Source organism: Vigna angularis, chromosome 7 (genome assembly GCF_016808095.1).
Source record: "Vigna angularis cultivar LongXiaoDou No.4 chromosome 7, ASM1680809v1, whole genome shotgun sequence".
Lineage (NCBI taxonomy): Eukaryota > Viridiplantae > Streptophyta > Magnoliopsida > Fabales > Fabaceae > Vigna > Vigna angularis.
In genome coordinates this window covers 3,455,124-3,519,685 of record NC_068976.1, presented here as the reverse complement: position 1 = coordinate 3,519,685, position 64,562 = coordinate 3,455,124, and the positions used below count along the sequence as shown (strand labels likewise).

General features: G+C 35.9%; 2 protein-coding genes across 9 annotated transcripts; both read right to left on the bottom strand.

Moving 5' to 3' along the window:
* Positions 1 to 7,961: 7,961 nt before the first annotated feature.
* LOC108337623 (early nodulin-93) lies at positions 7,962 to 10,413 on the bottom strand. Its single transcript, XM_017574188.2, has 4 exons — positions 10,176 to 10,413; positions 9,290 to 9,351; positions 8,826 to 8,901; positions 7,962 to 8,283 (listed from the first exon to the last, which is right to left on the bottom strand). Exons 1-4 carry the CDS (start codon positions 10,285 to 10,287, stop codon positions 8,183 to 8,185), a joined length of 351 nt encoding a protein of 116 aa, XP_017429677.1. The 5' UTR covers positions 10,288 to 10,413; the 3' UTR covers positions 7,962 to 8,182.
* Positions 10,414 to 22,890: 12,477 nt separating this feature from the next.
* LOC108337622 (uncharacterized) lies at positions 22,891 to 55,811 on the bottom strand. Of its 8 annotated transcripts, XR_008250380.1 has the most exons (14): positions 55,512 to 55,811; positions 55,246 to 55,410; positions 54,046 to 54,144; positions 53,817 to 53,948; positions 53,633 to 53,701; positions 53,464 to 53,560; positions 53,283 to 53,388; positions 49,601 to 49,811; positions 43,417 to 43,530; positions 28,736 to 28,867; positions 24,094 to 27,391; positions 23,914 to 23,998; positions 23,551 to 23,631; positions 23,326 to 23,382 (listed from the first exon to the last, which is right to left on the bottom strand). XR_008250380.1 is itself a non-coding variant. In XM_017574182.2 (13 exons), exons 1-13 carry the CDS (start codon positions 55,608 to 55,610, stop codon positions 23,005 to 23,007), a joined length of 1,506 nt encoding a protein of 501 aa, XP_017429671.1. In that variant the 5' UTR covers positions 55,611 to 55,806; the 3' UTR covers positions 22,891 to 23,004. The 8 variants fall into 8 exon arrangements, 6 of the variants coding, with proteins under 6 accessions (XP_017429671.1, XP_052736009.1, XP_052736013.1 ...); XM_017574182.2 differs by lacking the exons at positions 23,914 to 23,998; positions 24,094 to 27,391 and adding an exon at positions 22,891 to 23,088 and having other exon boundaries at positions 23,266 to 23,382; positions 55,512 to 55,806; XR_008250379.1 differs by lacking the exon at positions 24,094 to 27,391.
* Positions 55,812 to 64,562: the final 8,751 nt, after the last annotated feature.

The window sequence follows — 64,562 nt, the reverse complement described above, 5'->3', positions numbered from 1 at the left end:
ATTTTCCAGGTGCGTTTTCTCTCTTTTGGACCGTTTAAAATTTGTTTTACTCCGATTAAATTAGTCTTTGATGAATTATCTTCCATTTGAACCGATTAAAATGCGTTTTCATTGTGTTTTGTTGCAGTTTTGCTCGTGTCCTTGGGCGACGATCTGCGTTTTCCTCTCCTCCATTTCTCTCTACTAAGTTTTTAATCTGTTAAGAAGGTTAACATTTTTGTTTAAAATTTCTTTTCGATGCATGTTATTGCCTTTTCGGTATGCATGTTTTTGGCATTTGGATATGCATGTTATTGGCTTTTGGATTTGCATGTTGTTGGCTTTTGGATATATACATGTTATTGAATTTTGTGTATGCATGTTATTGGCTTTTGCGTAAGCATGTTATTAGCTTTTGAATATGCATGTGATAAAGTTTTGTTATGTTATTATGATTGGTATGTTAGATTATTAGTATCAAATTGAGTGAAACTTAGTTCCCGTTTGAAATTTAACACAAACGATTAATCTTTTAATCGTTTATATTAAATTTTGAATTGTCTGATTGGACAGTTTGGGAAAATTACTTTTCATAATTTGCTATAACATGTAGATTGGAGTTTATGGATAAGATTGATAAAATTTCGGTTCAGATTATTTGTGTTGTTCTCCGGATGCATATTTGATTGTGGTCATCCCTGACTACTCTCATTTCGTGTATTTTGTCCAATGGATTTTAGAGGTTGAGCTCGCGCCAGGGTCTTAGATGTCTGCTGCCACCCCTAGTCAGACGTCTACATAGACGTCTGACCTATACAAATCGGACGTCTATATAAACGTCTGACTTGTACAGGTCAAACGTCTATATAGACGTCTGACCTGTACAGGTCAGACGTCTATATAGACGTCGGTTTGGGGTCCGACGTCCCATCAACATCACCCGAATAGATGTCAGGTCGGGATCAAAAGTAAAAAGCCCAAAATAACAGACGTTAAAAGTCTTTTCTGCACTAGTGATTGCACTCGTCTCTGTCATTCCAATTCTTGATCTCAATCCTCCTGCACCTATTTCTCCACATACTGAGATCATCCCACACAAGGCCCGAATGGATAGTCCACCTCCCCAAGACAATGGTGAATCTCCTACTTCAGATTCTTGTCCCTTGTCATCTCCTCCCACGCCTCCTAGTAAAAATGGTTCAGCATGGCCTATTGCCCTTAGAAAAGGTACTCGTTCCACTCGAAACTCTCATCCTATTTGTAATTTTCTGAGCTATCATCAATTGTCACCCTCCTATTATTCTCTTTTATCCCTAGTGTCTTCTGTTGTTATACCCAAGAATGTGAAAGAAGCACTTGATCATCTTGGATGACGACAAGCTATGATTGCAGAAATGCAGGCTCTTCACCACAATAATACTTGGGAGCTGGTGCCCCTTCCTTCGAGCAAAAAGGCGGTTGGTTGTCGATGGGTGTATGCAGTTAAAGTCGGTCTTGACGATGCAATTGATCGGCTCAAAGCCAGGCTTATTGCAAAAGGCTACACTCAGGTTTATGGTCTTGATTATTGTGACACTTTCTCTCTTGTAGCCAAGATGAATATTATTCGCCTCTTCTTTGCCATGGCAGTCATTCGTCACTGGCCACTTCATCAATTAGATATCAAGAATGTCTTCCTACACGGTGATTTTGAGAAAGAAATTTATATGGAGCAACCTCCTGGGTTTGTTGCTTAGGAGGATTCTGGTATGGTATGCAAATTGCATCGATCTCTATATGGCCTCAGACAATCACCACGTGCTTGGTTTGGAAAGTTTGGCTCATTGTTCAAAAATTTGGGCTAAAACGCAGTGAAGCAGACCATTCAGTTTTTTACTATCATTCTTCTCTTGGGAAATGTGTTTACTTAATAGTATATGTTGATGATATTGTCATTACAAGAAATGATGATGTTGTTATATCTCAACTGAAAGAGTATTTGTGTAGACATTTTCAAACCAATGATCTTGGAAGTGTCAAATACTTCTTAGGCATTGAAGTAGCGCAATCAAAAGATGGAGTTGTAATCTCCCAAAGGAAATATACTACAGGATATTGTGTTTTTTTTGGAGGAAACATTATTTCATGAAAAGTAAGAAACATAATATAGTAGCTCGATCAATTGTTGAAGCCGAGTATAGGGCGATGACGTCACTCACATGTGAACTTATATGGGTGAAACAATTCCTTCAAGAACTTAACTTTTGTGACATTCATACTATGAAGATTTATTGCGATAATCAAGTTGTTCTTCACATTGCATCAAATCCAGTGTTTCACGAGAGGACTAAACATATAGAAATTGATTATCATTTTGTTTGTGAAAAGTTTTAACTAAATAAATATGTACTAGTTTGTTGGGTCAAACGATCAACTCACAATTGTGTTGACCAAGTCATTAAGGGATCCTCAAATTGAGTTTATTTGTTCCAAGCTTGGTACATACAATTTGTATGCTCCAGCTTCAGGATGAGTGTTAGATATATTATCTTTATTTTATATTTTATCTTTAATTAGTTTGTTATTATTTCTTATTTATATTTTGGGCTTAGTCCATATTTCTTATATTATAAATAAAGGACCCTATGTGTACATTCAACACAAGAAAGATTAATCTCATATATAGTTTTCACTATATTCAACTCTTAGTTAGGTTTTCATTAAGAGTATAAGGGTCATTTCATCATGCCTACAAGGTGCAGGGGGGAAACATGCGGGTGCAGGAAGCTTGGCCCTCTCCTATGCAAGGAATGAGATAACAAGATGCTTCATTTCGTTATGAAAGTTCCTTTTGTCAATGTACGTACTAATCATTCTGACGTATAGTTTCTCTAATGTCCTTTTAAATACTTTTGAAGCCGGGATCATTACCTTCAAATATTTATGCAGTGTATTTTCTCTTAATCCTGTTAGGAATGTAAATCTAGAATCACAACTGATTTAACTGTCATTAGACAGTTTACATTTTGTACATATATACTGCTGACTTCAATAAGAAAATTTATCGTTTTCTCTAGATCTTTTGCATCTCTGTTTCATTGCATAACTCTCTCAGTTCCACTTATAATACATCTTCCTCTCTTCTCTGATACGCTGCCACTCTAATAGTGGTACCAGAGCTTTCGGGTTGCGAACCTGGGAGGTGTAGTCAAGTAAAGAAACTCTGCAGCAAAATAGATTTTACGCTGAAAAATGGCAGGGATGATCCAAAGTAACCTACCAATATTTGACGAAAAGAATTTCGCAGATTGGTGCGTAAAGATGGATGTTATATTGGGTTTCCATGAGATCGATGAAATTGTCAAATATGGGTTTAAAGATCCTGCAAAGAATGCTACAGATGAAAAAAAGAAAGCGTATAAAGAGAACAGAAAATTAGACTGCAAAGCACGCATGATCTTGCATCAATGCATCTCGGTGGCGATATTCCAAAAGGTGTCAAAGGCGACAACGGCCAAAGAAACGTGGGAGATCTTACAATATGGGTATGGAACTGCTGGAAATATAAAGGAGATTAAGCTACAGTCACTGCGACGGTAGTATGAGCTCCTGAACATGGGGGAACAAGAAACCATTCAAGGGTACATCGGCAGGATCCAAGTAATTGTCAACGCAATGTGTGCATGCGACAAGGTTGTCAAGGACAAGAAGATAGTCCTTAAGATCTTGCGTACGTTAACGCCCAGTACGACCACATTGTTGTGGCGATTGTAGAAAGTAGAGATTTGGAGAAAATGAAAGTCGAGGAATTGCAAAACTCACTTGAAGCTCACGAACAGAGACTGCTAGAAAGAAAAGCCACAAAACAAGATGCAACACAGATTAGCCAAGCATTACAAGCCAAAATGCAAAAGGGTCGTGGATTTGGTAGAGGAAGAGGCAGAATGCGAGGTGGTCGTGGAGGCCGAAACGGAGGAAGGTCCGCTAATAACCCAGATCAGAACAAATATGATGTTAACTATGATCAAAAGGATGGAAACTTCAGAGGAAGAGGTGGCAGAAACAAAGGAAGAGGTGGCAGAAGAAATGTCGACAAAAGAAACGTGCAATGTTTCACATGTAGTAAATTTGGCCATTATTCGTCTGAATGCTGGCATAATGAAAACACCAAGAAAGAGAAGAATGACGAAGCTAACCTAGTGAAAGACGAACAAGAATCAGATTTTGATCACGTAGTGCTAATGACTGTTACAACGCAAGGAAGAAATAATTATGAGAGTCGTATTACTCAAAGAAAACAAGTACTTGAGACAAGCGAAGTTGAAGACAGCTGCACAAAGAATGCTGCAGAAAGAGAATACGTGTCTCTTGCTGGGAAGACGAGCCATGCAAATGAGGAATCATCGTCGTTTCTGGATACAGGGTGTTCCAACCACATGACAGGAAATCGAAATTGGCTGATCGATCTTGATACTAGTGTTAAAAGCATAATACGATTCGCTGATAATAGTACCATAAGAGCTGAAGGCACAGGAAAGGTATTGACTGCGCGCAAAGATGGAAGGCCAGTATACATGCATAATGTTCTTTACGTACCCACCATGAGAAGCAACCTCCTGAGTCTTGGTCAGCTACACGAGAAAGGATACACCATGAAAATGGAACAAGGACACATCAAAGTGTTCGACGAAAAGCAACGAATGATACTCAAAGCTCCTATTGCCAACAATCGCACATTTCGTGTAAATCTGAATACAGCGGAGATATAATGCATGAAAGCAACAAGTGTTGAAGGAAATTGGCTGTGGCATTATCGTTATGGGCATCTAAACTTTAGAAGCTTGATGCAACTCAAAGAAAAGAAGCTTGTGAGTGGAATCTGTATGATTGAGGCACCTAAGAAAGTTTGTGAAAGCTGCACCATAGGAAAGCAAACAAGATCAGTATTCAAGAAACGTGCCTACAAGAGAGCGAGACAGCTGCTAGAAGTGGTGCATGCTGATGTATGTGGACCATTCGACATGTCGTCTTTGGGAGGTAACAGGTACTTCCTACTTTTTGTGGATGAGCTTTCTAGGAAAATTTGGGTTTATCTGTTAAAAGGAAAAGATGAAACTTACACTTACTTTGTTAATTTTTGCTCCATGGCCGAGAGGCAATCGGGCAAGCAAATCAAAATTCTCCGCACTGATGGAGGAGGTGAATTCAACTCAGGAGAAATGTCGAAATTCTGCACTGAAAAAGGGATTATACACGAAGTCACAGCCCCCTACACTCCTCAACATAATGGATTGGCTGAGAGGAGGAATCGCATGCTTCTTGATATGGTCAGATGTATGATCAAAGGAAGGGGTCTTCCGCATCATCTGTGGGGAGAAGTAGTTTCAACTGCAGCATACTTACTGAATAGAAGCCTAACCAAAGCTTTGCCAACTAGCACACCGGAAGAAGCGTGGTCTGGAAACAAACCTGATGTGCGACACCTGAAGGTTTTTGGATCAGCCTGTTATAAGCATGTCCCAAGTGAATTGAGAAAGAAATTGGACGATAGAAGCGAAACTTTCGTTTTTGTTGGCTATCATCCAACTGGAGCATATAGACTCTATGACCCAATGAAGTCAAGAATTGTGATAAGTAGGGACGTGATCGTTGATGAATCTATTGTGTTCAAGTGGAACACATGTGAGACTACTCTAGATGATCCACCCAGTACTGTGATTACTACGTTGTTTAAGGAGAGAAACTATGACCAAGACACACCGATAGTTAATATAGAGGATGCAAATAATAGGCGATCAACAAGAACGCGTTTCCCATCGACAAGACTGGCAGATCACGAGCTATTCCGAGACAGTGACATTGCAGACACAGGTGATATATTGCATTATGCTTTACTTGCAGGTACTGAAACCATAGCATGGGAGCAAGCTATCAAAGATGATAATTGGAAGGATGCTATGATTGAGGAGCTTTCAGCTATCGAGAAGAATAAAACATGGACGTTGATGGACTTACCTACCTACAAGAAAGCCATAGAGGTGAAGTGGATATTCAAAATTAAGTACAAACCTGATGGGAGTGTGGCAAAGTTAAAAGCTAGACTAGTTGCTAAAGGATTTCTGCAACAACCTGGGATCGATTTCACTGATGTGTACGCTCCTGTTGCAAGATTGGAAACGGTGAGGATCGTGGTAGTTATTGCCAACTCAAATAATTGGAGTATCAGCCAGATGGATGTCAAATCAACATTTCTCAATGGGGCTCTCGAAGAAGAAGTCTATGTATGTCAACCGCCTGGTTTCATCAAGAAGGACAATGAACTGAAGGTTTATAAACTTAACAAAGCTCTCTACGGTCTTCGTTAGGCACCACGAGCATGGAACAAGCATATTGACTCGTTGCTCACCAGGTATGGATTTCAAAAATGTATTGTTGAATATGGAATATATGTCAAGTTCTTTGATCAGCTAGGTACCTTGCTGGTATGTCTGTACGTGGACGACCTACTGGTCACTGGGAGCTCAGTGAAAGAGATTGAAAAATTTAAAGTTAAGATGAAGAATGATCTGGAGATGACAGACCTTGGCTTCTTGGGATACTTCCTTGGATTGGAGTTTATACAAACCAAAGAGGGAGTACATATGAATCAAAGAAAATATGTTCTCGAAACTCTGGAGAGGTTTAAGTTAAAAGACTGCAACAACGCATCAGTTCCTGTTATTGCCAACATGAAGCTCTCACTGTAGCTGGATGAAAGCAAAGTAGATGCAACGCTATACAGACAAATAGTCGGGACACTCCGCTACATTGCAACAGCAGGCCAGACATAAGCTTTGGTGTGGGTCTCATCAGCCGATACATGCATGATCCCAGACAATCGCACATGACAGCTGCAAAATACATCCTTCGATACTTGAAAGGTACCTTAGACTACGGAATTTACTTTCCCAGGAAAACTGATAGCACCACCAACATCTTGGAGGCATGGTGTGACGCGAACTGGAGCGGTGATCTTGTAGACAGGAAGAGTACTTACGGGTATTTGTTCAAGTTTATGGGAGCACCCATCTCATGGTGTTCTAAGAAGCAGACAGTCGTGGCACTCTCATCGTGTGAAGCCGAATACATCTCAGCAGCAAAGACTGCCTGTCAATGCACGTGGATAGAAGCCATATTGCAAGAGCTAAAGATCAAGCGTCACGGACCAACATGCTTAAGGATAGACAACAAATCTGCTATTAATCTAGCCAAAAACCCAATATCGCATGGACGGAGCAAGCACATCGAAACAAAATTTCACTACCTCAGAGAACGGGTCAGCGAAGGAAAACTGGAACTGATATACTACAACACGAATGAACAGGAAGCTGATATATTCACGAAAGCTCTACGACAGAATAGATTTGAAAAGCTTAGAAGATCACTTGGAATTAGGTCTCTTAGTGATTTAGATTTAAGAGGGAGTGTTAGGAATGTAAATCTAGAATCACAACTGATTTAACTGTCATTAGACAGTTTACATTTTGTACATATATACTGTTGACTTCAATAAGAAAATTTATCGTTTTCTCTAGATCTTTTGCATCTCTGTTTCATTGCATAACTCTCTCAGTTCCACTTATAATACATCTTCCTCTCTTCTCTGATACGCTGCCACTCTAATAATCCAAATAGCATCCACTGATGTAGAGCCCTGATTTATGGTTGCAGTGTTTCCTTCTCCCTCTTGCAAGGGGATAAGCCTTGTTTTAGAGGTTGGGCACTTGCTTGAGCTCTTGCGAAGATTAGCTGTTTAATCATTGACTACACTTTGAAAATTGTGTTTAGGTTTGTTTGGTAAGAAGGATTTTTGCCTCTCTGGTGGCTACGCTAATTTTTTAAAACATCAGTATAAATGTGAAGCTATAAACCACAGGAGACAGACAAAGGCGCGCAATGAATTTGTGGAACAGGGTGGTTATAACATGAAATTAGAATCAGGCTTAATTGTGGAACAGCTCATGGAACTTCGAAGTTTATGCATTAAATTTATTTAACGAAAGATGGAAAAACAACAAAAGTCAACATAGCTTAACATTTTTACTTCTGAAGCCGCAAGTGAGTTGCAATTTCAAATGACTGTCAAATTCACAAGACAAAAACATTTTCTTTAATAATATACGCCTTTGCAATAGTCCTGTTGAGTGTATAACAACGACGGGTTCTTGCAGTTCGTAAGAAACGTCTATTGTTGATTGTGTACCAAAGCATCTTCAAGCTGGGCATTTTTCCTTGCACACTCCAAGATAGTTTTATCAGCAGTGATGAAGTATGCAGCGATGGATGCTGTTCACCAACCACCGTCAGATGTTAAACACGATAACAATTTGCAAATATAGTCAAACTAAAGGTAAAAGAAATCAAGCAACTAATTTACAAGTGGACCAGCAGCAAAAAGATTAGCTGAGTTCCTGTTACATTGAATTTTGAAACTGTGGCAAGCCTAATACATTAACTGCATACACCATTATTACATGGACTTGTCAATACAATGGCATCAGAAGCAATTGCTTCTTGCTTTAAAGCCCATTCCCTATTGGAGAAAACTCAGATACACTTCCTTAGATTTTTTCAGTATTGTTCTTCAATTAGAATTAAGGTTTCACTATAGTAACCCCATAATAAAAGTTTACATTAAAGATCAACATAGATGGCTGAGGTAAAACATCAATTCTAACAAGAGAACAACAAAAACACCTATCGAACTACATAGGGTTTACCCTTTCAAATAACCATGCACATCTTAACAAAAGGATTTCTTTTTATATGAAAAATCTAATAGCATCATCTAGAATTAATCATTTGGTTTTTGTAAGTTGAGATCATACCAGCTGATATTATGAGTGCCTGAGCAGTATAATTGAGGTTTGCCTTTGCCCATGGGATCACACGAACTGCAGTCAACTGCAAATTTGAAAATTCCAATATTAAAAAGTAAAGCTTAGTAAATCAACATACCAATATGTGAACAGAAGTGGCCAATAATGATATAATAGTGAAATCCGACAATATTTAAGATTGTCTTTAAACATTATATATTTTCATCATAAATATGCAAGGGTCTAAAGTTTGCCTGATTTCTTCTTCATCTTTGAATTATTTTTCATAATTCAGAAACTCAGAAAAAGGTTTCAAAAGCAGACATAAACACCAAACCGGTGGAATATAGGACGTAGTTGTTATGAGGTAAAAGTTGTACCTAAAAGACAACACGAACATTGCTTAACTGATTTTTTCTGACATAATTACAAACGAAAAAAATGTAGAATTGTATCTGAAAAAGGTTACGTACAGTAGGCACAGCACTGGCAACACAAGCAACGCAAGCAGCCCTGAATCCAGCATGCACACCTTCTGCATATTAAGGAAAAGCCAAGATGAACATAATTCACATTTCTCCTGAACTCTCGCACCCTTTCAAAAGATAAAATAGTCACAAAATATGTAGCATACAACACGCCCTGCCTTGTTAATGAAAATCATGGACACAGGAATGAAAACAATTCATTCATGTAAGGTCAGCAAAAACATGAGTACTTCTGAGCGAAACAATAATTCAACATTATTCTCCCAATCAGCAGAAATATGAAAGCAAGTAACACTTCTCTCACCACTCAGAAGTACTTTATTCAAGAAGCAACATGTTTTTTCCTTCTCAAATCATACATTGGAAGACAATCTTACGTTGAACTTCGTAAAATTACTTGTGTAACTTTAAACCGAACATGCACTCATGACTAATTTCCCCAAGGAAAACACTGTTTTCCCTTCAACTACTAACAAATTAACAGGACCCTTTCCCTTCTATGCTATGTTTGTAGGTTTCACTTAACTTTCATTTAGAGCTGTAGTTTAAGGCAGCATAAATTAATTTCTTTCACTTCAATTTTTTGTGTCCCAATCTTTAGCTTTTGACACGGAAGATCCAAACAAAAAATTAACCATTCAAAATTATTCTTACATCTTGGCCCCCCGTAACCATCAATCAATCGATCTAACCTCCAAAAGACAACATAAATCTATTTTTCAAGTCATGTGTCCTAATGTGGGAACGAGATAAACAGAAAACCATAATCAACATAACGCATGTTCCACGTAATGATGTTTTACACATTAAGCAGAAAAAAAAACTTGTAAAAAGAATAACAAAAAAAAAAGAAGAGAGAGAGAGAGAATACCATCAGTGCATTGTTTGGTCCTCAAAACCCTCCTATCCTCTGCGGGAGAAGCAATAAAGACATCTTTTTTGTTGGGTAAGAAGATTTCCCGAAGTTCCGACGGAATACCCATTGTTTTTGTTGTGGTTGGCTCTCTTCAACAAACTTTTCTTCTTTTGTAGCAGGTTCTCTGAACCGAAACCCGGTGGCTAATTATTATTATTACCGTATACTATAATATACTATATGTATGTACGCAGAATGTTCGTGTCTATCAGAGTTGCCGTATGTCATGGTCAATCAAGCCAACCTTTTCATGGCACTGGGCTGCTGTGCATAAGATATGTTTGGCCCACTTGATTTTTTTATTTAAAACATATTTTTATGCTTGATTGTAATTTTAGTTCTATATTTTAATAAATAAAAATTTTAGTTCCTAAAAGTTTTTCTAACTTAATGCCATTTTTTTAATTTCAAATAATTTCTTAATTTACTTTTATGTAATTTTTTTGAATAGAGGGTCAGGATAACAAATATTAACATATTTCAATTTTAGTCTAATGAGAAAAACAAAATAAAGTTAATTGTGTTAATTTCACTTCAACTTTTTAATGATTAATGTAATTTAGCATGAATTTTGTACCATCCTGATTTATAATAGTATTAATATTATTAAGAAATTCTCACATATTTAATAAACTAGGTTAAACAAAAAGTATACATAAAACTCTCCAAATATAATTATAATAGTAAAATATATACAAGAAAGAGTAATTCAACAAATTATTTTACACTTAAAAACTAAAGTGTAACTAGAAGTTTGTCAGAAGAGTATATACATATATTTTTATATAGTACAAAACTAGTTAAAGTAAACTCCTAATATAAGTTTTTGCTTCATCTTCATCTCCTAAAACCTGATCCAAAGAGAGCTCCTTATCTACTCACATCATAAAGATAATCATTGCAAATAGGAAAATAAGCAAACACAAAACAAGAAAAAGATAAGCAAATGTTATCAAAGAAAACACATGTAATTATTTATAGACATCAAATTATAATTAATCATCAATAACTAACAATTTCATAAACATCCAATTATTTACACTAGACTTGACCATCTACATGCATGTACTGATATCGAACTCTAAGGACCCTACACTCGAAGGTGGTACAACAACAACAACATCCATACCAACTACCACGCTCCGAGGTTAATCCATCAAACATCTATAGCCAATAAATGACTATCAGACTAAAGACCTCCTACTACTCTCCGCGACATAATTATCCTTCTCTTCTTGAAATTTGGAAATTATTGAGAGCGTCAGAATAACCCTTAATCACAGGCATCCTATATCAATACATACACTATACACAACCATCTTAAGGATTTCTCCTTGAAATCCATATAGTATCATATACAATTTCACACTCACAAACCATTTTGTATCAACTTTAGATCAACCTCATATATAACATCCATTTAACCTTCATTAAGATTCCCAATATAAACAATGTAAACATTCGTACAACACATCTTAAACAAACATACATCAAAGAGTGTAGAAAAACATCATAAAGTTACTAGAACAGGGCTCGCTCAGTGAACAAGATCATTTACCCAATGAATTAATGTGAAAACCACATTCAATACTACAGGGAAAAGTGGTGCTCAGTGTTTTAGTCCACCGCTCAACATCCAAAAGTCAGATAACTCACTGACTTCGTACTACCACATTAAGGGATTTTTCAACAAATTATACATATCCTAACTCTATCACCCAAATCAAATTTTCTAATTAACGCACAAAAGTTCATATTTTCTTAAAGCTTTATAAACAAACATATAGGTTTCCTTACCTAATGGAAAGTCAAACAGCTTTAAGAGATCAAAAACTACTCCCTTAGCTTAGAGAACTCTATCTACATCTACATACCACTGAATCATGATCAAGGTACGCGGTTAGAACCATTATAATCAACTAAGAACGTACTACAATACTAGGAAGGCACATGCAACAGAAAAAGGCTCACATGCATGGAAGAAACGTATAACTCAAGAAAAGAGTAAAAACTAACTTACTCTTTTAAGAAAAAATTGATTGGATGGAAAGGAAGACCTTGTTGTTGTTATCACATAGGCACTTCTTGATCTTCAAAGAAATAACTCAACGGTTAGCACTTGAAGATAGAAAGGAGAGGATACTCAAATAATGAATTCTAGAAATTTAGTAATGAAATTTCTTAACAAAATTTCTATTTATATCTTTTATTTTTCAATATTAACATAACATGTTATCATTATTTAAAACACTTCCTAACTTATTTTTTTAGATTCTTGTTTTATATTCAATAATTGTCGCATGTGTTTATTAAAACAAAATTAATGTTAATATATGAGAAGGAAATCTCTTACCATTTGTCTTTTGTTTTGTAAATTTAAAATCTCCCTTACAATTTCTTTTCTGTTGTAAATTTAAAATTCTTACTGATTCCTTTTTTAATTTTTGTTTTTTGCGTTGTAAATTTAAAATCCTTAGTGATACTCTTCAAGAGATATATTAATGATAGTATTTTCATAATAAACAGACAAACCGTTACTAGAGATCAAATATTTGTTAAACTATCTCCAAGTTCTAACAAAATTAATAAAATTAACATTTTTGTAATAAAATTGTTTTTTATTATACTAAAAACAATATATCAATACTTATTATACTGAACCAACTATTTACCTGTTTTGTATTATTAATAACTTTATTAAATTTTTATTTTAAAATTGTTTTAAATCACTATAAAAATTTCTTTTAAGGTCAAGTATCCATCAGTACTATTATCTAAAGTTGTCAAAACAGCTAATAAAGTCTATTGAATAATTATCCACCTTGACCTACTTAGTAACTAAGTCAATCTAACACTACTCATTTTTTTTATAAATCCTAATAATATTTATTTAAAATAAACTCCCATGATGGGTTAAATGAGTTAATTCATTAATTTAAAAATAAATATTATTTTATAATTTTTTTATAAAAAAAATTAAAAAATAAAAAATAATTTCTCACTAATTCTTGTGATTTTCAATTATCACAAAATAAAAGTTTTAAACAAAAATTTAAGTCATAAGTTATTGCCCATAAAGATTACAAAATACTAAAAAGTAAAAGAAATCAACATCGTCTTGTTAGAGCTTTTTTTCCATCTATATTACACAACAGTGAAATCATGATAAACGTATAAAAACTTTATTTAGTATTTATCTATACAAAACATTTAAACATAAGAAATGAAGATTGAATCATGTTTTGAAAACATTTAGAAAAAATTCGCAATTATCGTATGATACTATGTAGTGAAACGATACATTCACAGTAGTCCAACAAATTGACAAAGATTTTCAGAAACCCAAAGTTCAAAAACTTCTTATATTAGTGCAGATAAAATAACATGCAATTTAACGAAAAGAGGAAATTACTAAAGTTAGTTTTATAATGGTTTGTCTAAAAATGTATATTACATCAAATTCTTGATCAACTAAATCAATTTTGTTCAACATACTAAGGTTACAAGATATACCATAAAAGTATTGTTTTGACTCATAATCAGTTCTAACTAACGTATGTAAGTATTGTTTTATAATTACTTCTAACTCACCACATCTAGTATGATGGAAACCTAACTAGGGAAGTTATCCAAGGGAGTATCAACTCATACTAAGGTTAAGAAAGGAAAGTTGAAGAAGGACTTTTAAAGGCTCTTTCTTGATTTTCTTTCTCTATGTCTTAGAAGAATTCTCTTTTAATACTTATATGGTTGTTTTGTAGGGTCTAATAAAGCTTGGGGACCATGGTTGAGCCACCAAAGAAGCATGTGAAGCCAAGGAAAGCAAAGAAGCTAACAAGAGAACGAAAATAGGTGACTTCCGGATTGGGAAGTTTGGCTTCCAGATTAGAAGTGTGAAGGAATTTTCCTTCTGGAATGAAGAAGTCGCCCAGCCAAAAACCTGACAAGCCCAACCACTACGAGAAGTGTTTTTCACATGTGTGGTTTTTGACCTAGTTTGAAGCAAGGGTTGCGTGACCTGTGTAGTTAGCGCCTCTTGCTCATTTTAATTTGAATTTGGGAGGGAAATTGGGTCAGAAGGATAGCTCATCTTAACCTATAAATAAGAGGGTCATCTCTTTGTATTTTTGAGCTTAGTGAAATTCTACTGAACTTGCTTTCCAGTCCTATTGCTCTTGAGTCACTCTTCAATTTCGACTTCCCCACCTTTCCTCTAGCTTCCTTCCTTAGTAGGAAGACCCTCTGAGCTGTGAGGTCTCATTCACACACTTCTCTTCACCTTAAACACTTCAAACACCTCATTCTTCTTCATTATTTCCACTACACTGTTTGATTCATCCTTGGAGCTGCTTCTGGCTTGATTCTAGCTGAAGTTGGCTTCCATCAAGTGGTATCATGAGCTTAAGTTGTCCACGCACCAAGAGCTAAGTTATTCCTCCATCTTTGCACTTCATTTTTGCATTCGGTTGTGCATTTTGTTTTTGTTTTCCAGCTTTTGTTTTGAATATCATTTGTTTCTTTTTTTTCTATTTCCAGTCACTAATTTTGTGTTTCCATTATGTGTTCATGTTTATCCTTCATTTTAAATGGTGAGTGTTTTGTGTTTGAGTCATTTTCAACTTTATTCCTTCAAATATGTTTTGTCTTCGTCATGTGCAAGTGATTGCAGTTTTAATTTATGTCACTGTTTGGTATTCATTTCCGCATTGTTATTTCGTTTTGCTTGAGTTGAAGTGCTAGATAAGCTATATATCTACCAATAAAGGCAATGAAGACTTGTTCTAGCCTTGGTGATACAAGCTGAAGCACTAAAGAAGCAAAACTGTTTTTATTTCTGCTTGATTCTATTGCAGAATTTTGTTTTCTGGTTTGAAACTTTAAAAACTGTTTCAATTGCTTTCCATTGATTTTGAAGCTTGGTACAACATTTTTTAGTGTTTTTGAATGATGCTAAAAGTGTAGAAAACCATTACAAGCAAGGAAATGCAATTTGAATAGCTTGGTTGCTCATAAATAATAGCATTCAATGTTTTAGATTTTTAATCTAAGCTTTTCACCGTGCTAAGTGTCTTTGATTTGTCCATTCTGAGTTTGTCATGCTAAGCCTTCCAATTCTAGCTTAGTTTTGTGCATCCACACTTCATTGAGTCAGTTTTATTGTTGAAACAATCCTTGATTTTATTAAACTTGATTTTGGTAGTGTGATGAAGTATTTTACTGCTTAATTGGCTATTACCATGTCTGATTTCAGTTGATGCTATTTCTGTGTTGTTTAAAAGGTTGAACAAGTTCAAAATGATGTTTAAAACTTGTTAGCATTGTTCATTTGTTCATATATTAGCCTATATGTAGAATTGCTTCTTAAATCATCACATTTTTAGTCAAAATTAGAAGTGAAGTAGTAAATTTGTATTGCAAGATGTTTTTGACTCATTTTAGAGTTTAGACACATCTAAAATCACAACACAAAGTTGTTCCAAACTTTAGTTTTGAACTTAAACTACTTCCATGCAATTTTGATTACCAAACCACTCATTTCGAGTCACTTTTTCTGGTGCGGAGAAACTTTTTCAGCCACTGTTTGAAATTTTCTTTAATCAAATTCATTTCTGGATTGGTAAAAGCTGGTTCAATGTTTGAAAATGAAAATAAATTATCAAAAGAAGAATAATCAAGTGATAAAAAACTTATAGAACCTTACAATCCAGTTTAGAGGCCCTAAAACTCAAAAACTAAAAATCTGACATTTATTGGGGCATTTTATTAAACACCTTTGCAAAATATCAAACAGTTTGAGTCTGGATAGTTTTTGAAATTCTGGTGCAGTTTGCTAAATTTGTTTGGTGTGTTTGAGTTGAATCTTGATAAGGTAGAACTTTTACCTTATAATGATCTCAATGAGTTAGTCCAACTTTGTGTTAGAGTAGAGCAACAATTGAAGAGGAAAACTTCCTCTAAAAGAGACTACTCTAATTCTTCCTACCTTAGGAAATATTCCAAGAGGGAGGGTGAACCCTCCAAATCAAAAGAAGAGGGACCTAGGGAAAAGGAAAAAAAATATCCCTCTAAAGAATCTTCTAAAAATGATAAGGTAAAAGAGACCAAGTGTTTTAGATGTGGTTACAAAGGCACTTTGCTTCTGAGTGTCCTAACAAAAGGTCTACTTATATCCTAGAACATCAAAATGAAGACGAAGATTCTTCTAGTGATTCATATACTTCCATATCTGAGGAAGAAGCCTTACCTTGTGAAGGAGAGTTGTTATTGGTGAGAAGACTTCTTGGAAGTCAACATATAGAACTAGAACAATCACGAAGGAAGAATCTATTCCGCACAAGATGCAAAGTGTTTTGAAAACACTTGTTCATTAATAGTGGATAGTGGGTCCTCTTGTAATTGTTGTAGTTCTAGAATGGTGGAGAAGTTGGCCTTAATTACTATTCCTCTTCCCAAGCCTTACAAGCTTTAGTGGATATAAGAGGATGAACAAATAGTAGTCAAAACACAAATAAACATACCTATCACCATTGGAAACTATGAAGAAACAATTTTATGTGATGTTGTGCCAATGGATGTTGGACATGTTCTACTAGGTAGGCCATGACAATATAATCATAACTCCACTCATGATGGCTACACCAATAAAATAAATTTTCTCCACAAAGGAAGTAAAATAACTTTGATTCCTCTTACACCTCAACAAGTGAAAGAGGATGAAATAAAAATGAAAATGAAAAATGAAAAAGAAAAAAGAAAGAAAAGAAGAAGAAAGGTTGGATAAGCAACCTTCTAAAGGAGAAAAGAGAAAGGAGAAGAAGGTATGCATGCTTTTAAATTCTTCATTCAAAGGTAAAATACCTTGAAACTTCTTCTAAAAAACATCACTTTGTTTCACCATATAATGAAGGGGAATGTTTAAAACAAAGTGAAAGAAAAAATAAAATAAAGACCAAGGATACTTCTAAGAAAATATTTTTCAAAGATAAAAGGCTTCATTTTGTATTCTTTTCTTTGGATACATCCTTTTAATATTCATCTTTGTTGTTTGTTGTAGATATACTTTTGATCCAGGAGGGAAATACTAAACCAAAGTTGTTCTTCTTTATACCTTTCCGATTTGAGGACAAATCATTTTTCAAGAGGAAGGGTATGATGGAAACCTAACTAGGGAAGCCATCCAAAGGAGTATAAACTCATTCTAAGGATAAGAAAGGGAAGTTGAAGAAGGACTTTTAAAGGCTCTTTCTTGATTTTCTTTCTTTATGTCTTAGAAGAATTCTCTTTTAATACTTATATGGTTTTTTGTAGGGTCTAATAAAGCTTGGAGACCATGGTTAAGCCACCAAAGAAGCATGTGAAGCTAGGGGAAGCAAAGGAGCTAAAACGAGAACGAAAAGAGGTGACTTTCGAATTGGGAAGTTTGGCTTCCGGATTAGAAGTGTGAAGGAATTTGCCTTCCGGAATGAAGAAATGGTCCAGCCAAAAACCTGACAAGCCCGATCATTACGAGAAGTGTTTTTCACATGTGTGGTTCCTAACCTGGTTTGAAGCAGGGGTTGCGTGACCTTTGTAGCTGACACCTCTTACTCATTTTAATTTTAATTTGGGAAGGAAATTGGGTCAGAAGGATGATTCACTTGTATTTTCTCACTTTTGAGCTTAGTGAAATGCTGCTGAACTTGCTTTCCAGTCCTATTGCTCTTGAGTCACTCTTCAATTTCGACTTCCCCACCTTTCCTCTAGCTTCCTTCCTTAGTAGGAAGACCCTCTGAGTTGTGAGGTCTCATTCACACACTTCTCTTCACCTTAAACACTTTAAACACCTCATTCTTCTTCATTATTTCCGCTACACTGTTTGGTTCATCCTTGAAGCTGCTTCTGGCTTGATTCTAGCTGGATTTGGCTTCCATTATAGTATCTTTTAACACTTAACCACTAGTGACTAAAAGTCGAGTATTGTTCAACATACAATCACTCTTAGCCAAGACAAAGATTGTTTAAAGTGTGATCAAAAGATCACAAGTGTTACATAGTAGAGAGGATTGACATCTTTCACCATTTACAGGGTTAAGAGCTATCTTCAATGTGTTAGAAGAACACATAATGTTCTTACAAAACTATTAATGCATAAAAAATACTTTGGCAAAGTTTTAACACTTTACAAACTATGAATTATATTTTTTCTTATCTCTTCAAAGAATAACTTTGTATAGGCATTGAAGAAAGAAGTTATTGCAAATCATTTTATAGTCCTTGAGCAATTTTAAACTCACTTGAACATCTTCCTTGTTTGAGCATTTTGGACTTGTGCTCTTTAAGCAACATCTTGATATTGCTAGAGATATGTAACTCTCCTTGGACAAAGTGACTTTACTTAAAAATGTATAAAGCATAAAATCATGAAATAATTTTTTATAGAATTGACAAAACATTCTCTAGGGTGTTGATGAAGAAAAAAACTTTTGATAATTTTCTAACAGATTTTTTATGTTACCAATGCTTTAATGGGTCCTTTTTGTCATATTTAGGAAATAAACATTCTCTACGACATAGAATATGACTAAATATATTCATCAAGTGCTACATAAGATTAAAAGCTTAAGATATGTGTGTATCGTCTAAGCACAACAATGCTTATCTGACATTAAAAGAGATAATACAATGTTGCATCTCCAAAAAGATGAAACACTTGCATATTCATGACCTATTGTGAAAGAAAAAAAAATAAACTTTTATCCTAAAGATAAAATTTGATCATGTTTTATGTTGTGTTGTTTATATAGAACTTAATCAATGTCAGAAGCGGCTGCAGCGGAATGGTTAGCGTGGAATAACAAACCAAGAGGGTTTTTAATTCAAACGTGTGCCTTTTAATTTCTACTCAATTAAACTTACTTAGCAATTAATATTGACAAATAAAGAGAGTAAGGTTGAGAGAAATTTGCACAGATGATTTTATCCTGGTTCGGATCTTACCAATCCTACGTCCAGTCGCTTATCTCAAAACAAGATAAACAGTTTCACTAACACAAAACAATTACAAACTACAATCACAAAGATACAATTTGTAAGAGTTTAGAAACCACCTCTCTTGATACCACAAGAGATGAAACTACACCTCCTTTGAGTCTTCACAAAGGATGAACACCTCCTCCGAATACTTCACGAAGGATGAACACCTCCTCCGAATACTTCACGAAGGATGATTCTCTTTCGAACACCTCCTTAGACACACCAAGGATGAACCGGCTATTTCCTCTGTCACCGTAGCAGCACTTCACCAGCTCCACAGACAAGAGTTTCACAAGCCGAACAAGAACACACAAGTCTCAAGAATTTCTGAGTATTTTGAGCACAAGGGAAGAGTTTCTGTGTCTCTGGATATTCTTCTTGAGAGGAAATGAGAGTCTATTTATAGACTCATCCAAAGACTCTTCCATTTTTCGTTTTCAGCCTTTCTTACTGTGTTAATCGATTAGCTACAGTGGTTAATCGATTAACACTCCAACGGATAGTCCAACGGCTCTAAAAACGGCTAGTTTTTCAAACGGTCACTGTGTTAATCGATTAACACCCTCTGTTAATCGATTAACAGCCCCTGTTAATCGATTAGCTACAGTGTTTTGCTACAGTACATTGCTACAATACATTGCTACAGTAATGTGCTACAGTATTTTGCTACAGTAATTTTACAAAACACTTTCTTTTTCTAATCTAAGTCCTATACATATTTCTAAGAGTATTACAAAAGCTTTCCATAGCAATACAAGTCTTCATAACATCTTGAATCTTGATTTCTTCTTGACTTGATTTGGACATCATCAAAACTTCATTTTCATCATTTTGCTAACAATCAAAACATGGATATTGAACTTTCTCCAACAATTCCTGATGGAATACCCCAAGCCATGACCCAAGTACTTTCAAGAAGAAGCTAGAGTCGGTGAAACAAGTTCTTTCTCTTAGGCTATCATGGAGGTTGAATAATAATGTAGTTTTTTTAGGCCATGTATTTCGACCAAGTAGTGTAGGTTTCTTTAGGCCATGTATTTTGACCAAATAAGTAGGTTTGTTTAAGGTTTGTATTAAGGCCTAATTGGTATACAGTTTTTCCTTAAGCTAGACATTCAAACCATGTGGAAAATATGTGTCATGTGTCATACTTCCATTGAAGAAGATTTAGCTTTAGTAATGACCACATGACACTCTAGGAATGAATATTGATATTCGTACTCCAAAATCCGCGAATAAAATCTATAACTGATAATTGATATTCGTGAATATTTATTATACACAGCTAGCATGTATTTTAATACCTATTTATAAATAGATTAGATGCACATATCATACTATTTTGGGTTAAATATGTTTTTAGTCCCTATAATATCAAGCGGTTTTGGTTTTAGTCCCTCTTTCAAAGTAAGGTACATTTTAGTCCTCCTCCTTAAGGAAACTTTGATTTTAGTCCTCTAAAATTAACACCATTAAAAACCAGGTGATGTGGCTAATGGTAGACTGACACGATTTTTTTTCTTGCGTTGAGTCAGTGTTTCTCACCTTTTCTCCCTCTCTCTCCCTCGTCTTTTCCTTTCATCTTCCACCCAACCTCCCACGATTCGTTGTTGTTGTCGTAGTCGGCGCCATCGTTCTCGTAAATCTTGACCAAGTGCTTCTCGGCGTCCTTGAGGGGTGCGAGAATGAGAAATGGGGTGTGCGGATCAGAACACATTAGGGGTCTGCCATCCTCGTTCCATTTGCGCAACGAGACTAGAGTCTCTTCTCCAGAGCAGGGAAAAATCACCTCTACTGCACACTACACAACAGCCTCCGCCGAATCAGCCGCCATTAGCCGCGAGGTGAGTGTCGCACTCGTCACCGATCACCGCTAGGGTCGCCACCGGTTACGTAGTTAGCGCCACTACGTCAGATTCCTCTCTTTTCTCTTCTTTGCGCACAATCAAGGATACCCTTTCCCTCTCCTTCGAGTTCAAGACTGCCGCCACCCACGAAGCTAACCGTTGTTGCCTTTGCCAAACCAGCTGCCATTCACCGCTGAATGCAGCGCCCACTGTGGCGTCGGATCCTTCCTCAGCTTGATTTTTCCCGCCGCGATTCTCGAACGTTAGAGATTTGGAAATCTGCTATTGAACGCTGCTATCCTAGAGGTGATTCGATGGGACTCCGCTTTGGGCTTGGGGGTTTCATTGTTGGAGGTTAGGAAATGAGTGAGTGTGATTTTGATGTTATCTTAGTTAAATGGAAAAGCGGATTCGGGTTAGTGTTGGTATTCTGTCCTTGTAGGTAAGTGAACTTGGAGTTTTGGTAATTAGAGGTGAATTTGGATTTCGGTGGAAGGTGATAGCGGTGGGGAGGTTGGGTGGAAGATGGAAGGAAGAGACGAGGGAAAGGGAGGAAGAAAAGGTGAGAAACACTGACTTAGCGCAAGAAAAAAAAATTGTGTCAGTCTATCGTTAGTCAGCTGGTTTTTAACGGTATTAATTTTGAAGGATTAAAATCAAAGTTTTCTTAAGGAGGAGGACTAAAATGTACCTTACTTTGAAAGAGGGACTAAAACCAAAACTGCTTGATAGTATAGGGACTAAAAATATATTTAACCCTACTATTTATATTCACAATATTTATTACCAACAAAATAATAAAATAAAAAATTAATTTATAATTTATTAAATTAAATTAAACTAAAATTAAAATTAATTTATATTTTATTTGATTAAATTTAATTAAAATCAAATTTTAATTTATACTTTAATTTATATTATATATCTTTTTATAATTTTATTTATATTTTATTTTAAAATCTATAAAATATTTTTTTTTAAATATACATGGTATCCACATATACCCATAGATTTAAAAATACTTGCAAGTATTTTATCAAACAAATATCTAAAAAATAATAGATAATAGATGAATTTTTTTTATCATAAATTGAGTAACAAGTAGACATCGATTCGTTGTCATAAATAAATCCTTCAAATAATCAATCCCAAAAAGTATAACATTGACCTCTAAGAATACCACCACTTCAGGAAAACCACGCTCCTTTCCCAAAATAATTGTTGTTACAAAACTTTTATTAAGAAATATCCCATATTGTTAAACATAATGATTATACCTACTTTCATATTACCGAAATTGAAAGACTTCTTCAGACATAATTGATAGAAGTTGTCCAGATTGCTCTAACGAAACCATCAAGTCCATTTTTTATACTCTTAATTGGCTGGACTGTCTCTGGATTAATTGCATAATTCAAAAACTTACTGGAATCCAGATTGTCCACCAACGAAATTATATAAAAAGCTATTTTCGACATTTGTCATAGCCCGGAGAGGAGCAGGTATAAAACATATGCAAAAAGCAAATGTCATTCACAGCACATGGTCAGCAGGTCCTTTTTTTGTATCGGTCCTCATAAATCAGAATTATGTTTCATTTTCTTTGTTCGGACATTGGTCCACTTTTGGCACTTATTCATATTAAGTGTGGCTGTTCTTTCGCTTTAATAAATTGATTTTTCTATAATTTTTTTATTCAGATTAAAGGGATGTGTAATTTTCTTAAGTGTAATGCTTTTAATTTTCCGACTCCTTTAAATACGAGCATAGATACCCAAATTACCAACACCAAAGGAATTGATTGAAAATTTTGGAAAGCACAGCCTTGTTAGCTTTCATTAACTTAGGCTCGACTGTCTCTACTATTGGTGGTATCCCATATAATATTAATAACTAACATATTGTACATTTAATCACAAATTCGATTAAGTAGATGAGATCTGGTGCTTGGAAAGTTGAACTTGCCGACGACCCAAAGAGTATGCTGAGACTATCCACAACAAACAAACCTACAGAATGGAAAAATACGTTAGTCTTGCCCATATAAAAAACAAAAGGAAGGAAAAATATGTACGAGTATTGATAAACTATTTGAAATAATCGGGTATGTTTTTTTCTATTTTTATTTTTAGGATTCTTGAAAACTGGAGAGGAATATATAATAAGTATGACAGGTTTAAACATACAGGCAGGCCATAAAGGGAAACTGTCGATGGGTTCCCGTTGAGAGTACCAAAAAGCATTTTGTACATTCCAGCTGCTGCAGCATCTCCAAGTCTTTGAACCAGGACATCTATGCATACCTGCGGCACAAATTTGGCCATTGATATGTGAGTTCATTTCATGCACCATCTAGAAATGTCCATGAAATATATATAGTATGTATAATAATGTTACAGCAGTGAAACCATTGGCTCTCTAAATTGAAATAGCAGAAAATAAGGAAGAAAGGAAACAGAAGATGGCCGTACTTTGGCTTTATACTTCTCATCCTCCGAAACAACGGTAAATAAAAGTTCTCTTCCTGGCCTTGTCACAACATATGTAACAACCTGCAACGTTGTCACACATGATCATGAATCAACAAAAGTGTGCGGCAGTTAATTTAACCGACAGTTTACTATTTTATATTTTGAGTAGCAGCAGGTCACTGTCATGAATTTCTCCAAAAGATGAATGTAGTATGGAGTATAATGTTGAGAAAGGTAAGAACTGCATATGCTGAAAAACCTCTGTTTTAAATACACAACGAACTCAATACTTCTATAATGAATGTAAGAAATACAGAAAGACAAATTCCTAAATAATTACTTTATTTAATTACAGGAACCTACCTTTTATCCACCCGGTCAAGGAAAGCACTGTCTGGCAAACGGCAGATTAACTAATTTCTGTGAACTGACACAGGGCTCCCTGACTCTGTTGCCAAGAGGTCGATTATCCATAGGAACATACACAGTCGGCTTAAAGCAAAGGACTAAAATTTGATCTTATAAACAAATCATGGCAAATACCTTCCTTCATGCCACGACATTCAACATCAAATCAGGCATGCTATTATTCCTATGGATGCTTGATAAGCACGACAGTGTTAGATGGAGGTTTACTAAAAATGGTGATTTATCTATCAAGGATGTTATCAAAATATTCACTAGACTAAACCAATTGTGCCATAGGGAAACAGAATCTGGAACAAAGACATTACTCCTTCCAAACCTTTACTCTTCGGAGACTTTTTCATGATGTTACGTAAGAATGATCCATCTAGGAAACTTGGAGTTAGTGTGATATCATTTTCTCCTGATTGCTATGATGCCTCGGAAATTAGGATGTCCCTCTGCAGCTAGGTTGTGGAGCAGGCTTCAAAACACTACCAGTACTATGGGAAATGATAGATATATTACGTATTATGTTAATTAGAGAAACATAGATGTTAGATATATTACGTTTTATGTTAATTAAGGAAATGTAGACTTTTGATATTGTTTGATATTGGTAGATATTGCTTTTAACAATATCTTCTATTTACCATATTTATGTTTAGTTTTTATATATACTTGTATAATTCTTCATTATAAATATATTACCATACATATTTTTCACTAAGTGTGTTTTAGACATGTAGGGAGATTAATCCCATATATATTTTTCACTATATTCAACATGGTATCTAGAGCCTAAAGCTTTTGATAGTCAATATTTGAATTTTGAATTCATTGAGATTGGTATTGGTAGATATTGTTTAGGGAAACATAGACTTTTGATATTGGTAGATATTGTTGATATTGTTTTGAACAATATCTTCTATTTACCATATTTATGTTTAGTTGTCATATATACTTGTATAACTCTTCATTATAAATATATTACCTTATCTATATGTTGTAATTAGAGGAAATATCTATAGAATTTCTTATAGAGAAGATATCTATAGAATCTTCCTAATTAGAGAAAATATTTGTAGGACTTCTAGAGTATTTTTCAGTATATTGTTTCCTTATTTCCCTGTTTTAGAAGATTAGATTGTTTCAGAGGAAGGAGGAGAATGCAATAGACATGAACATAAATAATAAAAGTTATTCTCTTTTCAAGATGGTATCAGAGCTCCCAACCTTGGGAACTCCGTTTCTGCTGCAATAGTAGCACCGTCACCGTTGTCCGGCCATTGCAACTGTCGTTGTTGCCCGACCACTGCGGCTGTCATAGTAGACAATTGGGGTCATTGTTAGGGTAGAAAGGTGCGCCTAGCTATGACAAGACCCACTAGCCGCTGCCATCACAAAAAGGGTCGTTGGAGCCTTTTGAGTCTATTCCATTGGTCGGTGACGTCCCATTTGACTCAGATTTGAGCATATCTGAGTTTCAAGTTCTACTCCTTTTTCCCAGTGTAGCCCACACGTCGTCTCGTCTCAGATAGGGTCATCAGAGATACTGATTGCATTCCAAGTCATGTCTAAAATAAAAATTATTTCTTTGGGTCCTAATGATCTTCCAAATGTGGTGGGTGCCTATTGGTTGGATGTTTGGAATTTACTGAGACGATCCACCACTACCAAAACAGCATCATACCCTTGGGATTTGGGCAACTTTACTATAAAATCCATGCTTACTTCCTCCCAAATAGCGTTCGGTATGGGCAAGGGTTGTAGCAACCCAAGTGGAGAAGATGACAGGTACTTATGTTGTTGGCACACCAGGCATCTTGCAACAAAATCAATTACTGCTTTCTTCATCCCTATCCAGTAAAGTGATTGAGCTATCTTGCGGTACGTCCGGTATACCCCTGAATGCCCCCCGTCTGAGTCATGTGAAATTCAACTATTAGCTTAGGGACCCAGGTGGATTGAGCCGAGATCACCAGTCTCCCCTTGTAGTGCAGTTTGCCTTGCTCCATGGTAAAAGTCGGGTGTGAGTTGGGGTCCTTCTCGAGATCTTCCATTACCTTCTTCAATGCTTCATCTGCCTCAACCTCCTTTAGAATCTCCTCAAAGTCTTGCCAATAAGGCCTGGCCACCACCCTCAATTCCTTCTCGTCCTCCATACCTTCCTTCCTTTTTCGAGATAAAGCATCTACAACTGTTGGTAGCCCGTGTCTTATACACAATTTCAAAATCATACCCCAGGAGCTTTGCGATCCAATTATGCTGGTTTTGAGTGATGTGTTGCTCCAATAGGTATCGGAGGCTCCTTTGGTCCTTGTGAACTACAAATCTTTGGCCCAAGAGATAGGGTCTCCAGTATTGTATGGCCATAACCAGAGCCATGAGTTCCTTTTCATATACCGATTTATTCAGTGATCACTCCGACAGTACTTTGCTGAACAAAGCAATCGATCTCTTTCCTTGAGTTAGAACAACTCCTACTCCTCCCGAAGCATCACACTCAATATGGAAAGGTTGGTTAAAGTTAGGTAGAATCAACACTGGTGCAGTAGTCACGACCTCCTTTAATCTAGACATGGCCACATCAGCTTGCTCGGTCCATGTGAACTGCCCCTTCTTAAGCCGTTCGGTTAATGGTTTGGCGATCTTCCCATAATCCTTCACGAAACGCCTGTAGTACCTCGTCAGGCCCAGAAACCCCCTTAAGGCTTTTAGTGTCTTGGGTCTTTCCCAATCCATCACTGCCTTCACTTTGTCTTGGTCCATCTCCACCCCCGTTTCTGAGATCAAATGCCCCAGATATTTTATTTGGGTCCTGCTCTTCAACCGATCGGCTCTGGTCTTCCTCCTTCCCCCGTTCGGTCAGTCCTTTCCCCTCTTTCCCCCATTCGGCTTGATCTTCCTCCTTCCACCGTTCGGTCTTCTTCTTCCGTCCTATACCTTTTTCTCTCATATACCTTCCAACCCTTAACATGATCCTTGATTGATAATTGTTAAAAAGTGGACTTTAAGCCTAACACAACCCTACAAAACTAGCTTGTAAGGTGAATTTTTATACACTTATATATTATAAATTGGCATGATCTAGTCAATGTGGGAATTCCAACAAACCTTCCTTACACGGAGGTATATACATCTTGAGTATAGAAGTAAACATTAATGGATGGTCGAATAGTGGGTGGAACAATATGCCTAAGTCGCATAATTAGTGATATCTAACTTATCAATGGGCAAGTGCACATTAACAAAGTTAGTAAAGACTGATGGGCTAGACACACTAGTTGCAGAAGAGATATCGGAAGACACCATGGAAGAAGAGAGAGAGAAACCCTAAAACACCTCCAATCAAGGCAACAAGCATAGATCTCGAAAGAGGAGAAGGAGGCGATTTCAGTGCAGTTGATCATTGCCCAGATGATATGATCCTATCCTGAAAATAGTATGATTGTTTCTGAATTTGATTACTCTCATAGGATAAACAAAGAAAATTAGAGAAGAACACAAAAATAAGACAGATAGAGACACCACAATCTAGCAAATTGATGAGTCAGTGAAGATTCGCCACAAAGATCTTAATGTTTTACAAGAACCATTGTTCTATAACAAGAACCAATAGAATCCTCTCGCAATGAATTCAAAATTCAAATATTGACTATCAAAAGCTTTAGGCTCTAGATACCATATTGAATATAGTAAAACTAGGTATAAGATTAATCTTTCCTTGTGTCTAAAACACACATAGGGTAATACATTTATAATGAAGAATGATACTCTATATGGCAACCAAACATAAATATGGTAAATAAAAGATATTGTTAAAAACAATATCAATAATATCTACCAATATCAAAAGTCTATGTTTCTCTAATTAACATGAAACACAATATATCTAACACCCAACAAATCCCACTAGAATATGATCTAATAATGGTTCTGATACCATGTTAAGAAGTGGACTTTAAGTCTAACTTTACCCCATAAAACCAGAGCCATGATTTAGAATCTATACTAGCAAACCTCACCTTACAAGCCGATTTTGTAGGGTTGAGTTTGACTTAAAGTCCACTTCTTAACATGATATCAAAGCCATGACTTAGAGTCTATCCTAGGTAAATATGTATTTTGTTGGGCATATTGTTCCACTCACTATTAGACTACCCATTAATATCTAGTCTCACACACAAGATATATATACCTCGATGTGAGAGGAGTGTGTTGGAAATTCCATATCAACTAGTAATAAAGCCAGTTTAGACTATACAAGTGGGTACAAACCTCACTTTATAAGCCAGTTTTGTAAGATTGAATTAGGTTTAAAGTTCACTTCTTAACATGGTAACAGAGTTATAGATTAGAACATATCCTATCAAGATTTATATTTGTTGGACATATCATTCTACCCATTATCAAACCGCTATTGGACCACCAATTAATATTTAGTTCCACGCTCGAGATGTATATACTTCAGTGTGAGAGGAGTGTATTGGATGTCTCACATTGACTAGTGATAAAGCCAATTTATAATATATAAGTGAGTGTAAATCTCACCTTACAAGCCGGTTTTGTAGGGTTGAGTTAGGTTTAAAGTCCAATTCTTAACAACAATCATGCATTCTAAATTTTGTTTCAAGTAGACAACAATATTTTATATCATACAATGAACCTTCACATATACTTAATTCACTTAAAAAGACACATTTCTAACACGATATATTGTTAGTTGTTGGATTCTGTTTAAAAAGGAATCACTATTTGTTAAGTTGTAGAGAATAACCTTTCTCAATGTCTCACAAATGGCAACCGCAACCCAATTTGGCCAGACAGCCAGAGTAACTAAATTTACGAAGCCAACAAACGGTGTTGCACATATAGCTGTAGTCACCCCAGCAATAGTAAGAATGCGTCCCTGTACAAGTCATACATAGTTAACGTTAGTAAAATGAATCATTAATACTAACATTAAAGAATAAAAATCATGACTAAACTTTTTCATCGTCATTGTAAATAATATTGCCTCTTCAAAATGGTTACTTCATGTAGCAAAGGAAATAATATGGTCATAAAAAATTATTCTCCTATTATTCATCATTTACGCAAGTAAATAAATGGCAAAGTAGACAGTCCCAACAAACCCAACAGGTAAATAGAAAAAAATGTGGACCAGCCCATATTCCAAACAAGTTGTAATGTTAAGCCTAGTCCGACCCCTATGTCCGATAAACCATTTTGGTGTCCTACTCCTTCATTCATATAAAATAGCAAATACTAAGCACAACTTCCCAAAAACAATGTTGGATCCCAACAAGTTTATGGGACAAAGAGTCATCTGTCCAGGAGGGGTCTGAGACACCTAAGGCATGGAATGTGTATGTGAGTAAAAGGAAGATGGGAAGTCCTATGAGGTGCCATGAGTAGTGGAGAGGTTGTTAAACATGAGAAAATATTTTTTATTATTTGGATTCATGAGGAAGAGGGGGATGGGCGATCTGTTATTTTCTGATATTCTGTTAGAGGAGCTATGCTATTGGCATTTGGAGGTTTGCTCCTCTTGTAGTTTCCCTTTTATTGCAAATGATACATAATTCTCGAGTTTCTTCATATTTTCTGCTTCTACATTTACAACTATAATATTGGTCTGTAACAGAAAAATTGCAGAAACCTCTCTCTTTCAATATTTCATATTGGTAATTTGGAGATAATGACAAGTGAACTTTTTCTGAATGTTCATAGTTTCTCCACTCAGCTGAACAATCTATTTATATTCGTAAGGCAGTATCAATTCCTAGATTATTACTTGAATTCCATGTAACTCCAATGGGTGTTCAAGCATTTTCTCCACAATTGCCCCTTCCAATTCCAATTTGAGAAGTTAGGATGGATTAAATTACGGAGCTCCCAAATAAAAAGGATTTGATGTGATTCTAGTTGTGGTGGAGAAATTAAGAAAATATGGACATTTTATTTAATCAAACATACATACTTTGAATAAATAATTGTTGCGATTTGTTAAAATTATAGAAATAAGGAGTCAATTCTAATAATCATGAATATCTAGTTTATATATATATATATATATATATATATATATGTGTGTGTGTGTGTGTGATAGGTATCCAAAAATCACTAAATAGATGTAAAAACAGATTACATAGAAGAACTTAATTAGAAACCACAAACTGTTCTACCAAAGTGGTAAAAACAGAAAACATCAACATACAATTCTCCAGGTCTTTCGAGAGGACCAGTCTCTCCAGATTTTCTCCTTTACAACCAACTAAAAAATTGCCCACAATAATCTAACAAACAAAATATAAAAGATAATTACACAACACAACTGCAGAGGCTACAACTACATGCTAGGAATTTATAACTACCTGCCTCCTCTATTTCTTCTCACATAAACCTAGCCACTAAACCTATCAATACCCCTTCCATGAAGTTTCACCTTGTCCTCAAGGTGAAAAGCAAGAAACTCCTTGCAGATGGTAGCTGCTGCTTCCCAACTATTTTCAAAAGAGAGGAGATGCTGCCACTGGATTAAAACTTCCAAGTCGCCATCCTTATTGAATCGGGTATCCAAAAGAGCTCGGGGAGAAATATCAAGGATTAAATCCTCCGTTAGTGCAGATGGGAGGGCCTGAATAGGAGTTATTGATTGGACCATGCACTTAAGGAGAGACACATGGAAGACTAGATGGATTCGGGAGTGAGTAGGAAGTTCTAACTTGTAAGCAATTGCCCCTATATGTTCAAGCACCTTGTAAGGGCCATAGAATCTTGGACTTAGTTTTTCATTTGGTCTTCTTGCAAAGGACCTTAATCTATAAGGTTGCAATTTAAGATAAACCTAGTCATTCATCTAATCTCCACCTATAGCTTGAACCCGATTCTACTGTTAGGCTTTGCATAGTGTTAAATATAGTGAAGAAGATTAGGAGAAATCTCCCTTATGTGTTTAGCATACACATAGGGTAGTTTATTTATAATGTAAGATAAGGGTTAAACCCTAGATACAGAATGGGCTAAGCCCAATTAACAGAAACACACAACTTAACATCTAACACTCCCCCTCAAGCTGGAGCATATAAATCATATGTTCCAAGCTTGTTACAAAGATAGTCAATTCTAGGTCCTCGTAAGGACTTGGTGAATATGTTTGCCAACTGGTTGCTTGAGTTAACGAACTCAGTCTTGATATCTCCGGATATGATTTTTTCTCTAATAAAATGACAATCAACTTCAATGTGCTTGGTTCTCTCATGGAAGACAGGGTTAGAGCTAATATGAAGAGCAGCTTGATTATCACATATAAGTGTCATGTGAGTGGCATCTCCAAATTTCAATTCATTAAGTAATTGTTTAAGCCACACAAGCTCGCAAGTAGCAGATGCCATAGCTCTATATTCTGCTTCTGCGCTGGACCTTGCCACAACACTTTGCTTCTTACTTTTCCAAGATATCAGGTTGCCACCAATAGAGACACAATATCCAGAAGTAGACCTCCTATCAGAAGGGGAACCAGCCCAATCAGCATCTGAATAGCAAACGATTTTTGTATCGTTGTTAGGGCCATATAGCAAACCTTTTCCAGGTGATCTTTTAATATACTTCAGTATGCGAACAACTGCATCCCAATGGTCTTCACATGGGGAGTTTAGAAATTGACTCACCACACTAACTGCAAAGGAAATGTCAGGACGCGTAACAGTAAGATAGTTTAATTTACCAACTAATCTTCTGTACCGTTCAGGATCTGAGAAAGGCTCCCCCTGATTTGGTAAGAGTTTGATGTTAGGGTCCATAGGTGTCTCAACAGATTTACAGTTCATTAACCCTGTTTCCTCCAAGATGTCTAACGCATACTTCCTCTGAGATATGACAATACCATCATTGGATTGTGCTACTTCAATACCCAAAAAGTACCGGAGTTTGCCAAGATCTTTGGTTTGAAAGTGATGACAAAGGTGTTGTTTCATCTGAGAGATGCCAAGATAGTCACTTCCTGTGAGAACAATATCATCAACATACACTATTAAGTAAATACATCCAGCACTTGAGTGGCGATAGAACACTGAATGATCCGCTTCACTGCGAGACATACCAAATTGTTGAACAACACAGCTGAATTTACCAAACCAGGCCCGAGGAGATTGTTTTAGGCCATATAAGGATTTGCGAAGACGACATACCAATCCAGATGACTCCCCCTGAGCAACAAAGCCAGGCGGTTGCTCCATATAAATTTCTTCATGCAAATCACCATTTAGGAAAGCATTTTTGACATCAAGTTGGTAAAGAGGCCATTGTCGAAGAGCGGCCATGGCAATGAATAGGCGAACAGAGGTCATTTTTGCCACTGGAGAAAAAGTATCACCATAATCCAAACCAAAAATCTGTGTGTAGCCTTTGGCAACCAGTCGAGCTTTCAGACGATCAATTGTGCCATCAGGGCCAACCTTGATAGCATACACCCACCTGCAACCAACAACATACTTTCCAGATGGTAATTGGACAAGCTCCCAAGTTCCACTTTTCTGTAAAGCACTTAATTCATCCAGCATAGCTTGACGCCAGCCAGGATGACTTAAGGCATCACCCACAGATTTAGGAATTGACACAGAAGAAATGGATGAGAGACAAGTGTAAAAAGATGGAGATAATCTGTGGTAACTAAGAACAATATAATGGGGGAAAGGGTTACGGGTAGAGCATATACCTTTACGGAGGGCAATAGGCAAGTCAGACTCAGTTGCTGGAGCCGGAGGAGACACAAGAGGCGGCACTGGAAGTGAGTCATGAGGGAGACAATTGCAGCGACTATAAACCTGAAGGGGTGGTGGTGAAGGACGATCCTGTGGTGAATGAGAGTCTAAAGAAGGAGACAAAATGGGTGGAGCATCACCAGGAGGATCACAGATAAGAGGAATATCAACAGTAACAGGGAGAGGTACAGAACTAGAAGATAAATGTGTAAAGTAAAAAGAAGATTCATCAAAAGTGACATCAGCAGAGATATAATGACGATTGAGGGAAGGGGAAAAACACTTATAGCCCTTTTGTGACCGTGGAAATCCTAAGAAGACACATTTGTGAGACCTAGGAGATAACTTATCAAGACCAGGACTAAAATCATGAACAAAACATGTAGACCCAAAAACTCTAAGAGGTAATGGATGTAGAGGGTCTTGAGGAAATAAGATAGAATGAGGGATTTTGTTTGCTAGGACGGAAGATGACATGCGGTTGATAAGATAACATGCCGTGAGAACAGCATCACCCCAAAAACGTGAGGGTACTTGACCATGAATGAGAAGGGTACGAGTTGTTTCAATAAGGTGTCTATTCTTGCGCTCAGCCACCCCATTTTGTTGAGGGGTATAAGCACATGAGGTTTGGTGAAGAATGCCATGAGAAGCCATAAAATGTTTAAACTGTTGAGAAAGGTATTCACGGCCATTATCACTACGTAAAGTGCGAATAGAAACCCCAAACTGAGTTTTTATTTCATTGAAAAAAGTTTGAAAAATAGAAAACAACTCAGAACGATTCTTCATGAGAAACAACCAAGTACATCTGGAATAGTCATCAATAAAGGTAACAAAATACTGAAATCCTAAAGTTGACTTAACACGACTAGGTCCCCAAATATCAGAATGAACCAATGAAAAGGGGGATGACGCTCGTTGTGAAACACTACGAGGAAAGGAACTACGAGTATGTTTACCTAACTGACAAGACTCACACGACAAACTTGATAATTTGGACAGACTCGGAACAAGTTGCTGTAGTTTGGCAAGACTGGGATGACCTAACTGAGCATGAAGAAGGGATGGTGACTCCATGATTACGCCAGCATGTGGAGAAGGGCTGAGATGATATAGGCCATGAGACTCACATCCTGTGCCAATCATGTGTTTCGAACTCCGGTCCTGCAACCAAACAGAATCTTTGGTAAATGAAATAACACAATTAAGGGAACGAGTTAGACGACTTACGGACAATAAGTTAAAAGGAGACCCAGGGACATAAAGTACATTATCAATGGATATGGATGGAAAAATATGAACAGTACCAATACCATGAGATGAGACTCGAGACCCATCAGCCATGGTTATCGAGGGTAAATTAACCGGACATGACAAGGAAGAAAACAAGGACTTGTTACCAGTGATATGATCGGTGGCACCTGAGTCAAGGACCCAAGATCCGAGAGAGTGAGTCAGACCGACAAAAGGAGTACCTGTGTGTGTAACAGAAGCAGATGTAGTGGAACTAGAGTGCTGACGGTCCTCATACCATCTGAGAAATTCCTGAAAGAGTAAAGGGTTATTTATGGTATTTGATGAAGTAGGATGGTCTGCAGACGGTGATCGGGGAGGTGGATCAGAATTAGCCATTGCTATAGGTCGAAGAGGACGTCCATGAAGTGCATAACATCTATCAATTTTGTGGCCTAGCTTGCCACAGTGGTCACATTTTGGACGTCCGTTACCTGGTTGGCGAGACCGACTCCGATCATCAAGTTGGGCAGCCATGGAGAGGGAGAAACCCTAAAAATTCAAAATGCTCCGATTGACGCAACGACCACAGATCCAGAAAGAGGGCGAGGAGGCGATCACGGCGGTGCTGATCGGCGGCGGAAAGCTCCGGCGACGCGCCGGCACGCGCGGCGGCAGCGGCGGCAGCGACGACTCTTGCGGCGGCGCGTGGAGGCGCGTGAGAGGTCCGTTCGCCGCGATCTTCGTACGACGGTGGTCGCCCGGCCGAGACGCTTCCGATGGTGTGGTCACTGGTCGATTCTGGAACTCCGGCGACGGCGGCGGCGGCGGCGGCGGCGGCGGTGGCGACTGCGACAACAGCGGCAGTGATAGGTGCCGGAGACCGTGGAGTTGACTGGAACTATTCCTGTGCTCTAGATACCATGTTAAATATAGTGAAGAAGATTAGGAGAAATCTCCCTTATGTGTTTAGCATACACATAGGGTAGTTTATTTATAATGTAAGATAAGGGTTAAACCCTAAATACAGAATGGGCTAAGCCCAATTAACAGAAACACACAACTTAACATCTAACACATAGGTTTGCCCTTAACTCCTTTAAGAGCGCATCACCTTCCTATTGGAGTTGATTAACACTTTGGACTTTAGATGGAATAGTATTGCCCTTGAAAATTAACAGAGTGTCACGACCATAGAGAGCTTTGAAAGGGGTCACTTTTGTAGAGGCACTATAATTGGTATTAAACCAAAATTCAGCCTAGGGCAACCATTGTAGCCATTTCCTGGGTTGAGACCCTGTCATACACGTTAGATAAGTCTCTTAACAACGATTAACAAACTCGGTTTGGCCGTCTGATTGGGGATAGTAGGTTGTGCTAAACTTTAGCTTGGTGTCAACCTGTCTAAATAATTCACGCCAAAAATTGCTCAAAAACAGCTTGCCACGGTCAGAAACTATTGTGGAAGGGAACCCATGAAGTTTTACCACTTCTTTGATGAACAAGTGAGCCACTTGGATTGCTGTAAAAGGATGAGCGAGGGCCAAAAAGTGAGCATATTTGGTAAACCCCCAACAAAATCCATAAAAATAGTATCCTTGCCCTACACCTTGGGTAAACCCCCAACAAAATCCATAAAAATATCTTAATAGACCTGTGTAGGAATGGGTAGTGGTTGTAACAAACCTACAGGGGCCAATGTCTCTGTTTTGTTGCATTGGCAAACCACACACTACATCACAAACTCCTTGATATCATCCCTTCCTAGTAGACTACCCTGCTATCCTTTTAAAAGTCCTGAAGTACCCACTGTGGCCTCCTAAAGGAGACTCATGCAGCTCCTTGATGATTCCAGGAATGCGAGAAAAGTTCCTAGGTAACACCAATGTCCCATGGTAGAACAATCTTCCTTTCTTCAACTTAGACCCCTCACGAGCTCTCGGATTTAACAATAACTCTTGAATGAGAGAAACCAACTTAGGATCATGTTGTACACCGGCTTCCCAAGTCTACCATTCACTCGTTTGAAACAAAGACAACCATAAAGTATTGCCTCCTAGAGAAAGCATCAGCCACTTGATTCTCCTTGCCAGGGCAGAAACAAATCTTGAAATCATAGCCAATTGGCTTGGAAGCCCATTTAAACTGTTGTTCTGTTAGTAAGCGCTCCAGTGAGAAACTTGAGGCTCTTTTGGTCTGTAACAATAACAAAATGACTACCCATGAGGTAGTGTTCCCATTTCTGAACTGCTTGGAATATAGCCATCAACTCCCGCTCGTACCTGATTTTTGCTGACCCGGACAAGTCTTGGCTCCAAAAAGCCAAAGGTCGACCTTCCTGCAACAAAACAACCCCCAATCCTTTGCTAGATGCATGTTTTTCCAAGGTGAAAGATTTGGGAAAATTTGGGACCACCAATACTGGCAATTGAGAAACAGTACCCTTCAATGCGTCAAATGCTCGTTGAGCCTCAAGTGTCCAGTAAAATCTCTCCTTAGTTAATAACTGTGTAAGAGGTTTGACAATTTGACCAAACCCTTTCACAAATCTTCTATAGTATCCGGTTAACTCCAAAAACCCCTCAAAGCCTTGGTATTTTCTGGAACTGGCCAATTGGTCATAGCTTCCACTTTAGTTGGATCTGCAGTCACACCATCCTTGAAAATGATGTAACCCAAATACTTCAATTGTAGTTGGCCACAAACACACTTCTTATGATTAAGTATTAATTGATGACATTAAAACAACTTCAATATCTCCGCTAGATGAGCCACATGAGTGGACATAGTAGGGCTATAAACATGTATGTCATAAAAAAAATGAGGACAAACTTCCTTAAATATGGTTGAAGAATTTGATTCATTAAAGCCTGAAAAGTGGCTGGAGAATTAGTCAAACCAAAAGACATAACCAAAAACTCATAATGGCCTTCATGGGTTCGAAAAGCAGTCTTCTCAATGTCTTCATCTCTCATGAGAATTTGATGATAACCAAATTTTAAATCCAATTTTGAAAATGTGGTTGCACCCGCCAACTCATTCAACAATTCCTCTATGATAGGAATAGGAAATTTGTTGGCAATAGTGATCTTATTTAGAGCCTGATAGTCCACACAAAACCTTCACCCTCCATCTTTCTTATTGACCAATATGATTGGGCTTGAATAGGGATTGATGTTAGGTCTGATGATTCTTGCCTATAACATTTCTTTGACTAAGCGTTCAATCTCATCATTTTGTTGATGCGAGTATTTGTAGGGCCTAAGATTAGGAATAGATGCTCCCTCATGAAGATGTATAGCATGATCATAAGGACGATTAGGAGGAAGGCTAACTGGATCTTGAAAAACTTCATTATGCAACTCCAAAATTAGAAGTTGTACAGGAACAGTACTACCATTCGCTTCCTTCTCCTCGTCCTATTTAATCACATAACATGAGCCTTTGATCTTGAAATCACGCACCAACCTTTTCAAAGAAGATTCGGATTTGGATAGAGTGGGATCACCCACAAGGATGTGCTCCTCGTGCCCCTTACCAAATGTTAATCGTAAACTCCAAAATCAGCCCTTACCTCCCTTAGTGAAGCCAACCATTCCAATCCCAAGATAACATCCACACCCCTCAATGTGAAAACAAAGAAATCTTGTTGAATTTTCAGGCCCTGTACTTCAAGAATAAAAGCATGACACTTTCCCTGACAATGCACCTTATGTTCATCCCCCACCTCTACCATTTATGGAAGAGTTGGTTCTTGATGTAACCCACATCTGGCAATCAGGTCTGTTGAAATAAATTGTGTGAGCCTCCACAGTCCAACAAAACCACTACGTTCTCATGACCAATTGTTCCCCAAAGTTTCTAGCACTTCCTAGTTGTAAGCCTCACCATGATATATTGAGATAGTTGCAAAATCTGACCTATCTCTTCCTTCCCTTCCTCGTGAGTATCAGTAGGAGTTTGAAGGGTATCTAGGCAAGATAATTCCTCCTCAGGCATAAGCAACATATGCAACTGTTTATTTCTACAAATATGAGTAGGACCAAATTTCTCATCACACTTGAATCAGAGGCCCTTCTTAATCTTATCCTGTAATTCTTCCAGAGACAATTTCCAAAAAGGAGCTCGACTTGGCTGATCCACACTACGAAAAGTACCTGCAAAATTGCTGCTTTCCCCTTGACTATTGCTGGAAATATTAAAGCCTGACTTATCGGACTTATCGCAAGGTGGCACAATCACTTTATTGGATAGGAATGAAGAAGGCAGTGACTGACTTTGTTGCGAGCTTCCAGGCGTGCCAACAGCATAAATATTTGTCATCCTCTCCGCAAGGGTTGCTGCAGCCTTCGCCCATACCCAACGCCATTTGGGAGGAAATAAGTATGGCTTCTATAGTGAAGTTGCCTAAATCCCACGGGTATGATGTTGTCTTGGTAGTAGTAGACTGTCTCAGTAAATATGGGCATTTCTTACCACTGAAACACCCTTATTCTTCCCGTACCATAGCTAAAGTGTTTGTTAAGGAGATTGTCCGGTTGCATGGGGTACCTGCATCTATCGTTAGTGACAGGGATCCACTATTTCTAAGTATCTTCTGGAAGGAGCTGTTTAAACTGCAGAGGACCCAACTGAAGATGAGCACAGCCTATCATCCTGAATCAGATGGGCAGACCGAGGTGCTGAACAGGGTGTTGGAGGGTTACCTGAGATGCTTTTGCTCAGAACAACCAAAGGGATGGAGTTCAGTATTACCATGGGCGGAGTATTGGTACAATACTAGCTACCAAGAAGCGGCGGGGTGTACTCCGTTTGAAACAGTGTATGGGAGATCTCCCCCCTCTTTGCACAAGTTCATGCCAGGAGAGACCTTAGTGGAAGCAATCGGCCACGAGTTGCAGACAAGGGACGAAACACTAAAATAGCTAAAATTTCATTTAGCAAGGGCTCAGGAACTGATGGTGAAGCAGGCCAACAAAGCAAGGAGACCAGCAGATTTGGAGGTGGGAGATTGGGTGTACTTAAAGATCAGACCACACAGGCAGACCTCGATGTCGTCCAGACTGCATCCTAAGTTAGCCACTCGGTATTTTGGACCTTACCAAGTCACACAGAAGATCGGAGAAGTGGCTTTTAATCTTCAATTGCTAGATACCGCACGGATACATCCAGTTTTCCATGTATCCCAGTTGAAGAAGGCAGTGGGGGAAAGAAGTGTGGAGAAAGAATTGCCAACAGATTTGCAGGTGGAGGGACCGTCCTTTTGGCCGATCAGAATTTTGGATAAAGGACAGATACAACATAGGAGAGGACGAAGTGCAACAAGTGTTAATAGAATGGCAAGAGGGGGGACCGGATGGAGCAACGTGGGAAGATGCCATGACCATCAGAGACCAATATCCAGATTTCAACCTTGAAGACAAGGTTGATCATCAGGCGGTGGGTAATGTTAGGGGCTGGAAAGTGTATGAGTGATGGAGGTATAGGAGAGAGAGAGAAGAGGACCGAACGGTAGAAGACAGGGACCGAACGGTAGAAGGCGGGGAGCGAGTTGGCCAAATGGTAGACAAGGGGGAGCGACCAGATCGAACGGAGGAAGGCGGGGAGCGACCAAGCCGAACGGTGGGAGGCTGGGAGTGTGTCAGCCGAACGGTAGACAAGGGGGAGCGACCAGACCGAACGGTGAAAGGCGGGGAGCGACCAAGCCAAACGATGGGAGGCGGGGAGCGTGCGGACCGAACGGCAGATAACAGGAGCAACCATACCGAACAGTTGGAAGCCGCAAGAAAGCATCCTATATGCCGCAGTGGTTAGGATGGGCGGGAAACTAATTAGAATAATGAGAGAGATATTCTGAGAGGGTATTCAGCAAAAGTCAATTAGAGTAAAGAAGGTCATATCTTAGTATATATTCGGTATATGTTAAATATAGTAAATAAGGCTATATATATTCGGTATAAAATAATTATAGCAAATAGGGTTATTTTCTAATATTTTGTTACGTACCTGAGTACGTAAACTTGCTTGACACAACCTCTCACACACTCACAGACAATAAACAATGGTGAAACGTTGAATAGACCTCTTTAGTAAATGGAAATAACTGTATCATAGGAAATAAACAATAACTAGGAGCAGGGTCTCCGTCAGTTACCTGAGAGCCTAACCTCTCTTACAAAACTCACAATCAAAAAGACATATCTCCTCCCCCTAGGTTTCCCCTATCTTATTCCTAATCACTCCCTCTCGAAAAGGTAAAGAATAAAAGTAATTACGCCTATTTATTATGATTATCTGGTAAGAATATCTTTATCCTTATTTACCCTATTTAACTTATATGTAATAATATCCTGAGATACGACCATAAATTCTAATAAATGTCCCGCCCATCTTAATTGTTGTGTCAGTTAGGATGCTCCCCACTGCTCCCAACCGTTCGGTCCTCTTTCTCTCTTCCTTCTACCGCTCGGCCAGGTCCCTCTCCACCTTCTATCATTTGATCCGCTCGCTCCCTGTTATTAACCGTTCGGCCGTCGTGCTCCACCCTTTCCACCGTTCGGCCCATGTCCTCTACCGTTCGGCCATCGTGCTCCACCCTTTTCACCATTCGGCCCATGTCCTCTACCATTCGGTTCCCTTCTTTTTCTCTCTTATATCTCTTTCTCTCGTATACTTGCCAGCCCCTAACATATTCAGTACAAGTTGGGTGGGAAATAATTAGTATAAATAAAGGGAGAGTCTAAGGTTAAAGGCAGGCTTTTGATTTGAGAGTTTAGTGAAGGAGGTTATGCTCCAGAATAATTGACGGAGGTTATGCTCCCATTTATTGTTTACTTTTGTTTATTCAGTTATTCTTATCAATAAAAGAGGTTTATTCATCCATTTTCTATTATCTATTTGTCTGTGAGAGTGCGTGAGAGATTGTTCTGGTTAAGTTTCGTACTCAGGTACGTAACAGCTAGGTTCATACAAAAAAATGCCAACCAAATAATCCTGACGAATCCCCTTCAGAAACCCAGCATATTGTTGAATATAATCCTCCATCAACACCAATTGGCGCAACCCAATTAGAATTTCAAAAGGATTTTGAAGCATTATGGGTTAAAAATGGCAGACAACGACTACCTTCAATGCTTCCCACGTAGGATTTAGATTGCAGATTTCTCACCACTGAAACTAATTAAGGCCCTCCCTTCCAAAGCAAGTATGACAGCCTGCATTCGTTCCTCCTCAATAACTTCCTTCAATCGAAAATAACATTCAAGACAGTTAGTCCAACCATACACCTCCCCGCAAAAATTGGAATGTTCAGTTTCCTCCATTTTGAGGAAGACAAATGATGACTCGTCTCTTCCTCCCAATGTGACCTTGACCAACATTAATCACTAAAGCAGTTTCTATTTAAGAGCAATTGCTCCTCTATGAATAATATCAGAAACAGTTTTCTAACAGATTCTTCGTAGAAAACCTTCAGAATTTAAACCACTTGACATGGATATCATGTTCATACAATTGTTGAAAAAAGATCAAAAAAAGCAGTTAAATCCAATTTATTCAGCAGTGATGCAGCTGTGTTTCAAAAATTGCTTAAAAAGGGTCTTCAAAATACTAGTACCCACTTCCACTACTACAATTGCTCAGAAAGGTAATCATTTTGCAGGTTTTCATGTCCTCCACCAGAAAATAAGCTCTAAAGTTCTAAAGTGATTTGGAGCCTCATAACACATGGCTGACGATATTCATGTATTTAGAAAAGACACCAATTCCACAATAATTTTATTGTACGTAGTAGATAGAACAACTTCTAAAGTGATTGGTAAAGGTTTTGTGGTTACTTCTGACATCACTCTTGAATCAGTTTTATGTCCCTAAATTGGTCTGCAACATACGGTGCAGCAGTAAATTAACCTGATATTTAAAATGCAAAACTAAATTTCTTCCGCACATGTAAATTTGAGGATCATGACTCAAGTAGGAAGATTGGCAATGCTAAGGAATGATCAGAGCGCTACCATTTCAGGTCAGAAGATCGAAAGAAAAACATCAATACTGCCCATGTGTAGTTGCTTGATCAATGGATATAGAATACCAATCTCCCCTGTAATCGCAAAGAGATTTCCAAGCGTTCAATATTCTTGAGCAAAAACAAGAATCTGAATGCACACTTGAGCATGGGTGTTCTTTGCATTCTTGGGATGAATTCACTTGTCCATAAAGACAACCTTAGGAGAACGGATGTAGATACCAAGAGCCAACCACAAGAAATTTCCTCATGTCTACTTTACAAGTGGCGGCATTCCATAATTATTGAAACAGTTTGCATTTCCAAAAGGGGTTATCCACTATCTATTTTTTTCTTTTTTGGCAATATATGCATCTACCGGTTAAGTTACCAGAAAAAAAAATATTGTGAAATAAATGTTACTGGCAACAATTTTTTAAAAGAAAATTATTAAATCAATGGTAACTTCTTATAGCTTTTGTTGGAAGTACAACATCGACAAGAGATAAGGTCAATTTAGAATATATATATATATATATATATATATATATATATATATATAAGTGCAAACCTCACCTTACAAGCTAGTTTTGTGAGATTGAGTTAGACTTAAAGTCCACTTATTAACAACTTAAAAAAAAACTAAATCTAAAACCTAATTTAGGTTTTTTACAGCTTTGAAACTTAAAACTAAAGCACTTAGATTGCCCTTAATTACTTTGTGAACCAGACTACATGTAACTTTCATCAATAGTTCTATAATTTATTGTTTTACCGTTGATAGTCATTGTACAATGGTTAGAATTTTGACGTTTGCAGGGTTCTTCCCCGACAGCAATTTGTGATATTTGAGCTGGATCTCCTGGTGATAGAAGGTACACCTCTATATAATGTGTTCTTACTAGAGGGCCAACTCTACCTCATGGAAAAGAAAAATGCAGACCATAGTTGCTAGATCAAATACTAATACAGAATATTGCATTATGCCTCTTACGTGTTAACTTACTATTAGAAAAATATTTTCAAGAATCGCTTCAATGTGAGAACTCATCATTTCATCACAGAATATCTAAATCTAGCTTGAGCTCTAAGAATTACCTATGTATAAAGATGGGTTCTTGTGCTATGCTAAGGGTAATTTTAGAAACGCAAACTCAGAAATTTATACTTAGTCTACCAGCCTTGTCAAATTTTATTATTAGAAACAAGTTTGAACTTGTTGTAATTAGAGGAAAATCTTCCTAATTAGAGAAAATATCTGTAGCATCTCCTAATTTATTTTTCAGTATATTGTTTCCTTGTTTCCTTTTTTTGGAAGAATAGATTATTACAAATAGGTGTAAGGAGAATGTAATAGACATGAATGATAATAATAAAATTCATTCTCTATTCAAGTGAACTCAACTGTGAAAGAAAGATGAATATGTACCATGAGTTATTTCAGGAAGAGCTTACCGTCAAGGATAGCTGTCCACCAAGAATGAAAACAGCAATAAAGCTATTTATCTGGGCAAACAACTTTCTTCTTCCTGTAGAGCTGGTAACTGTGGTAGCAATCACACTCACTTTCTGCAATAACAGACTCCAAGCTTCAGAGGAAATATTTACAGACCAATGGGTGCTTGAAATTCCAACTTAAATCAAGCATAAATAAACATAGCATCGGAAATTAATCATCAAAAATTCATAGTGCTCAAATAGCATCAATTAAATTGTTTGTATGGGTTACACTCGTATTTCATTAATAGCTTGCTTGCAATAAACTAGAGGGGTTGTTATTATAAAAAATAAGCAGCAGATCCTGTACAATCAAGAATATATAAATATGTGTTTTTATTTATTTCCATATCATATATTTATTATTAGAGGATACCAAATCTCCTCTACTTATTGTATTGATTTTTCTCTCTCAATATAAATAAAGAATCCGTGTTCTCTCAAAAACACACAATTTCAGTTCAATGTCTCTCTCTTTCCTATAGTTTAACATGGAATCTAGAGCCCTCTTCAAAACCAGGTTGGCCTGGTGCACTCATTGTCTCCTGAGGGTTTTTATTTTTTTCAACAAACCTTTCTCTAGTAACTCATTTTGAATGGGACTTGTTCCAGTTGGACGTAAAGAATGTCTTCGTGCAACTTTAGAAGACGTGTGTACATGGAGACTCCCACAGGATTCGAAACTCATAGTAGAAGGAATAAGCTATGGTTTTTAACAAAAACCTTATATGATTTTAAGCAATCTCCAATTGCATGATTTGGGAGATTTAGAAAGCAATGGATTCTTTAGGATACAAGCAAAGCCAAGGACATCATAATTTATTCATAAATCACTTCATTACAGGTAAACTCACTATAATACTAGTCTATGTGGATCATATGATTATTGCAGAAAATGATAAAATAGAAAAGTTGGTTCTAAAGAAAAGGTTGGAAGCCCAAGTTGAAATCAAAGACTTGGGAAAACTCAAGTATTTCCTTATGTAAAAGTTGCTAACTCCAAAAAAGGGATTTTCATATCTCAAAAAATATGTGCTTCATCTCCTCAAAGAAAATTGAACAAAAGAATTTTTGAAAGTGAAGCGAGCTCTCCTATAAAAAAGACCCAATATCAAATATTGTTAAGAAAACTTGTTTATCTATCACCGACAAGACCAAGAATTACTTACGCGGGTAGTGTGGTAAGATAGTTTATACATGATCCAAGAGAAAGATACATCTAGGTAGTTTAAAAAATTCTTCAGTACTTGAAGTCAAGCCTAGGAAAGGGTTGTTTTAAAGGAAGAAGACACTTTGACCCTAAAAATATACAATGATATAGACTCACTAAGTTCTCTAATTGATAAAAAAATCTACATTTGGGTACTATATGTTTCATGGAGAAATTTTGCTAACCTAGAGAAGCATGTGTGTATGTGAAAAAGTCTACTAAAGTCATACTAGATGGCCTTAAAATAAAGGATGACATATGTTGTAATTAGAGGAAATATCTATAAAATATCTTCTTAGTTAAAGAAAATATCCATAGAATCTTCCTAATTAGAGAAAACATTTGTAGGGTCTTCTAGATCATTTTTCAGTATATTGTTTCCTTATTTCCATTTTTTAGAAGATTAGATTTCTACAAATAGAAGTAAGGAGAATGTAATTAATATGAATGAAAATAATACAATCATTCTCTTTTTAAAGTTGGTATCAAAGCTCCCGATCTTGGGAGCTCTGTTTCTGCTACAACAATACCCACCATTGTTGTTGTCCAATATCTTATAATTTATTACTCTTGATATGAAAGCTTATAAAGAAGAACTCGCGCGCTTGAAAGCAATGGTTGAATCAATGAGTAAGCCCTCTGGATCATGTACTTTGTCCACGGAAGGTAAGATTTGTCTCAATATTGTTGGTCATGTGTCTCAAGGTGTTTGGATTCTTGATTCAGGGGCAACTGATCATATGACACATTTTTGTGTGTCCTTTGCCTCATATGGTAAAACAAATAGAGAACAACTTATTACAATTGTGAATGGTCAGGGTATACATATATGCAGCTCTGGGAATATAATTTTAGGCTCATCTATTGTAATAAAGGATGTTTTATGTTTCATAATTAGCCAACAGTCTTATCTTTATACAAAAAATTACAAAGAATGTAAATTGTTCAGTAGCATTTTTCTCAACTTATTGTGTTTTTCAAGACCTTGCCACGGGGAAGACGATTTTAAATGCTAAGGAGCAAAGTGGTTGTATCTGTTGGAGTCTGATGACCAAAGCAAAACAAAAATCATGAGCGAACAAGTTACATTTGAGACGTGGGCAAATTCCCAAATATGTTACATCATAAAAGGTTTGGGCATCCTTCACTCAATCCTATCATGTCCTTATTTTCTCATTCCTTTATCAAGGACTCTGTTGAGTCTTTTAATTGTGAAATTTGCTAGTTGTCAAAATACCATCGTGCATCTTATCCTATTATTAATAAAAGGAGTACTTCTCCATTTGATTTAATTCACTCTGACATTTGGGGACCTGTCGTAGGATCTATTTTCGAAGCCAAATGGTTTGTTACCTTTATTAACAATTGTACCAGTATCACGTGGGCATACCTTATGAAAAATAAATCAGAATTTTTCCAAATCTTTGTTACTTTTTTTCGTCTTGTCCAAAATCAATTTGGAAAAAATATCAAAAGAATCAAGTCTGATAATGGTACTAACTATGTGAATCATGAATTTCTCAATTTTTTGTCTCAAAATGGTATTGTTCATGAACTAACATATGTAAACACCCTTCAACAAAACAGGGTTGCAGAAAGAAAGAATCGTCATCTTATTGAAGTAACTAGAGCTCTTCATTTTCAAATGTTTGTTCCAAAAAATTGTTGGGAAGGTGTGTTAACTGCCATATATCCCATCAACAAGTTAACCACCCATATCTTAAATGGCATTAGTCCTATAGAGTCTCTATTGTCTTTTGTTCCTTCTTCCCCCCTAATAATGGGTCTACCTAGTCGAGTCTTTCGATGTATTGTTTTTGTTCAGTCTCATCATCCTAACCATAGTAAATTAGATCGCAAAGTTCTTAAATGTTTATTTATTGGATATCCTTCTAATAAAAAAGGGTACAAATGTTATCATCTTCAGAGTTGTCGAGTCTTTATCACCATGGATGTCACCTTTCATGAAACAAAATCCTTTTGTCACTCTACCACTTTAAGTGGAGAAAGCAATTGAAGTGGGTGAACTTTCCTTCTTGTCATTACCATGTTTGTCCTTGTAGGATGCCCAAGATCTGAGCAATGAAGCTTACCATAATCCACAGTGAGGAAAAAGAGGAAGAAAGCAAATTTTTTAGCAAAAAAAATGAAAGCAGAAAACAACCCACTTCGACTCTCAAGCAAGAAAAATTGTCTAATCCGGAGATGAGGATCCTTGAAGATAACAGTGAGGAGGTAAGTATTACTGAGGATTTACCCATTGCATTTAGAAACGAAAGAAAATCATGTGCTAAATATCCTACTTCTCAGTATGTTTGTACTAACAATCTCTCTGATAAGCACAAAAGCTTTATTGCTGCAATTGATGCCACAAAAATTCCTACCTCAATCCAAGAGGTCATAAAACTTGAACATTGGAATCAAGCCATGAAAGAAGAGATGAATGCATTAGAAAGAAATTCAACTTGGGAGATTGTTGATAAGCCAAGAGACAAGAAGGCAGTCGGGTGTAGATGGATATTCACGGTAAAAAATAAGGTGGATGGGACAATAGAAAGATATAAAGCTAGATTGGTGGCAAAAGACTATATCCAAACTTATAGGATTGACTATGAGGAGACATTTTCCACGGTGGCAAAGATAATTACAGTTCGAGTTGTTCTCGCTTTGGCTGGTCATTTTAGTTAGGACTTACACTAGTTGGATGTGAAGAATGACTTTCTTCATGGAAATATAGAAGAGGAAGAGTACGTGGAGATTCCCCCAAGTTTTGAACTGAAAAATGAAAGAGACAAGGTACGCCTCCTAAAGAAAGCATTGTAAGCAATCACCTAGAGCATGGTTTGTAAGATGTACAAAAGCAATGTTTCCCTTGGGATACAGACAAAGCCAAAGAGATCATACTCTATTCATAAAGCACTCCTCTACAAGTAAACTCACTCTATTGCTTGCCTATGTGGATGATATGATTATTGGAGGAGATGATGAAACAGAAAAATTGGCAACCTAATTTGAAATGAAAGATCTAAAAAAACTCAAATATTTTCTTGGAATAGAGGTTGTTTACTCCAAGAACAGAGTTTTCATCTCCGAAAGGAAATATGTACTTCATCTCCTCAAAGAAACAAGAAAGTTGGGATGTAAAACCTCAACAATTCCTATAGAATAGAATCACAAAATTGGAAGTGAAGAAAGTGCTTTTGTAGAGAATGCCCAGTATCAAAGATTGGTAGGAAAGTTGATTTATCTATCACACACAAGACCAAACATTGCTTATGCAGTTAGTGTACTGAGCCAATTTATGCATGATCCAAGAGAAAGACACATGCAAGCAATTGACAAAATTCTCTTGTACTTGAAGTCAAGTCCAAGAAAGGGGATATTATTCAAAAGGAAGACACGTTGACTATGAAAATATATACTGATGTTGACTATGTAAGTTTCTATTACTGATAGAAAATATACTTCTCGGTATTGTGTGTTTCTTGAAGATAGTCTGGTATCGTGGAGGAGCAAAAAGCAAGATAGAGTATCTCGTTCTAGTGCAAAAGCTATATTCGGAGCACATACTCAAGGAATGTGTGAAGGACTTTGGATGAAAATCATTTTGGATGACCTTAAAGTCAAGGTGGATCACCCTATGCAATTACACTGTGATAGTAAGTCTGCCATGAGCATTGCCCATAATCCAGTACAACTTGACAGGACCAAACACATTGAGATTGACAAACATTTCATCAAAGATAATCTAGACAGAAGCTTTGTGATTACAACTCATGTTCTTAGAGAACTTCAAATAGCATATATTTTTACAAAAGGGCTCCCTCGGGGTAGATTTCAAGATCTTGTAGGCAAATGGGAATGATTGATATTCATTTACCAACTTGAGGGGGAGTGTTGTAATTAGAGGAAAAAGTTCATAATTAAAGAAAATATCTATAGGTAAGGAGATTTCAGTATATTGTTTCCTTATTTTCCTTTTTTAGAATATTAGATTATTACAAATACAGGTAAGAAGAATGTAATAGACATGAATGAAAATAATAAAATTTATTCTCTTTTTCAAGAAAAAGCTTTAGGCTCTAGATACCATATTGAGTATAGTAAAGCTATATATAGGATTAATCTTCCTTGTGTAGAAAATACGCATAGAATAATTTGTTTATAATAATGAGAATGTGGACTAAGCCCAAATACAAATGAATATCTAAAAAAAACATAATTAACATAGGGACTATGTTTCCCTAATTAACATAAAATGCAATATATCTATAGATATCATATAAGAAAGAGTTATTTGAATGTTGTTTCTAATGTAGACCACAAAGTACGTATTTATATTAATTTACATAATCAAATACAATAAATTCTAGCCTAAGAATCAAGGATCAAGGATCAATGATCCTAATTTCCTAAAATTTGAAATCGCTAATGATTAACAAATCTGTAAGGGGTATCGAATCACATTGTTTTTTGAAAGTTCTTTAAAGGCTTAAATATGTTTTTAATCCTTCAAATTTGGGGCACTATTTCTTTACTAAATATTTTCATGTTTTAGTCCTCCCATTTCACGAGCACCACTTCTTAGATTTGGCTTTACCTTGCTATGTCTTTCAGAAAATTTGATGAAAAGGAAACATGTTAGTAGAATTTTGTTATGCAATAGAGTTTTGTATATATCAAGAGTGTTAGCAACAAAAACTCTCAAACACTACCATTGGTTAAAATTTGTTAGAAACTAAATGATTATGAGTGAAACTCAATAAATAAGTGGAACTCAACATAATTAGTTTCAGTATTGCAATCAATAGTGGTGTATCGATTGCATTACTCATTGATACATGTCAGCACACGTTCTAATGATTCAGGTAAACTTGTAATACAAAATGATGAAAACTAAAGATTTTATAACAGGACAGAAGATTAAATAACCTGAAAATAGAAGAATGAAGAGACAACTGCACTCAGCCAGATGAACAATGATACATGTAGCAGGTACGTTGATGACAATATAAGCCAGAGTCCTTCAAATATGGGCCAAATTGGAAGCTTCCCTGAAGTAGATGAATTTGGAGAACCTCTTGGAGTATGTTCTGTCTTTTGAATCTCATCAGTCTTGTTTTCATGATTGGAATCAGATTTTCTATATTCAAGATAAATAAATAAGTATGATTCTATCCCTACTGATGCCATGCATTAAATATACATTAAATTAACTCAAAAACAAAAGTTTAATGAGATGCACATGATTCCCTCATATTTATCACCTGAGTGTGTTCGTTTTTGACATCTGTTCCTATCTATCTATCCATGCTTTTCAGAATAATATTTACTTTATATTTTTTATTTTTTAAACTAAAAATGGTGAAATCACGAGACTTTAGGTATAGAGAGAGCAAAATGATACAGTTGATTTAGAAATTGGACAAAGAACAAAAAAATCTTATTGAGGACCACTAATTTCTGACCAGTCAACATATGGGTATAGCACCAGATTAGGTAGAATAGGAAGGATGAATGATTTGGATATTCGAGAGATGCAGAAATTCTACCAGTCGTCCACTACAAAAACATGAGAAGCTACTCTCCTTTCACTTATTTATATCCTCTGATAGGGTCATTAAACTAACAGGTTTCTTAGAGTAACAGCTGCTAGTTTTGATTTCTTATTACAGAGGTTATCACTCTCCTCTTGATAGACCTGAGCAGTTGATACAATTGGTAAAAGAATTAAAAGATTTTACACCACAATACAAAGATGAGAGGCAAAGGTAAACAGTGTAAAAGAGAGAACTGCTACTGCAGTAGTTACAAAGTTATTTATACACTGCAACTGCTCAGAAAAAGAGAGGATATAGTATAAATAGTCAAGTTGATATTAACTTCATAGATTTCGAAATTTTTGAGAGAAAACTCTAATTTGTCTTATTAAGTCTGAAGTTCAGGGTTAAGCTCCATAATATGTTGATACTCTATTTATAGAGTACTTGAATAATGGGAGAATAAAGAAATATAGTATTAATTACAATCATTCTAATTATATTCTCAACTCATCTATTTTTGACAATCACTTTATCTTAAAAACATAAATAAAATATGATGAAATGAATGTTAAGATTCTAAGGATATTTTTTCTCAATTACTATAGAGATATTAGGATATTTTCAGATTAATTATCCCATATTTAGAACACTCTCCCTCAAGTTAATAAATGAATATTGATCACTCTCAACTTACCAACAGGATCTAGAAATCTTAAGGAAGTCCCTTAGTGAAGATGTATGCTAACTGGAGTCCTATAAGAACATAGGTTGTAACCACTAGACCTTTGTCAAGATTATCTTTGATGAAGTATCTGTTCATTTTAATATATTTGGTCCTATCATACTATATTGTATTATGAGCAATGCTCATGGCTGACTTGTTATCATAGTACAATTGCACAGGGATGCCATCCGTTATTTTAAGGTCATCTAGTATGATCTTCATCCAAATTCATTCACATGCACTTTTCAGTAGGAGCTTGAAATTCAACTTGTGCACTTTATTGTTTGCTTCTCCAAGACCCTATACTTTTTTCCTAAGATATACAGTACCCAAAGGTAGACTTGCAGTCAGTAAGAAAACTTACATAATCTGTATTAATATGAGTATATATCTTCAAAGTCAAGCATCTTCTTTCCTGAAAAGTGACCCCTTTCATGGGCTTGAATTCAAATACTAAGAAAAAATTTCAACTGCTTACATGTCTCTTTGTCTAAAATCATGCATTAACTGGCTTGGCAACTAAATAAGCCATGTTTGGGATCGTGTGTGATAAATAAATGTTTTCCTACCAATCTCTAATATTGGGTCTTTTCTACAGGATAGCCCTCTACAACTCTAGCTCTATGATTCTGTTCAACAGAAACTCTTGAATTTCAACATCTTAGCTTATTTGTTTCTTTAAGGAGATCAAGTATATATTTTCTCAAGGAGAAGGAAGTTCCCTTTTCTGAATAAACAACCTATAGTCCAAGGATATATTTAAGTTTCCTTCAGTGTTAATAAAGGCCAGGCATAATTTTTCTGACATTTTGTACTTCAAAAAAATTTTCTACCATTGCCATCATTTCTATGGATGAACGTAGGAAACTCCAACCGTTTTAACACGAGCAAAGAAGTTCTTCCTTGTCCTGTCCTTATTAGATTTGTTACTGTTGATGTCATCTGACCCATTCTGACACATCTACTGAGTTTTCTCCTCCATTTGACAGTTTGTGTCCTTGATTTCAGGAAGCAGATTCTTTATTTCTCTCATGTCTTATACGCATTCTTCACAAAGTCATATATTTTCTAAGGTTTGCAATCTCTTTCCTCTGTTCACGGACCCATTTCTCCAAAGCACTCTGCTTTCCATTATTGCAATCAAAGATATGGCATGTTGGACCAAAATTGTTAGGAATCAACCCTATTTTCAGAGAAGAACAATGAAAAGAAAATTAAAACTTCTTTATTTCACCAAATGCACAAAAAGATGCCAGAAAGGAGCACTCTCCTTTCCACTGGATTATTCCAGTTACAAGTCACACGAATCCCCCAAAACTTCTGCCCTTTCCCCTTTAAGCTTCTTATTAAAGGGCTCCTCCCTTCTAACTAACTTTGAGCTGTAAAACTACCTTACAACGGTATTCTTAGTTTTCTTTTTTAAACCTCCAACTATAAACCTCCAATCCTGTCTTAGTATCAACTTTTTGTGCTTGCTCCTGCCAAACAGATTAGGACTCAAGGCTGTTACTAGCAGTAACTATCTAAGTATCAAATAAAGTAACACATTATTAAAAATATAAGGGGATTGTAGGAGTTAGTAAGGAGAGGGTTGGGACTTAGAAATGCAAAAGGAAAGTAGAACTCCTAAATGTCAACATGTGAAACAGAAATTCCCTGCTACAACTTACAATCATTGCTTTGTATCTTCATCTCTAAGTTATCCCATCATAGTACTCTGTTTTTTCTCCTATATTCGGATTCAGTTCTATTAGCACGGCGTCTTAAATTACCTTAGAGAAAGAGACTGTTCATTTACATGGAAGATATTGAAAAGTAAGTAGACAGGAGGCCTGGACATGTACCCACTTCCCCCACTGATTTAATATAAATGCTGCTAACTAATATACTGTGTCAGCAAAGCATCCATCTGCAGGGAAAATTAAAAAAAAAAACAAAAAAACCCTAGTAATACGGAAGTAAAACTAGCTGCCTCTCCTTTCTGCATGGATATTAACTTCTTTGAATTAACTACTTTGTATATGCAGATATACACGGAGAAGTTGTCTTCTCCTGTTGCAGATCATTGGTTCTCTCCAACACACCAGAATTTTGCCACCAAAATAAGCCACAATGAACAAACAAATCAGAAATATTGTGATTGACAAATACAATTAGACTATACTGTTAACAGACCTGTAACCAGATTTAAGGGACTGGTCCAAAACAAATTTCTAGTTTTTGATGCCCCCTATATTTAAAGGTTAATACATTCCCCCAGAATTAAAATAATGGTATACATAGGCCATCCAATACTTATGTGTTTCCACTCGTGTATAACTACAAAGAAAGGAATATGTAAAATGACCTAATGGGAGACAATTTTTCTTCTTCTGCATGAGATGTACCACAATTTATCCCTCTTGATGTCTGCGCTGCAAGTTCCATCAATAATGCAGCAAACAAAAGCAAGACTGCAAAACATATGGTTGCACGATATGACAATAAAACTTATGAGAAAAGACAGTTAAGGGCAAATGCAAACTTACATGGGCCAACAAAAGCCATCCCAATGGCAAACAATGACCCAAAAAGTTGTCCAAGGGTGGCACCAGCACCAATAAACCCGAATAATCTTGAACCTGACTGAACCCAAAGTATGTTAAGTAGGCCCTAAATAATCCAGACAAAAACAAAGTGATATAGCACCAAACAAACCTCACTGTCCATCACATCAATTACCCTTGCCCAAGTTGAAGAAATTGTAATTAGATTAAGCAAAGCAACCTACACAAAATAACATAAACTAGTCTGCAAAAATTTCATTTGAAACAAGCTAACAGCAGAGTGAAATCAAATTAGACATTAGATTCTAAATGGAAAATAAAACCATCAACCATACCCAAAGAAACAATCCTATACGAACAGAGATATAGAACCATCCATGGTTATCCCAACCAAATGAAGAGGTAAGACTGCCTTGGTCACCAATTTTCCTTTCTTCCTTTGAGGGATAGGTCAAGGGCATGGATCCCTAGCAACATAATTTAAGACAATAAAAAGCAAGTATTCTGAATTTAACAAGCAATATAGACCGCAGCAAACAACTTCAAGTTATACTATTGTCTTACTGTAAAATTGGACTTTGAATATCCGGCGGATGAGGAGTGCCATAGAATAAAGAACAAAATGAGGGATACACTAAAGAACCTGTGTATCAAAAACAAAGCCTGGAATTTCAAGGAGCACCATCACAGATTATATTAATGAGAACATAATATAATAATATCTGTGAAGAAATAAAGAAGACCAACGAAACAATAAAAGACTTGAAAAAGAGAATGATTTTATTATTTTAATTCATGGTAATTACATTCTCCTTACCTCTATTTGTAGCAATCTAATCTTCTAGAAAGGGAAATGAGGAAACAAAATAATCTAGAAGATCATACACATGTTTTCTCTAATTAGGAAGATTGTATAGATATTTTCTCTAATTGAGAAGATCTATCATACTCATGTTTTCTCTAATTAGAAAGATTATATAGATATGTTCTCTAATTGAGAAGATTCTATAGATATTTCTTCTAATTACAACACTCCCCCTCAAGTTGGTAAATGAATATCAATTATTCTCAAGCATGGGATTACCACAACCATACAAGCACATTTTATGGGGTTAAAATAGACTCAAATTCTAAGATCCAACACCTCAGTCAATCGTTTTAAATGAAATCCTTAGGAACATGTTATTACACATTTGAAAATATGCTACTTACTCATTGCCCTCTGCATCAAAGTTCAGGACTCAGGTTGTTTGTCCAATGCACTATCAAAGCTGGAACCTTTATCGTTTTAGCTGATTATGTTCAGCAAATTCCGGTTCTACTAGTTTACCTCTTGATAACCTTACAAGTTCTCTTGATTGTATTTTCCTGAATGGTTAATAGAGTGTGTACTGTGGTCTATGTTTATTAGTATATCTAGTGGAACAGTTATCATTGGGGGATGATTGTGTTGTACTACTATGGATTAGTTAATTCCTGTGCTCTGACATAATAGCTCAACCTTACGAACTTATGGTTTGGGTCATTTATGTAAGATTTTAACATGTATGATTATCATACTTTGTGTTCTGATTTATTTTAGTATGAAGATGCAACATAGGCACTGTGTGCAGCAATAGCAAGCATGATTGTGTAGCTATTTACAAGTCTAGTGGCATTTACTCATTAGTTTAAGATTAAGGGTGGCTAAATGAATCATCAAAACTAAAATCCGCACTTTAGAATGGGCAAGGAAAATAAAAAATTCTTAAAAGTATAATTTACCTTGCCTTTGGAAAGGTTAGGCAGAGAGAATATGAGAGAAGAAAAGGGCGCAGCAATGAGGGTGAGCAACAGAGACCCCACGAATAGACCTGGCAGGTTCGATAACCCCAACGAGATGGCGCCCTCGTCCCGCAACGGAAGAACCACGAAATAGGCACTCAAAACCTGCAAGAAATGCCCCAAAAAAGTAATGACCAGTTAAAAGAAAAAGAAACGGAAGGGGAAGAGAAACATCCTTGGTGGCTGCCTTGAGCAGAGAAACTCACGAAAAAGAAGCAGAAGAAGGAATGGAGCAGAGCAGAGGTCTCGTGCGGGTGAACCGTGACGAAAACAGAGACGACCGCCTCAAACGTTGACCTTCCCATAACGTTAGGGGTTCAAATTTTGGAGCAAATGGACGGAGATTTCAGAAAGAACAAGCATTGGAAGCAAACCCCATGTCAAACTCTTGAATCTGATTACACGTGGCAAAATATAATGAGGAGAGAAGGAGGAGGCTTAACAAATTGTTAGACAGTGTTTGTGGCAAGGTGGTCGGTCATGTTGTTCATATGGTTTATGAGGATGGATTGTATAATAAGCATTAATTTGTGGAGCATTAATTTGTGGTGCATTATCTGGGTATGTTTCTAAATTTCCAGATATTTGGAATCACGAAATAGAACCTCAAAGTCCATCCCATTACTAAGATATTATTGATAAAGAGTATATTGTATCATTCCAATTTTTTTCCTCTTAAAATTTATAATTAACAGAAATTACATAATAAATTATATTCATATTTTATAAAAATTCTCAATAAAAATAATTATTGTTTTTCAATCATAAACTTTATTGAAAAGGAAAAATATAAAACTAAAGTATTGTCTCCAAATATTTGATATTGATCATTCTCTTTAATGTTAAACATTTTTCTCAATATATGTACCACTGCTTTTAAGACAATATACAATTATCGTAAATGGAAACTATAACCACAAAATAAAATGATAAATTGATATCACTAAGTAAAAATATTAGATTTGAAAATAAACTCATTCAATATTTAAAACCCATGACTCTAAAAAAAATATAATCTTTCATAACAAACACGACAACGCTTTAGCTCATAGAATTCTCAGTCCACCGACATTTGTCTTTTAATTTCGACACTCCAAAGACCTTTTACAACCATGCACACCCAATCATAGTTTATAAAGTTCTATTTAACACCCCATTTTTCATTTTCCTAAGTACATAGTTATATGAAAAAACATATCTCAAGTGGTTACTTAAAAATAAAATCATCACATTTTATTTAAATGTCAAATAAAAAGAAAAACCCATGTCTTGCATTACTGTTGTACCTTATTAACTTGACAAAAATAATAATAATAAAATTTATAAGATTGCCCCAAGCGTATGTTGTCTTGTCCAACTCTCATTTTTCATTGTTGTGCATCTTATGCAATGCATATACTATCATTTGCTCTCGTATAAAATACGATCATCGTAGGTGAAAAGCACAACCACCAAAACAAATGGGTGAGCTAACGAAAATTGTAACGCCCTAATTTTCAGGATGTCACGTGTTATTCAAAAACCGATAAATTTTAAAACTTTATCATAGCGCGAAAACATCTTTTCAAAACCTCGCTTTTAATGTACATAATTTATTCAAAACATAATAGTTCCAAAAACACTTGTTCAATGGAAATAACGAAGGACCCTTTGAGACCATCTCTCAAAGTCAAGAACCCCTTGTTCTTCTTCTTGTCACGCATGAACAGGGAACCACAATCCGAGATTGCAAAAAACACGTTTTTGATCAATGTAGAAACACCTCAGTAGTGTAGAGTATGATCAGCCAATTACGTCCACATTTCTTCTGTCATGAATCCTTCAAGTTTCTTCCAAATCTTTGAATCTTTGTTCTTGGAGCTTCTCAATCACCTGTAACACTTTTCTCTAATCAAAGATATCAAATATGAAAATTTCAAATGATCAATTCGTTATTCTTGTTTTTACAGTACAGTGAGCAATGCGTCAATATATATAGCTATCTCATGACAAATGCAGACTAAACGATCATGTTAGTTGTTGATAGGGGGAGCATTGTGTTAGATGAACCCAATCCCTATATATTGGTTTTTTATGATGATAACACATTGATAATAACAACACATGAATGTTGTCATGTCACAACATAATGTTTCTATATTGGGTTATAAGTTGAATGTGTACATGCTTACTATGTAATATGCACATACCGTGTTTATCACAATTGTTGGACATACTGTGTTGATTGATGCATATTATTGTGTTTGTGAAGTGATTATATCTGTGTATGCACAATGTATGTTTCTGTGATATGAAAACCACATGCACAAAAGCATATCTGAATGACAAATTGATTACAATGTTGTAGTATTCAACTAAGGTCATCAAACAGCTTATGGTTTTGAACTGTGACAAAACAACTAGTTTTAAATCGATTACATTAGTTGGTGAATCAATTAAAACTCGTGTTTTTGCACATATCTTTTTCAAATCTGCTGTGATGTATTTTTAGAAAAAAAAAATTCAAAAATATTCTAAGTGTTAAAGCTTAATCGATTATATGCTTTGCGTATTCAATTAAGTCTGTTATGTTTGAAAACTGACTTATGCTTGTCATAATTGTAATAGCGGTTATATTTTTAAATGTGTTTGACCAACATTTAATGAAAATCGATTACATTAATTGCGTATTCAATTAAGGGCTAAAGTTGTTGTAATTCGGTTACATCTGTTTAATGTAACCGATTACATAAGTTAGTTAATCGATTACTTTGCGTCAGGACTAAAATAAACTATATATTGACGCATTGTTTGAAAATAAAAAACGATTGATAATACTTACATTTTCATATCTTTTTTAATTCATTTGAGAGATTTTACACATTGATAAAAAGCTCCAAGAAAAAGAACGAGAAGAACTGGATCATCTTGAAGCAGATTACTAGACTACAAAGACTGATCATTTTCGCACAACTAAAGGTGCATTTTGGGAGATCAGGAGAGAAGACTTGCAATCTTGGATTTGTTGTTTCCCTGTACGTGTGGCGTCAGGAAGAAGAGTGGTGTACTCTTGACTTTGAGAGGGGATATCTTAAAGGGTTTACTGTAACAGGAACGGGTTGTTCTGTCTTGGCAGATTTTGTTGTTCTATATTTGATTGAGAGTTTGTGAGGTGTTTACATTTGAGAGTTGCTTTGTAAAGCCTTAGTTGTAATACTCTAATCATTATAGTGAATTAATCTCCAATCTAAGGTTGATTGGGAGGGTGACTGGATGTAGGCATTGAGGCCGAACCAGTATAAAAACTGAGTTTTATTTTCTTCTCCCTATGTCTTTACATTTGCATTTGCATTCACATTTTCGCACACTGTTTTATTGCACACGTTTGATTGTTGCGCAATAAAGGTTTCAAGAGCATCATTGTTTGTGAAAAAGATTTAAAAAGTCAAAGTTTTTATAAAACACAAATTCACCCCCCCTCCCCTCTTGATTTTGAGAAACAAAGTCCATCAATTCTAACATTAATAATGTAATCGGTTACATAAATGACAAATGTAACAGAATTACAATTCAAACAGATTTAATTGAATGCACAATTAATGGAATCGATTTGCAATAAATATTAGTCAACATATTTAAAAGTATGACCGTTAAAACAGTTATGACTTAGCTTTAAAACCATTTTCGAAACATAACAGACTTAATTGATTACATACACAGCGTAATCGATTAAGCTAAACACTTAAACAAATTTTGAAAATTCTTTCTCATCAAAACTCATCATAACACATTTCAAAATGATGTATGGAAAGACACGATTTTTAATCGATTTAACACTTAATGTAATCGATTCAAAACTTGTTGTTTTGCCACAATTCAAAACATAAGTTATCTAATGAATTCAATTTACTATATCACTATAATCGATTGTATCATACATAATTGCTTTGTGCTTGATGTTTTATCTCATTAAAAACATTTAGCAAGCATACAGAAGATATAAACACAGTTATGATCATAGTAGTATGCAAACCAATCAACATGATAACATATGTATTAAACATATAGAAACACTTGTAAGCCAACATATGTATCAAACACAAATACACATTTATGTTGTGTCATTAGAACATATGTGTGTTTTTATAGTCAATATGTTGTCATCATCAAAAACCAAAATATCAGAGGGTTCAACACTCATATTGCTCCCCCTATCAACAATCTCCCCATTTTTTTATATGCAAAACCATGATGTATAAAACAACCATGATGTACAATACACAACCAGAAATTATTTTTCAAACAGATATACACAGAGATATATAGTCATAGATATGAACAATTTCAAGCAATTCCAATATCTCTCCTCCTTTGGGCATTAACAAAAAAGGTATAAACTTTCTCCCCTTTGCACAATGTGTATATTTAAGCAAACAGAGATATATTAACATATTTACACAGTAATATCAAAAGTAAATGCTCCCTTGTCAATAATCATCAGTTTCTTTCCTATCAATCAATACAAGGATTATAGAAATGAATTTAATCAAACAGATATTTCAGCTCCCTCTATCAATATGCAATATCTCTAAAGTATTTCAATTGCATATGTTAGTATCAGAGCAACAGATAGAGATTTATCAGAGCATGTATATCAGAGCAAGTTTCAAGCAATTATCAAAGGATATGACAGAAATCAGAGTAATTCAGATATTGCTTGAAGCTAATACAATTGAGTGTTATCATTCATAAAACTCAGAAACATTCACAACGGATAAGAAACAATGAGATTCAGAATGAATGAGCACATAACAAACAGTAAAAAAAGTGATAGAGTATATCATATAAATGTTTAGATACTCAAACCATATTCACAAAATGTAGTCGATTATATTATTTCCTTAATCGATTTAGTTCAACAGGGTACTTAAGAACTATCTTAGATAAGTTATAAATCTTATTTTCAGTATCAAACCTGCATTAAACTTTCTTCTCAACTTTGTTGAGGGTCAGTACAAATATAACATCATTGTTGTTAAAAAAGAATGACTCAATTTCTCACACCAAGAGGGGGGGGGGGGGGGGGGGGGGGGGGGGGTGAATTGGTGAAGTATAAAATTTAAAACTTTCAAAATCTTTTTCACCAAAAGTGATGCCTTTATAACTTTTTTGAAACGCAAGGTAAAAGAGTTGTTTATGCAGCGAAAATTAAATCGATTGAGTAAAATAAGAAGTCGATTGAATAAAAGAGTGTAGGGATAAAAAGATCAAACATTGAGTTTTTATATTGGTTCGGCCAAGCCTACATCTAGTGTCCTTCCAACCATAAGAAGCCAATGCACTATAATGATCAAGGTTTTTACAAAGGCTTTTATAGCGACCTCACGTCAAAAATATAAAACATCTCTCTAACTCTCTAATCAAAATATAGGCAGTATACAGACAGACTAGCAGCAAAAATCCCCTCTCCTGCAGTCCAAACCCTTTAAGCCACCCTCAAAGTCAAGAATGCAGCACACTCTTCTTCCTATAATCACAAAAGGGAACCTCAGTCCAATCTTCACAAGATTGTAGCCTCTGATCTCTCAGTTACACCCAATGTGCATATATGATCAGCCTTTGTACGTGCAGTTAACTTGCTCTTCAAAAATCCACAAGTAGATAATCACCACGGTCACTTCTTGTTTCTTGGAGCTCTTTCTCTCTTTCTGTAAGAATGCACTTTCTGCAAAAGATATCACAAACTGTTAGATTCACAAAAGTTCTTACAGAAATCAAATTCGCGTCAATTTATAGATAAACCCAACTCTAATGTATTTTAATCGACTAAGCTACAAATGCAGTCGAATATAGAAATTCTATTATTGCAGTTGGCAGCAACCAATGCAGTTAATTGAATGTACAATTAATGTAGTCAAATTTCATTTAATGTTTAGTCAACATATTTAAAAATATAGTCGTTGTGACAGTTATATCAAGCATTAACAGTTATTCAAAACATAACAAACTCAGTCAAATGCAACACGCATGTAATCGACTTTATAACAGAGTAAAACAGTTTTGAAAACTTTTCTCTTTGAAAAAACTCTCACAACACACTTGAAAAAGTTTGTGCTAAGACACGAGTGTTAATTGACTCACCCCATAATGAGATCGACTTAAAACTGTTGTTTTGCCACACAATTTAAGTTCAACAAAAGTGCTTGTGGTTTTTCTTTTCCAAAAACATGTGTCATGCATTCATGTATAAAATCATATATATAACACAGTGCAATGCAATGAACAACAGAAACAACATAATCATGTTCTCAAAAACGCATATAACATGTAAACATAAAACATGTAACACCAAATACATGTGTGTTATTAATTATGTGTTGTCATCATCAAAAACTCAGATATCACTCAGATTGTGGGTTCAGCTAAACCAGTGTTCCCCCTCTCAACAATTGTGAAATATCATAATCATAAAATGAGTATGAGTATGCAAGAGAAAAATGTAATAGTCAATGACACATATTACATTCATACAGCACATTCAGTAAGTGTACTTATTCAGATTCAAACAACCAATATTCAAATTAAACCAATAGATTGAAATTCATAATATAATTTCATTTCATTTAAGCCAAACATGAGTACAATCATAACCAAAAGATGAATGACTTAACAACCAATGTTACATTCAAACAAACCAACAAAACAATTAAAATAGACACTAACAACAAATCCTTATTCTGATTCAGACGTATTCATGGAATCCTCTTCAGTTGACTCATCATCAGAATCTTCTATTGCAGAGTTACTGTTGATGCTTTTCTTGTTGAGCATATTCACCTTCTTTTCCAATCTGAACAATGACTTTGCTAAGACATACATCATTGGTCCAACATCTAACATTCCTTGTACCACTTTCCAACATATAACCAAGCACACTTAACCAAAATAGCCAAGGAAACTCTTACCTTTTGACTTAAGCCATCAAAACTATGAAAATGGCTAAATCAAGGTTCAACTTTGCACTATATTTTTTAATCACACATAGCTAGCATATTAAGCGCACAAAACAACCATTAAAACTTGCCTAGACAGTCCAAAACTATCCATACACACCATTCATTTATCAAGCATCATAAACAGTTTTGAGATATAATATATGATCAACCAAAATTCTCAAAAACATATCATACACTCGCTATTAAACTATCATTTTGGATTAGCATTTTCAGCACATAAAACATTGTATCTAATCAATTTTAATAACGAAACTAAAATATTTTTAATTAGCTAAACATTCCAACACTAGAAGAGTTTTAATTCCACTCTATAAACCAAGAAAATAAAACCCTAAACACCCAAGGCAATAATTTTTAACGTGACTTTTTAATCTAGGAAAAATATAGCCCTAACCAATGTTTGTTAAGACAAAATCGTCTATAAGACTAAAATGTCTAAACGCTCTCATATGTTTTGAAGTTTAACAAAATAACATTAAAGGAAATGAGCAAATGAATAGGTTATCACTAGAATATTAGAATAACATAAACATAGGTGACAAGTTAAATATGTTGAAAATCTAGTAACCTAGGAAAGTTATAGAAAAATGCTTAGGTTTAATCTAGACGCTATACTGAGAGAGTTAATGAGAGAGTTCTGCTAAACACAGAAGCTATATTGCACCAAACGGAAATTAATCGAATCTCGCAAAAAGAGAAAAATGTCGAGACAACCCAAAAACTTATTAAAGACAATTCACTAAAAGCTTTAGCTAATGAAAGCAGAATCTTAAAGCATTTATAATAGACTAGACGATACCATGAGCAAAGACATTCACTTCGTCCAATGATGAAGCTTCAATTAATATTTGGTATCTTTGCAAAATTGTTTACATGATAAAATGCTACCCGAATGGTAGAAAACATAAAAAGCACTTTGTTGTTCTAAACAACCATTAAATGTCATAAAATGCTAAACATTCAAAAATAAAAAAAGTGATAAGAGAAAAAACATATTTGTTGCATGCATATCTACTCTACTTTGTGCAGATAGCCTACTACACGCACCCATCTGCTTCAATGGATATATATAAGAAGTGGACGTTAGAAACAAAGAAGACATTCACGAAATGTTCTCTCCATCAGAAGTCATGCTAGAAAAATAGTACAACCTACTTCTATCAAACTACTGATAAAGCAATTATGCTTTAACAAGTTGACTTTAACCCACGACTACTTCACACAACAAGGCGAAGAAGACACAAGATTCAAGGCAAAATCTCAGTCTAACATATATTTTTTGAGAAGCCTTTAAACAAAAGAAGATTCGAAGAAAAATAAAGAGAATAGCATATGAAGAGAATATCATAAGAAAAGCAATATCGTCAAGAGGAAAAGGACATAAAAGTTCAAGAACTCCAAGAGAATATCTGAGAAGAAAAAGCTTAAGTTTAGATTACTTTCAAGCTTCATTGTAATATAATCTTAGTATTTGTAAGAAGAGAGAAAAAAAAGAGAAAAACACCTAGCGAGTCTGTAGACTGAATTGTATTGAACATATATCCTCTAGCGAGTCTGTAGACTGAAGATAATTAAAACACTTGTTGATAAACTCATGAGTTAAGGATTATTAGGCAACGTATCAGGGGATACCAAGATTGTCTAGTGGAAACCAGGAGTGAGTGAAACTCAACTAGACGGTGTATCAGGTTGATACCAAGAGCGTCTAAGGATACTAGGAGTGATAAAGAATACTGCACAACCAGAAGTGAGTGAAACTCAACTTGGTAGCGAATCAGGGGATACCAGGATTGCCTAGGGATACCAGAAATGGTGAGAATACTCAGTTGTAATCTTGTTGAAGATTATAGTAAAACCCTCTAAGGATAGAGGAGACTAGATGAAGCTTAGTTGGAGTGAACCACTTTAAATATATTTGTGCATTTATTGTGTTATTCTCTCTCAACATTTCTCTTACAAAATTGTAGTTGTACTCTCATTTCTTATATGATTCCTACTCTAAAAGACATTTATTAAAATGGAAATCCTATTTAAAACTCTACAACGAATATCTCTTAACTTTTGAATAACACATAAAAAAACACATTGCTTAAATCTATTTCAAAGTCGAGCCCTTAAACAATCTTCGTAAAATCTTTCAATCTCGACGAAAGTGTTATATCACATTGGTTGCGAAAAAGTTTTCCATTAACACTATTCAACCCCCCACCTTCTAGTGTTTTTCAAGTACTTTAGTTAGTATCAGAACTAACCTTGCGGGGT

Excerpts from the sequence above, each read along its gene's own strand:
- LOC108337623 (XM_017574188.2), bottom strand. The coding sequence starts at position 10,287 with ATGGGTATTCCGTCGGAACTTCGGGAAATCTTCTTACCCAACAAAAAA. Across the intron at positions 8,902-9,289 it reads TTGCCAGTGCTGTGCCTACT|TTGACTGCAGTTCGTGTGAT; the intron begins GTACGTAACCTT and ends TCAAATTTGCAG. Across the intron at positions 8,284-8,825 it reads GGCACTCATAATATCAGCTG|CATCCATCGCTGCATACTTC; the intron begins GTATGATCTCAA and ends GTTGGTGAACAG.
- LOC108337622 (XM_052880049.1), bottom strand. The coding sequence starts at position 55,610 with ATGGGAAGGTCAACGTTTGAGGCGGTCGTCTCTGTTTTCGTCACGGTT. Across the intron at positions 54,145-55,245 it reads CTAACCTTTCCAAAGGCAAG|GCTTTGTTTTTGATACACAG; the intron begins GTAAATTATACT and ends TTGAAATTCCAG. Across the intron at positions 53,949-54,045 it reads ATTCAAAGTCCAATTTTACA|GGATCCATGCCCTTGACCTA; the intron begins GTAAGACAATAG and ends TTATGTTGCTAG.